The sequence below is a fragment of the Hibiscus syriacus genome, unplaced genomic scaffold (genome assembly GCF_006381635.1).
Source record: "Hibiscus syriacus cultivar Baekdansim isolate YM2019G1 unplaced genomic scaffold, ASM638163v2 tig00016637_pilon, whole genome shotgun sequence".
Lineage (NCBI taxonomy): Eukaryota > Viridiplantae > Streptophyta > Magnoliopsida > Malvales > Malvaceae > Hibiscus > Hibiscus syriacus.
The window spans coordinates 1,121,476-1,193,564 of record NW_024062389.1 but is presented as its reverse complement, the minus strand read 5'-3'; the positions used below and the strand labels follow the sequence as shown (position 1 = coordinate 1,193,564).

General features: G+C 34.8%; 4 protein-coding genes across 5 annotated transcripts; 3 read left to right on the top strand and 1 right to left on the bottom strand.

Moving 5' to 3' along the window:
• Nucleotides 1-20,612: 20,612 nt before the first annotated feature.
• On the bottom strand, nt 20,613-20,978 carry LOC120208575 (dehydrin HIRD11-like). Its single transcript, XM_039207805.1, has one exon. It carries the CDS (start codon nt 20,976-20,978, stop codon nt 20,613-20,615), a length of 366 nt encoding a protein of 121 aa, XP_039063736.1.
• A 4,612-nt stretch (nt 20,979-25,590) lies between these two features.
• On the top strand, nt 25,591-29,387 carry LOC120208563. Its single transcript, XM_039207794.1, has 10 exons — nt 25,591-25,731; nt 25,995-26,223; nt 26,439-26,543; nt 26,700-26,869; nt 27,190-27,323; nt 27,426-27,603; nt 27,725-28,286; nt 28,486-28,598; nt 28,720-28,969; nt 29,146-29,387. The coding sequence occupies exons 1-10, from the start codon at nt 25,670-25,672 to the stop codon at nt 29,383-29,385; spliced, it is 2,043 nt and encodes a 680-aa protein (XP_039063725.1). The 5' UTR covers nt 25,591-25,669; the 3' UTR covers nt 29,386-29,387.
• A 3,272-nt stretch (nt 29,388-32,659) lies between these two features.
• LOC120208594 (protein RRP6-like 2) lies at nt 32,660-46,880 on the top strand. Of its 2 annotated transcripts, none has more exons than XM_039207825.1 (14): nt 32,660-33,450; nt 34,825-34,980; nt 35,215-35,373; nt 35,442-35,525; nt 35,954-36,033; nt 36,146-36,196; nt 36,834-36,942; nt 44,308-44,390; nt 44,471-44,516; nt 44,709-44,796; nt 44,902-45,071; nt 45,423-45,713; nt 45,789-45,872; nt 46,074-46,880. In XM_039207825.1, exons 1-14 carry the CDS (start codon nt 32,710-32,712, stop codon nt 46,707-46,709), a joined length of 2,778 nt encoding a protein of 925 aa, XP_039063756.1. In that variant the 5' UTR covers nt 32,660-32,709; the 3' UTR covers nt 46,710-46,880. The 2 variants fall into 2 exon arrangements, with proteins under 2 accessions (XP_039063756.1, XP_039063755.1); XM_039207824.1 differs by having other exon boundaries at nt 45,789-45,890.
• Nucleotides 46,881-62,658: 15,778 nt separating this feature from the next.
• LOC120208596 (membrin-11-like) lies at nt 62,659-65,493 on the top strand. Its single transcript, XM_039207826.1, has 4 exons — nt 62,659-62,976; nt 63,974-64,094; nt 64,174-64,323; nt 65,000-65,493. Exons 1-4 carry the CDS (start codon nt 62,732-62,734, stop codon nt 65,159-65,161), a joined length of 678 nt encoding a protein of 225 aa, XP_039063757.1. The 5' UTR covers nt 62,659-62,731; the 3' UTR covers nt 65,162-65,493.
• Nucleotides 65,494-72,089: the final 6,596 nt, after the last annotated feature.

Here is a 72,089-nt window from a genome sequence, read left to right as displayed (position 1 = left end):
ATTCGGAAGAGCGCAGAGAAGATTGATCACAAATTCTTCTTGCCCAGTCTGCTGCAATGGCGAGGAAACAATACTGCTTATAACCCGAGACTGTTAAATGGTGCATTTCGTTTGGGAGCAACTAATCCCAAACCATGCCATGGGAAGTTTCTTTTCTTCTACTCTTTTTGATTGGCTCAAGACTAACCTTTTTCGTAATACAGGATGTGACCATGCTGACATATACTGGCGCCATTCAAGGGCAAATTTGGTAAGCTCCTAATATGATTAAATCAACATGGGTTTGGGCCAAATAAATTAAACATGGCAAAATGGTAGAACTTGTCTAAGACACTATCAATCCCTGAGGCAAAGATGGCAAGCACCGAAGGATAATTTTACAAGCTGAACGTTGATGGTTCGGTTAATCAGGTAACAATGGAATCAGCTAGTTGGGCATTTTACGCGATAGCAATGGAAGCTGGGTTGCTGGTTACTGTCGTAAAATCAATCACTGTCCCATTTTTCAGGCTGAATTGTTGGCGGTGCTTGATGGTTTTAATGTCGCGTGGAGCCATGGTCTTAGAAGGATTATCGTAGAGCTTGATAATAGTGAAGTTGTGAGGAGATTAAAATTACCTGAACAACCTAATGACGATGCTATAACACGGTGAATCCGCTGCCTGCTTGAGCGGAGGTGGTGCATCAAAGTCATCCATATAAAATGAGAAGCAAATGAGCTAGTTGATTCTTTAGCCAAGATTGGAAGGAATGGCCCTCCTAGTCTCTTGTGTTCTCAACAGCCTCCAAGCGAGATACAAACCTTGCTCATGAGGGATAAAGTGTATATGGGCACTGACATAACCCATTGATTTCTTAGTGGTTTTTATTTAAAAAATAAATATTTTATCAACAATCTCTATAGCATGTGATTAAAAACTCTGAATTGACACTTTTTTCCTCTTAGGTTGTGAGTTCAATACTTATTAGGTGCAAAAATCCCAATCTCATTCCCCTAAGTAGGAGTTGTTCAAAAAATTAATAGATATTTTAAATTTATTAGATGAATTAATAATTAAAATAATGTTATTTTTAACTAATTGAATTTGAAAATTATATATATATATATATATACTTAATATTTCTAATTACTTCGCACTGATTAAGAAAACTGACAAATATTTTAAGATTTAAGCCAAATGAGATGGACTTTTGTATATCGGGTAAAAAAGAAAAAGGGGCAAAATGTAACACTATATTAATAAATAAAAAAATCAATAAAAACTTTATGCATGTGTGATTTGTAAAGAACCTAAACATTACTTTTGCCTTTTAGGATAGGGATTACAAAAGAAATGAACAGTTTTTGTTATGTTGCGATTATGTTTTATAATATCATTTTTATAATTTAAGTTTATATTTTTTTTAAAAGTATAATACATCTTATTAGTACATTTAATATTTACGATGAAGTATACAAATAGTCCCCAATTACAGGACGTTGTTTTGTTGAGTCATTCGACTATTATAGGTTAGACAATGATCTTTCAACTATAGAATATTATTTTGTGAGTAACCCGACTATTAAAACTTACAAAATAGTCATCGATTATAGGGCACTATTTGTGTGAGTCTCTTGACTATTAAAAGTTATAAAATCATATTTTAATGATGTTAATTGGCACTGATGTTGCTTTCAAGTACTGGCTCAACGGTATAATATTTCAAGTACTGGCTCGATGACATAATGTAAACAGAGAGTCAATCCACAAAATATAACTCAGACGATTATGAGATCATATTTTATCATGTCTCAGTCAACAGGTAAACGTCCAGCTCAGACGACCACCAATTTTTTTAACGGAAAAGGATCGGTTTGGAACATATGAATAGTCGGATGACCATTTTATAACTTTTAATAATCAGAGAAATCAACAAGGAAACATCCTATAACCAAATGACCATTTTGTAGTTTATAATAATAATGTGACTCAACAAAACAACGTCCTATCATTATAATACCATTATACTTTACCCTCATATATATTAATCTCATCATTATTATTTCAACTTTTAAAATCATCATTCAACATTATAATAAAAAATCAGTTATTTTATTATAAGGGGCATTTGGCTTTGATAAATTCATATTATCTATACTTTACCCTCATATATATTAATCTCATCATTATTATTTCAACTTTTAAAATCATCATTCAACATTATAATAAAAAAATCAGTTATTTTATTATAAGGGGCATTTGGCTTTGATAAATTCATATTATCTACATAAAGTATAAGATTTTATCAACAATTTGGTCCAATAACTTTCCAGTGGGCATGATATTACTAATATTAGCGGCAGATGATATTACTAATATTAGCGGCAGATTGTTTTTCTTCATGAAAATCTCTTGTTTTCAATTTTGATCAATTAAATTTTCAGAAAAATCTTAAAATTCTAACGTTTAAATTTATTTTTGATAAATTTATCGTCTAACGTTACGATATCACTACAGCAAAATTGATATGTAGCGGCGTTTTTAGCGGCGTTTGGAGAAGAAACGCCACAAAAGTTAAACATATAACAGCGTTTCCAATCGTAGCGCCATAAATTGATACTTTAGCGGCGTTTTTAGTACAAACGCTGCAATAGAGTTGACATATAGCGGCGTTTTTACAAAAAATGCCGCAATAGGGTGGTAAATTAGCGGCGTTTATACCACAAACGCCACAATAGAGTATAAATTTTGCGGCGATTGAGCCAAAACGCCGCAATAGAGTGGTAAATTCGTGGCGTTTATACCACAAACGCCGCAATATATTACACATATAGTGTTGTTTATTCCTCAAACGCCGCAATAGTGATAATCAATAGTGGTGTTTTTAGACAAACGCCATAATAGTGTTAATCAATAATGGCGTTTTTAGAAAAACGCCGCAATAGTGATAATCAATAGTGGCGTTTTTTAACAAACGCCAGAATAGTGTAATCAATAGTGGCGTTTTTTTGTATAAACGCCGCAAAATGTTAAATATATAGTCCTCATTTCTCTTACCCGAACCCTAAAATCATTTAAACTCTTTTCCCTCAAAGATTCTTCTCTGGTATAACAACAACTCTCAAATGATTTCAAGTGACGTTGTCATTTGTATGTCCCGGCGACCAAATTGGGCCTCTCACCGACGTACTATAACACAATTGCACGGTTTGATCCATATAGAGTTTACAAGGACGAAAAACTTAACGATGCGTCGTCAAACAAAGAAAACAACTTTCCTACATCCTTTCCCCACGAATGACCAAAACTAAATTCTACTGAACAATATAGCGAAGACTATTTATACATAGCTTTAATGTTTCTAAATTGTAATGTATTATGTTGTTAAGCATTTTTATGCATACCTTATGTCTTAATTCAAATGTATGGTTGTGTTACTTATATAAAGCTACATATATCAGTGAATTTAGTAGATGTAGAGCAGAAATGATTAGTTGTAAAATGAACTAATATTATGTAAATTAAATGTTATTAGCGACGTTTTGATAGATTTACTTTTGCGGTATTTGTATCCAAAAATGCCGATAAAGAATAATATTTTAGTGGCGTTTTTGGATACAAACGCCGCAATAGAGTTGTTATTAGGTGGCTTTTTTACACCTCAATAGAATAGTTCCTTAGTGGCGTTTTCGTAAAAAAATGCAGCAATAAAATAGTTCCTTTGCGGCGTTTTTATTAAAAACGCCGCAATATTCTGATATAGTGGCATTTGTATAAAAACGCCAGTATTGACATGTACAAACGCGGCGTTTATGTTAAAAGCGCATCCATTACATGATACAGTAGCGGCGTTTGTATAAACAAACGCCGCAATAGTTAAACAATTTAATACCCATCATTCCAAATCCCTAATTTTCATACCCATTTACTGAATATCGTTCATAACATTCTCTACCAGCGCAAACTTCTCCACCAGTGCAACCACCACCAGCGCAGCCTCACGTTGTCGTTGACCTTGCGTCCTTGACAACCCTTCTCCAATTTGCGTCCTACCAAAAGTTTCTCCACCAACGCAGCCTCAGAATCGAAACGGTTAGTCAACCTTGAACCATCGATCGACCGAATTAAGGGTTGATTGATTTTTATTTGTTTCAAATTTTATGACAATTGAGTTTTGTAGTTGGAGATTGAATACCTGCATTTGTTCAAAAAAAATTATTCTTGCCCTCGTTCAAAACATATTAGGTTTCTTGTATATTCAAAAACTTTACAAATGTAAGAAAACAACTGAAAATTACAGAATAATTCTAATATTTCAAGTTCAAAACTTCACAAAAACATGAAGTTACAGAGAATAAAACAGAGATATTAGTAACATCAGTAGTAAAAGTAGTTAATGTTCAGCAAAAGTTGCTACAATTAAACATTGTTACTGTTAGCATGAAAAACCACAGGAGTATACACAATTTTGAAAGGAAATGTACAGATAAAAATTTGATGACATCACTGAAATCATTAAATAAATAAAATGGCGTTTCTTTAAAAACAAAGAGAGAAGATCAAACCTTTGCCTCACTTTAGCATGTTGAACCAGTTTCATTATATGTTGTGAATTGTGTACAAAGAATTCAGCCGTGTGTGGAGGGGGTCTAAATCCCCAATCTGAAACTTGGATAAAAGCTTGGTAAGTGACATGTACCTTAGGAGTATGGAGTAATGTGGTAGATAAGTATAGGACTTAAGTGTTATATTGTATAAATTGTAGTTTGCACAATGTTATATGTTTTAGTGTCAAGTATTCTATTTAAAATTTAGAGTTTATGATTTTAGGGTTTAAGGTTTAAATTTTAGGTTTTAGAATTTAAAGTTTTATATTGTAGTGTTTAGCATTAAAATAGACATATTATATAAATTATTTGTTACACAATATGTATATCAAATACTTTCTCTAAATTAAGACTCGATATGTCACTCAAATACAAAAAAAATCAAATTTATTCAGTATGAGTCTTTAGAATTTATTTAGCAATCTCAGTTAGAAATTGAGAAATCTTGTTAACTAGAAATCTTTGTACGAAAGAAGGAAAAGAGGGGTGGGGGTGAGAATCTGGAGCCTAGACAGTGAGAGCCTATATCGTGTTTGTATATGATCTAATTACTTTTCAATCTCAATACTTTTAAAAGCTCTTATTGAATTGTTGAGTGGAATGTAATGTTTGTGTTAATTCAAATCAGTATAAAAGTCTAGTCTCCATAATGGTCCGTTCATATGTTCTGTTTTTGTTAACATTTATGTAATTATCTGTTTCTTTTTACCTTTTTAACTTGCGGTTGGGTTGATAAAAGCGTGTGTCTTGATTAGTTATTCATTGGTTGGTATGCTTCAGTTTGTATTTATACACTTTTGAAGCAACGAAAATAAGGTAGAAGTATTTCTACTTTGTGTAATGTGGTACTATATAAAAGCCATTAACTTTTCTAACCTGCTTATAAAAAATATTTCTTCCTAATTTATATAGGAGATCTTCTTGTCCAGTTTAAGTGCTTTGTAGCCTGAACTTTGCATTACTGCAGCATATGGGAATATTTTACCCACCAAGTTTTTCAACATTCCACCATTAGGTTAGTCCATGATATTTTGTTAATGGATTTGGAGTTTAATGTTTCTGCTTGTTTTCCATGTCTATGTTTGTGCTTGTCTAATGTTTATTCTCCAGTCAACAAACACTGCAACTATTTTTCTTTGAATGTATAGTAGTAATGTTATCTTTATTGATTCAACTTTCCATAAATGCTAGACTTCTAGTTTCTTACATAAAAGATTGTTTCTAGTTTTGTTGACTTAAACTTGTGAAGCATCTACCACTTAGCAGGGAGGTTTTTCATTGTAGTTGGTGTCTTAACTATGCCAACTATATGTATTGTCAGATATTTGCATTATTAAAAATCTTTTGGTATTAAGAACAATGATATTGTTAAGGATAAAGGATGTGCTATCTTACTTGAGAAGTTGCAACGCATCCTTCTGTCTTCTCAGGAACAGTCAACAAACACCCAAGTCTACTGCCTTTGTACCGTCGTGCTGCCCCTGTTCAAAGATCACTTCAGGTTCCTCGCTATAAATTTCATTGTAATTATGAGTGCATATAATATTTGTCATGGAAGTTTATCAATATTTCTCTTGTCATGGAAGTTTATATTTTCTTGATTACATTTGATACCTTGGTAGTACTTAAGACACTTATACAAACCTATGTTCAATGTTAGTTTATGATTTGATCATCAATAGAAGTACGTTAAAGTTTAATTTTCCTAGAAATGTTGTTTGGGAATTTGCTTTGATTTAGTAGAGGAGACATTGGGAGATAAAGACAAAACGACTGTAGCATCCATTGAATTCCTCGCAATACCTCTCATCATTTGAAAATTACTTGCTAACTCTTAGGCATTTTCCTTATTATTATGTCAAACAAGACAATAATGAATCAATCAAGTGATCAATCTAAATTAGTAGGATACTTATTTTACATATTGTTTCTTGCATGAATATAGGGCTTTGATGGAGGAGATGCTTGAGTGTATGTGTGGGGAGAGATTTGGGGGTTCATTATGTGAATTTTTAAATTGAATTCTTCATGTTATAAATTACTTTAAATTGAAATATTGAAAAGTACAATATGAGATTTAAGTCTAACATAAACCAGAAATTACAATATTCCTCTAGTGTCAATTATTATGATGTGAAATTAAATGTAATGCTTCTGTTTAGGTCCTAAATTTATCTATAATATTAGTAATTAACATTTGAATTTGAATTAAATTGGAAGTACTGAAGAGCCAAATGGAGAAGCGGCAAAGTTTTACAAGTTGCTGAATGAAATGAATGAACAACTTTATGAGGGATCAAAGTTTTCAAAGCTAATAAGAACTTTGGTTTCAAGTTTAAACAAAAAAAACCCATTGATTTAAGTTGAATAGCTAATATAACATGGTGTTTAATTTTTTTCCATTCCACAGGATATATACTACAAATTAGAGACAATAACATTTATATTTCGTTCTAAGTTCTTAATGCCTCTCTCTGTAACAAAGAAACATGAGTCTGTTTAGATGTAAATGCTACATTTCGATGAAACATGTGTAAATATTTAGTTCTATAGTATGCAGTTGTATATAATTCTCGTTATAATTTTATAAATTAACTGAGATACATTTGCTCCCATACATTTAGTTCAATTTAAAAGTTGTATAATTTACGAGTGATTAGTTTTATACTATGCAAATATTATATGCACTAAATATGATAATTTAATGCTTCTGTTTAGGTTCTAATTTTATCTATATTATTAGCAATTAACATTTGAAATTGAAACTCCAGAAATACAAAATGGATAAGAGTTGGATGGATTTCTCAAGGGTAAGCGTCGAATATTGAAATGGAGTCGAAAACTTTCTAAATTTAGCTTTTCTGAATGCAAGCCAAGAAAATATGATTCTTTGCCCTTGTAAGAATTGTGTGAACATTAATTGGCACATTCGTGAAGTTGTGTACGAGCATCTAGTAATTTTGGATTTGTTCAGGGGTATAGAAATGGATCTTTCATGGAGAGATTGTATCAGATAGATCTGCTTCCACGAGTTACTCGACTTATCGTGCTCCTTCTCCCCATCCAACTTTTAGAGAAGATGACATGGAAGGGATGTTACGAGATGCATTTAATATGCACAATCATCAGTCGTATGATACAGAAAATTATTGTCAGGATGATGTTAATGATTTCACTGAGATTGGAAGAAGTGGATGTGATGAAGAGCCAAATGGAGAAGCGGCAAAGTTTTACAAGTTGCTGAATGAAATGAATGAACAACTTTATGAGGGATCAAAGTTTTCAAAGCTTTCTTTCTGCATTCGTCTTTTCCACTTAAAATGCCTGGGAGGGTGGACTGGTAACTCCTTTACGCAATTGTTGGAGTTACTAGGAGAAGTGTTTCCTTTTGCAAAATCCCTCAATCATGCAAAGATATGAAGAAAATGATCAAAGATTTGGGTCTTGGATATGACAAAATTCATAGTTGTCCGAATGATTGTATATTATATTGGGGTGATCGAAAAAATCAGGAGTCTTGTCATGTATGCGGAAAATCTCGATGGATTACTAGAGAGGCAGAAAATGTTACTGAGGATGAAGCTCAAGCACGATCAAGAAAGAAACCGATCAAGATTCTGCGATATTTTCCTCTCATACCTAGGCTACAAAGATTGTTTATGTCCTCCAAGATTGCTGAGTCTATGAGGTGGCATCATGATGGCAGAACCGATGATGGATTATTACGGCATCCTGCAGATTCTTTAGCTTGGAAGTCATTTGACAACAAGTATCCAAGTTTTGCGAGAGATCCTCGAAATGTCAGGCTCGGTCTTGCAACTGATGGGTTTAATCCTTTCAAACTCATGAGTATTTCGTATAGTACTTGGCCTGTTGTACTTGTTCCATACAATTTGCCTCCCTGGATTTGCATGAAACAATCATCTTTCATCTTATCCATGATAATCCCCTGCGAGAAAGGCCCCGGAAATGATATTGATATTTACATGCAGCCGCTAATTGCAGAGTTGAAACAGTTATGGGAAGGGGTCGAAACGTACGATGTGTTGACAAAGGAGAACTTTAATTTACGCGCTACTTTATTATGGACAATTAATGATTTTCCTGCGTATGCAAATTTATCTGGTTGGAGTACAAAAGGTCGTTATGCTTGTCCTTGTTGTGCTGCACAAACATGTTCGAAATGGTTGGTTAATGGAAAAAAGTTCTCTTATATGGGACATCGTCGGTGGTTACCTGATAATCATAGATTTAGATGTCAAAAGAATATGTTTGATGGTGATGAAGAGTTTCGAAATGCTCCTGACCAAACAACCGGCTCTGAAATATTCAGAATGTTGAAAAATATCAATTTTACTTATGGAAAGATGAATCAACCAACTAGTACACGATCAAAGAAAAAGGCAAAACAAGTCAATGAAGAGCTTGAAGTTGACGAACAAACTGATGATGAGTATGATGAAGAGGATGATCCAAATGAGGTAGACTTATGGAAAAGAGGAGTATTCTTCGAGTTGCCTTATTGGAAAAAACAGATTTTGAGACATAATCTTGATGTAATGCATATTGAGAAGAATGTCTGTGAGAATATTATCGGGACCATTCTGAATGATGGCAGAAAATCTAAAGATAATCTTAAGAGTCGACTTGACTTAGTGGACATGGGAATTCGACATGATCTTCATCCGCAATTACGTCCGAATTGAAGAAATTTCTTGCCGCCTTCTATTTTTTCTCTTTCGAAGAAAGAAAAAGAAGTGTTTTGCATGGTGTTGAAGGATATAAAGGTCCCAGATGGGTATGCATCAAACATTTCTCGATGTGTTAGTGTTAAAGATCGAAGACTTTATGGTTTAAAGTCTCATGATTATCACATATTAATGCAAGATTTACTACCAGTAGCTGTTCGCGGTTGCATGTCGAGTAAGGTGACGTCTTGTATCATTGAACTTTCTAATATAATGAAAGCCATATGTGGGAAAGTTCTAATGGTTGAAGAACTTGATAAACTACAAGATCGAGTTGCCTTGACTTTATGCAACTTGGAGAAGATATTTCCGCCTTCATTCTTCACAATTATGGTGCATCTATTAATTCATCTTCCTCACGAAGCAAGAGTTGGTGGTCCCGTTTTCTATCGATGGATGTACCCTATAGAGAGGTGTTAATTGAATTACACGTTTCAAATTACTACTGATTATACATTTGAATAAAATGTATTTACGTAGTATGTTGTTTTCTGTATAGGTTCTTGGGCAAGTTGAAGTCTTATTGTCGTAATAAGTGTTATCCGGAAGGATCAATTGCTGAAGGGTATTTGGCAGAGGAATGTATGACATTTTGCTCTAGATATTGGAACATGTTGAAACAAGATGGAATAGACCAAATCGAAATGATGAGTTAGGTACTGATGACTTAACTCAACATTATTTGTTTGGAAGTTATGGTCAACCATTAGGGAAAGTTGAAATTGCACATTTAGATGACACGTCTTGGGTACAAGCACACCGATATGTTCTTTTCCATCACGATTCAATAGATCACTTTCGCACGTAAGTCTTTCGGACCCAATGCTAATGAAATCTCTTTATCTTTTATATTTATCAATTTTTAACGACATTCTTTATAGTGAGTTTAAAGAAGTATTGAGATCTCGAGCACGCTCCCGAAGATTAAATCAGCGAGAGCTACATAAGTTATTCACAGAAACTTTTCATGAATGGTTAGGCCAGACGGTAAGCAAATAAATCTTACGGAACACTTATAAATAATATATGTCTTGCTTTTTATATCGACATCAATGCAAATTAATTCACCATTCATGTGTAATAGGTTTGGAGTGGGAGAGAAGTTAGTGAAGAAGTTAAATGGCTTTCTCAAGGTCCGAATAGAATAGTTAAAAGATATAATGCCTTCCTCATTAATGGGTTCAGGTTTCACACGAAATCTCGTGAAAGATTAAGGAGGACACAAAATTGTGGAGTCGTAGTTACTTCATCAACTACAAGTTATGCTACTGTAAGGGACAATAATTCGCAGGATGGAGAGGTCGACTATTATGGAAATCTTACGGACATTATTGAGTTAGATTATTATGGAAAACGAAAGGTTGTGTTGTTTCGGTGTGACTGGGTTGATGTAAACAGATGTATAAAAAGAGATAAATTCGGGTTTTCAATGGTGAATTTCTCTCTATTAATTCACACGGGTCAACGTTTGATGGATGAACCATATGTATTTTCCTCTCAAGTGAAACAAGTATTTTATTGTCACGATCCAATGGATGACGGTTGGTATGTTGTGCTTCGAAATACTCCCAGAGACTTGATAGACATCGGGGATGGAAGTAGAGATGACATTGAAACAAGATCAGAGTGTTTACCTCTACTACCACAAAACTTAGATGAAACTATCAGTAATACAACACAATTTCAATGGGTTCGGGAGGACGTTGATGAAGATATTTATGACAACTGACATTACATAAGACTGTTGTACGATTTTATATCTTCATTTATTTATTTATAATGTTATAACCCTTAATATGTTGTCTTTCAATGTATTCATTAATTAAATCGTTTTTTATTACTCATGTTTGTTTATTACAGATATAATTCCGAGGAGAAAAATATCTGATTTGCGGGTTGTTCAAGCTTCTGAAGACCATGTAGAAAGAAATAACGAGGAAACGAATGCACCTGAGTCTTCCGAAGTTCCTGAAACTGTTGAAGAAGTAGAAATTCAAGGTAATCTTCGAAACTTTATTTACTACTTTGTTCATTTTCAAAACTGACATTTAATAATTTCTTATATAGTTGAAAATGCTGGAACGCGCAAGACTCGAGGACGTACCACTTTAAAGGAATTATACCAACTTCCTCCTGGGCATCGTGTCAAAGTTTCAAGAAACGATGTCGGTCAACCTATTGGCCCAGAATCACGTCTTCTAGCAGGTTACTTAGGCATAGTTGGACGTAATGCGAATCTGTTACCGATCAATTATGAGTCATGGCGCAAAATGCCTAATAGTAATAAAATCAAGCGTTGGATTTTGTTAAGGTAATAATGTCATTATAATAGATACTCTATATAAATTCAATACTAATTTATACTTACGGTGCACACTTATTTGCTGTATAGGAGAAATTTGTTTTAGAGGTCTCTGACGATTATGTGAAGCAAGCATTAGGGAAGAGATGGAGGGATCACAAGAGCTCCTTAAAGAAGAAATACTTCAAGAATGATCTCAGCCTTGAAGAGAAGTTGCAAACAGTCCCACCAGGAATGCTCAGGTACCAATGGGAAGATGCAGTCAGATTTTGGAGTTCTCAAAAAGGACAGGTATGATATTTTCATAAATACTTGTAACAAAATTTAAATCATCATTATAAGTGGTTGTTTGACATTGTAGGACCGAGAGCATGTTGGTGTTGCTAGTAGGCAACAACAAAAGTTTACGCACACGGCTGGATCGAAGAGCTTTGCTTGTATAGCTCATGAGGAGGTATTATAGATTATTGAAATAGTTTTTTTGTATTCCATGTACATACTAACTCATAGTAATTACATTATGGTACATTGTAGGAAAATACATCCGGTTCTAAAGTTGGTCGAATCCAACTCTTCGACATGACACATACGAAGAAGGATGGCACTCCCATGACTGCTGACGCTGCAGAAATTATGGTACGTTTATTGGGTAGATGTTTTAAATTTACCTGACTTTATTTATATTTGTACCATGACATTTTTTATTTTAATTAATTATTCACTTTATTATTAGGAAAAATTGAGGGAGAAAAGGGCAGAGTATCATGCTACTGCTTCGAGTCAAGGTATTGTTAATGATGATGACATTGAAAACCAAGCTATTAATGACGTTTTGGGTCCTGAAAGATATGGTCGGGTGCGCTGTCAAGGATCATTCGTTACTCCCACCAAATATTTTGGATCCAGTTCATCACAGTACATGTCATTACAGTCTCGATCTTCCCAATTAGAAGTTGGTCGTTTAAAAGAAAAGTTGACTGAGATGGATCAACAAATGGCTAACTTGAAAGCGGAAAATGAAGCAAGGGAAACAGAGAGAGCAGCAGCGGAAGCAGCTAGAGCAGCAGCGGAAGCAGAGAGAGAAGCAGCGGCAGCACAGAGAGAGGCAGCGGTAGAACAGAGAGAAGTAATATATCAGCAGAGATGTAAAGAATTTGAAAAACGACTCAATGATATGATGCTGATGATACAAAAAACGCAACCTCAGAATCCACCATCGTAGCCTCATTTATGTTATGAGCATTATGTTAATGTTACTGAACCGTGTTTAACTTAACCTATATTGCGTTAATGAAAACTTTTATTTATTATATTGGATTTGATGTTATTGTTGTTTTGTTTGTTAGATAATGGAACAGGTTGAAAAAACAGATTTGGGGTATTAAGTATAATTTTTAGAATTGTTAAATTTTGTGTTATTTAGCGGCGTTTGTAACAAAATGCTGCAATATACCATACATTTAGCGGCGTTTTTGATAAAAACGCCGCAAAATCTCAATACATATTCTGCGGCGTTTTTAGGAAAACGCCGGTAAAAATAAAAATTTATTGCGGCGTTTTTGAAAAAAAAGCCGCTAAACATCAACGACTATTGCGGCGTTTGTCTGCCAAATGCCGTTAAATATCAAAACCTATTGCGGCGTTTTAATGATAAACGCCGCTAAATATCAATACCTTTTGCGGCGTTTGTTGAACAATCGCCGCTATATGTTGTAACCTATTGCGGCGTTTTTTTGTTGAAAACGCCGCAAACTTTAGCGGCGCTATTTTTAGCGGTGCTTTTAGCGGCGTTTTTTTTACGCCGTATGTGTTTTTAGCGGTGTTTAAAAATGCCGCTAGAAATAAAAAAAATGCCGCAATAAGCCACTTTTGGTGTAGTGATCTTAACATATTTTAGACATACATGATATTAGAAACATCAGGCAATCACTTTCTTCCAAAACTTGATCAAATCTAAAGAAGCGATCGCATGACCTTTATAGTACTATTTTAAAAAGAATAATATTTCTTCTCTATGTTATTTCTTCCTCTTTGCTCCCCTTCTCTTGTTAGATCAGTACGGTCGTGGTCGTGGTCGTGGTAATATGTGTCTTCGACACGTCCGCGCGGATACTATCTTTTTAGAGAAAATTTTTGAGGAATTTCTCTTTGAAAGAAACAAATGGAAAAATGTGAAAGATTTCGGGTGTACGGAATTCGGAGCGACCGTGTTAACCTCGGGGACGGTCTGCCTACTGCAGCGATTACACACATCGGGGCGAATTCGTTTCTAAGGCAGTGGTTTTTGCCACGACACGGTTTACGAATTTGTTCCTTTTAATTACTGTTTATATTTTGAGTCAGTGCTAACGGTGTAGTTTTGCAATTTATATATCCAACAGTAATTTTTTGAATTTAAATAGTGTAACCAACAACCAATTGATCTAGTAAGAAAGAATATTAGATTTCTTAAGTAAGGTCAGGGGTTCGAATCCTGATGTTTGTGAAAGAAGCAAATTGAATTGGGAGGGTCGTTTTATTTTATCTCATGTGTGCTTTGTTCCTAAGCCTCTTTGTGTTGTTGCCTTTCTTGGTGGCTAGAAGTAATCACACTTGTGTTTTCTTGGTGGCTTGGAGTAGCTACATTGGTGTTAAAGCTTCAGCATCCAAGAATCCTTGAAGGCTTAATTTCAACATTGGTGAGTTTGCATGCTCATTAGGCTTGGAAGAAGACTCGTCAGACTTTAACAAACTCTGATATTGCGACAGTTTGGACTTGAAAGTTCTAAGGGCTTGACAAGTGGTATAACTTAATATGAATTAATCAACTAATAAATCAAATACAAGTGATTAATTAAAAAAATAGCGTAGCTAGTACATCAATATTTTACACGTCTTTAAGAAGAGTTAGAAATATCCGTAGTTAATGATAATGTAACTATGACCTTATTCCTTAAATATTTTATTTCTTTCCTCTTAAATGCACATTCATTTAAGATAAAGATTAATAAGATACTAGAAACTCTTATGACTTGTCTAAATGTGAATTTCATTTTCCTACTACTGATATCATCTAAAGTTATCTTCTTTTAACCAATTTCATACTTAACTGATTCTTAGTAGGGTTTCCCCAAAAGATGAATGGATCCATCTATAGAGGTGTTTGTGGTAATTTCCGATATAACATCGGACTTATTGAATATATTTTTTCCTTAATTATAATAGAAGATCAAATGAATGAGTTAGTATTTTGAGGAATAAAATGAAAAATTAAAGGAAATGATATCTTTGCACGACAATTATGCATATATTATGAGAAAGTGGGTTTTGGTGAAAAGATTTTTTTTAGTAGCAAGGAGCCTATACAAACAGTTTAGACATATCCCAAAGGACATAAGGAGAACCCATGATATCACATAGAAGGAGAGCATCGGTTTGCGCCGTCGTGTAGTCCAATAGAATATGATGGCTGGAGTTGTTCTCATCACTCTTAACAAGGTGATCTGCAACCATATTGATTTCTCTTTGGATAAGTTTGAGGTTCACACACCAAGTTCGGTTGAGCAAAACCTCAATATCTCGAACTATAGTATAGGGGTTGTTAGAGGATGCATTTTCAATGAGGTGAAAAGCTTCCGAGCTGTTTAGTTGTAGTTGATTTTTCTCAAAGCCATGAGATCAAGCAAGTTTAAACCCTTCTAAAGCACCCCAAAGTTAAGCCATGATGACAGAGGTAACACCGAGGTTCTTGTTAAAACTTGTGAGGAAATTTCCAAGGTGGTCTCGGATCACACCTCCAGCTGAGGCATTGTCCAACATGCCAACCACGCCATCTGTGTTGATACAGATCCAATCTATAGGAGGAGGGGGGCCATTGAATCATTTTTGCGCCGATGTCGTTCTTTGCAGAAGATGTTCTCGATGGTTGGGGGGAATGGTTGACCAAGAAGAGACTCTGATGAAGAATAGATTCAATATTACATCGCACGCCAAGAAAATTATTTATTTAGTATATTTAGATGATTTTATATATGGAAATATGAGATAATTGGTGTATATGATATATATGCTATATTAATAATATTTTTTTGGTCAATCAATGTATTTTATCATAAGAGTTTATGGGTGACGTTTGGCTGATGTTTATGCTTTTATTCGTGTTAAGAGGTGTTGGCTAGGTAAGCGACGCGTATAGGCTTTGTTCGGTTCTCTTCAATTCAAGATGTGCGTAGGTCGATGTTTAAACTAAATGGATGCTGGTTGTGGGCTGCAAAATCAACGTCTCAATGGCCAGCTTCTAAAAAAAAGAAGTAAAAATCGGTTATAATCGAAAAATTTATTACAAGTATAATTATTTAATTGAATAAAATAATATTTTCAATTGTAACCGACGAAAATATTATATTCTTCGTAACATTTTCGATTACAACCGAAAATATTATATTCTTCAAAACATTTTCGGTTGTAAACCATAAACCTCCGCAATGTAATTTTTCAATTACAATCGAAAATGTTAAAAATTTGTACAATTTTTTAGGTTGAACAAGATAACATTTTATATTGAAAACCATCTTAAATTAGTTTTAAATTAGACTCTCGTACAACAAACTTGGAGGCAAGTGGATCCCGAGTCTACATAAGTTGAGGTAGAGCCCTCAGCAAGTTATTATCCAACAGATAGGTAGGTCGACATGGTGTCGAAGTCGGATGCTGGTGGTAGTGGTGCTGAAATTGTGGTTCCTTATTCAGAATTGGTTATCGCTAAGAATGAGTGCAAGGGCAACATTCCACCTTGAAACTGGTCATCAAAATTATGTCATACATCATTTCAATGGAGACCAGCAACTTACATCATCATCCCATCAATAACAAAAATTGTAACAGATTTCTGCTTAGTGAATAATGAATGAAAATCTATCTAAAAAATTAAAAAAAAAATTGTATAGATATAAAATAATTTGAACACAATCACTTTTAGTCTTCGTCTCTTGAATGGATATCGATTCTTTCATCAATCAGCATCCTCACGGCATCATTTCTTCCTTAAATGCAACTCTGTGTAAAGCCGTCCATCCATGTTGATTACTTCCGTCGATGGCAGCACTGTTCTCGATCAGACTCTCGATGGTTATTGTCAATCTTTGTGAGGTGTAAGGCAGTGTTGCCATCCTTTGTGAGGGCACCAACATTAGCCCCTTTGAGCAAAAGAAGTCTAAGAACCTCTATATGGCCACTCACTTCTGCAAGATGGACCGAACCCCAAGGAGAGGACTCTGATCGCTCTGTGATGGCGTTATATGCCAATAGAATTCCAACAATCAATTCTTCGCCACATCCTGCAACAGCCTCGAGCGGGGTAGAGCCCAACTGACTCCAGAACTCGACATCGGGCTCGATTTCAAGCTGTAATTGGACAATATCAAGTCTACTTTGAGCTATAGCAATATGAAGCAATGTTTGACCATGTGAATCAACTAGTTTCCATGTTGGATAATTAACCTCTAATACCTCTCTGATTCCATCCATTGAACCATCCATCACAAGTTGATTGTCACACCCCATATATATATATATATTGCAATTAATTCAATTTAATTTAATTTAATTCAGAGACTAAAATGAATATTTTTGGGTAAAATTTGAATGTATAAGAAGTTCAGGGACTAATCCCGTAATTTTCCATAACCTATCTGACACCAAAAAATTAAAAAAAAAATAGGGTGATTAAAGAGGCTTGAACCCATGGCCCCTAAGTAAAGCTACCCACGCCTATACTATTTAGGCTAGGTATTGTTTATGTTATAATTTAATAAATATATTATTTAAATCTTCGGCCTGGATTATATACCCAAAAATCAGAAACCCCTCATCTGTGTGAAATTCTCAAACCCTAAAAATCCTCAATTCCCAACCATAGTCGTCGCTCCCCTTCACTGATTCGGTCACCATTATCGCGCTCTGTCACCACTAGTCGAATTGGCGTCCTCTGGCGACCCATCCTCAATCGTCAACGGCCCGAATCGGCCACCGTTTGGCCTGAATTGAGACTAAACCGCTCGTGACCTCACCACTCGGTTAATCATCGATTTATATCGTCGTTTTCGTCGGTTCGCCTCTTCGCTACCACATTTGGATTCCTCGTTGTCATGCACCAAAAACTCAACCGAGTTTGTTATTCACACCGTCTATCGTGGGTAAGTTTTCGATCGTTTGATTCGGTTATTTTCCGGTGCTTTGGCTTGTAAATAGGTTGTTTTGAGTTATTTTTGGTGTGTAGATGCTCCCGGAAGAATCGACCAATCACCCCGACCTCCGTCGCTGCCACAAGCGTCGACAATGCTCGTGGGGCTCTTCAACGTTCCAAGAAAGCTTTATAGACCTGTCCAGTCGGTCTGGATCGGCCCAAACCGGTCTGAATCGGGTCTGTTTGACTGAATCGAGTCAACTCATACCGAACTGAGTCAACCCGAACCTGTCAAGTTGAGTCAACTCGGTCGATTCAACTCAGACATAGTCAACCTGTTAACTTTGACCTGACTGTTGACCTGCTCGTTGACTTTGACTTTAATCGTTGATCGTTGACTTTGACAAAAAAAAGTCAAAATTTGCAACAACAAAAAAGTCACATTATATGTTTATTGACTTCGTGAGTTCGAAATGAAGTTTGTTTTGCCAAATTCGAACCCGAAAGCCTCCAAATTAACCGTCAAACTCGAATATGCATATGTAACTTAAGTAATTTAATTAAGTTCATTTAATTTAAGGTTAATAAATGAAATAATGTTGTTATATATTTAAGGTACTTGTGGATCTCCTGATCGTTCGTCTGCTCGACCTGATTTCTCCTTATCTATCCGCAACGCAAGCCAGTGATTACCCGTATAGTTTTGTAACCTTGTTAAATATTTAGTTTAGATTATTCCTCCGATTATAACCCTGTTCTAATATGACTTAAGTTCTCGTACAGTCGAAGAACTTAGTGAAGCTAGTGTTCGGTAGATATTCCGGATTATTTCTTTTTACGAAGTGGGTTTCTTATGTGCCATATACATGCTTTAAATATATGTTTGAAATACCATGTGCACATGACTATTTGTCTTATTTGCATTGTGACTATCTGTTTAACTTGTTTTCGTATGATTTATCCGATTTAAAGCCTGATTTTTTTATTTACTAAAATTTAAGCCTGATTGCCTGATTCTTGTTCTCTGGTTACTGATTTTATTGAATTGGTATCTTTTTGAACTATGATTTCCTGCCACCACTAGTTATCGTCTGAAAAATGTTTTTCTTCGGGGTACTTTGGGATTTAGTATGAAGTCTCTGCAGGTTCAGCTCGATCAAACTGGTAATTCCTTATATAGGTTTAGACCGATCGAACTGGTAATTCCTTATGGACCTAAGGCTACTCTTGGGTGGGCTCCTGGGCCTAATAGGCCTAGTGGTAAGACCTTATGGACCCTAAGATACTCCCTTAGGGTGGCACCTCTGCTATGTGGATTAGGTAAATCCTTATGGGTCTGAGGGAACTCCCCTCAGGTGGGCATCTACGCTTCGGCTAGGGTAAGACCTTATGGACCCAATGTACTCCCTTAGGTTGGCAACTACTCCCTTCGAACATAGGGTAAGTCCTTATGGATGCAGTTATGGGGAACTGCATATGGTGTTCGGTTGGAGGGCGATTATGTATTTTTTAAGCTAAAAACACTACTGACGTTTTCACAATTTGGAACTGAACTGATTTTGGAAACTCTACCAACGTTTCATGACTTTATTGATGAACAAATTTTGAAATCTAAATTATATGTTTTATTTCTGCACTGTTGGAACACACTGAACTCCCTAGCTCGCTCCCCCAAACTTTTCTCTTTTAGATATTTTGGATAGGCATCCCAGACCTAGCACTTGGAGGATCGACACATTGGTACAATGATATTTTGTTGTAATGTATTTATCTTCCGAGCTGTATTTATTTTGGGTCACATGTGTCTATATTTTGAAAATGTTGGTTTTATGATTTATATTTCCTTCGATACTGATGTTGAAATATTTTATTTTTATTTAGTCCTTACGACGACTTTTATTTACTGGAATTGAATTTTAATATTATTATCAAATCTATTTTTAAATATGTTTATTCGGAATATAGTTTTAAATTATTGAAAATGTTTTGGAAAACTTTATCGTAGTCCGCTAGATTTGGTCGTAACGCATAGGCCGGATCTAGGGGATTATATTGATCGTATACAGGTGAACCAACGAACATGACCTTGATACCACTATCAATAAACACTTGTTTCTTCCTTGTTGTGAACCATTCATTTGGAACCACATCGAAGCTCAATGTCGTATGAACCACGATGCAATGCAGAATGAAAGAATCATCACAAGCCAGCAAGAGACGTTTTAGAGGTTCGCAGTTTCCTTTGGCTCGCAAGATACTACCAACTGTTCATTAAGGAATTCTTGATTATTTTCATATGTTTGATTAAGTTGATTCTAAAGATAGTTTCATTTGAGTCAACAAAATGCGACAGCGGAGTTTCGAACAATTTAGAACTATTTTAATCAAAGCGTCACTGTTAACTTATTTAATAATGCTTCGTTCATTAGATTTAGATGTGTCCTAACGTGAAAGGGGAGAGTTGTAGCTTATATTCACGACAGATAGAATCTTACTTACGTAATTATTCCACTCATGATTTAGAAGTGTCATATCTCTAATAATATTACTCAGATTATATTCATAAGATAAAAGATTTCATTAAATAATAAAATATTAAACACGTATATTCACGTTTAACACAAATAAAATAAAATAAAATAAAAACTAACATAATCAAAAACATAAAATTAACTAGTATTCACATGTTTTTCACACGTGACAACGAATACTAATTAACTTTTTCAATAAAAAAATACCTTATTGTCATATTATTATTATATTTTATTCATACCTTGCAACTGCATAAACGAAGATAATGATGATGATGATTTAATCACTATCACTGTCACTACCGCTCTTATGGCCGTCTCCATGCTTCTTCTTCCCCTTATTTTTCCTCTTCTTCTCTCCATCGCTACCATGATCGTCCTTATCCTTCTTGTGATGCTTGTCGTCTTTGTCTTTCTTGTGATGCTTATCGTCTTTGTCTTTGTCTTTCTTGTGGTGTTTGTCGTCGTTGTCTTTGTCACCGTGGATCATGTCCTTGATCTTATCCACCATCCCTTCATCTTTGTGGTCTTTGTGATGCTTGTGATCCTTGTTATCTTTGTGATGTTTGTCCTTCTTTTCTCCTTTCTTCTCGTCGTCACTGTCGCCTCCCATCATGTCCTTCAACTTATCTACTATTACCGACATTTTCTTTTTTTTTTCTTCTGCTTTTGTATTATGATTTTTTTATTGCCATGGAAACAAATATGTTTTAGGGTTGCTATTTATACACTTGCGTCTACTGGGTAAATTACTTTATTGTCCTCGTTTCTAATTTGGTTTACTTTTATAGGATAAAAATGAGGAAGAACTAAAATTAAGGCCTCCCTCTCGTTGGGTATTTCTTTGAGTTAATGACATCATATATCCTCAAATTATAACCTTTATTTTAAATTAGTCCTTAAACTTTTAAATACTTCAATTTCATCCCTAAACAATGACTCTAATTCTAAATTATTTCTAAAACTTTTAAACATTCCAATTTCATCCCTAAACTATTACCCACTTTCTAAATTGGTCCCCAAACATTTGAATCTTCTAATTTTATTCCCGAATTCATCTAAATATATAATTAATTTCAACCATAGTTTAACCTCAATTTTTTTCTAAATAGATAATAATATAACTTGACCTAATGATTTTATTAATAAGGTATGTGATTAATATATACATATAGTTTACGATAAAACTAAAACTTTCAAAATATTTAGGGTCCAATTTAAAATAAAGGTCATTGTTCAGCGATTAAACTAGGAATAAACTAATAAAGAGACACCAAAGGTCCGCTTAACAAATAATATAATTATAATAATATTATTGAAATAATAACTTTATGATTATTATTTGTTTACTATACAAATGCATTTCCAGGGGCAGACGGGGCAAAGGGTCTTAGCCCTCTAAAATTTTGGAAAATTTAGTATGCAGTTTCTCATATTTTTAAAATTTTAATTTGATACCTTTAATTTTTTTTTAGAAATACTGATTAAGTTTTAAAATTTTCAATTATTTTTAAGTAAATTTCCTCTCAATTTTTTAAAACTCTTATTAAATCTTAAAATTTTAAAATTTATAATTATACCCCTTATTTTAAAAATAAATTAAATCCTTCAATTTTTTTTAATTAGGATAAATTGCATATTTCGTTACCCACCTATTCTCACGATTTTATTTTAGTCACCCAACTTTTTTTTCTTTATCATATCTAACATTACGTTTTGATTACTCAGTTAAAAAGTTAACGGCTATGTTGACGTGTCACTATAAGGTAATATTATGTCATCATTAAAAAAAATAAAAAAAATTACCATGTCAACAGTTCCATTTATTTTTTAGCGGCAGATGATTAAAACGGAACCAAAATATAACGTTAGATATGATTTTAAAAAAGAAATAGTTGAATGACCAAAATGGAACTGTGGGAATATATGGGTGATTAAATAAGTAAATTACCCTTAAAAGTAAATTTAAACCTCCACTTACAAAATTAAATTAAACTCCAAACAGTTTCGTCAAAAACCGTTATTGTACATTTCCCAGTGCTATTTATAAGTTTTCTCCAAAAGGATTATTTAAATAGTTCATATATATTTACATTTTTTAGTAAATAGTGTACAGGAACGTAGCTACGTATAGGGATGGTAAAAATGTTAGAACCCGACGGGTCTCAACTCGACTGACTCTATTGGGACGGTTTTTCTTTTAAAATTTTGAGGTTCGGGACGAGACAAGTTATATATTAGGTAGGTTTAGGGTAGGGTCGGGTTTAAGGTGAAAAATTACCAACTCGATTCAACCTGGTATAAAATATATAATATATTTAAAATTTTATATATTTTTATTTTTATAATATTAAAATATATTATTTAATTATTATAATATTGTAAATAATTATAAAATATATTATTTAAATTATCTAAAATATCTATATATTTGTGTGTAGTTGGGGTTATAGTCTAAAAATCGAGGCGAGAGAAAACATAAAAGTTATCGGGGTAGGCAAGGTTTGGTATTAAGAATATATTTTCGGATCAGGGTCGAGGCAGCCAAAAACCCAGTCCGTCTCGCCCCGTGCCCATCCCTAGCTACATAGTAGTTTAGAGGGATTGTTGCAATATTTTTAGTTTAAATATTAATAAAATAAGATTTTTGTCCCTTTTAATTTTTAGATTTAACTACTTAATAGGTTATTATTCTTTTAATATAAAATAACTTTATCCACTCAACGTTTAATCCTAATTCCGTTCCTAATAGTATAGGTTCCAATATTTGAATCATAAGGCCAGTTGCCACGTACACGTTCATAACCAAGATCACTCAATACATTCACACACTTTGGAGGTTCGTGAAGCTCATTAATTCAAAGCTACTGGGATCACAAGTTTTAGCTAAAGAATCTGCAACTGCATTTGCTTCACGTTGAGCATGTTGGTGCCATTGTCGTTGACATAAATGTTGGATTCTGGGGTACAACCACAATGGAGATTTTTATCCCTAATCTCTACTAATCATGTGCTCTGCCTACAAGCTGTCGCTATCCACTGTGATATAGCGATGCCGATTACCCATCTACTAGGCAACTTCAAGTCCCACAAGCACAACCTAATACCAAGAACACTGAAAACGCACCAGATTACAGGAGCATTAGAAACAGAAGAAATTAGGAAGAGGAGAGAGAAGCAAAGAAATGAAGCTCGCCACTAGGGTTTAGAGAAAATGAGAAGAGATATTGGATAAAATTTTCAGGGCTATTGTTAGTGAATAACCACTCTTATGTAAACTCAAATTTTAAGGACTTTGCTGGTTGAATGGTTATTTCTTATAATGTTTTTTTCCCTCTTTCGATCGTGTTGAGTTTATCGGATGTAATCTGATTTGAATGTAGTATACTTTTTTGTCTTCTGAGGTGTTGAAGTGGTTCTGTTATGGTTGTTTGTTTCTGTCTTTATTAGATTTCGGTGCACTTGAAATGCGATCAGTTGCAGAGGTAGGTGAGATGGTTTTGAGCGGCAAAACAAGAGTCTCTAATGTGTTGGCTTGTTTTTGTTGTTGTGGACCCTTTTGGAGCTATGATATTATAGGTCTGCAGGGAGGATCCTCTCTTTTTTCAGGCGGATCCTTGATCTTCATGTTCGATGGTGGAGGAGAGAAGCTTTCGAATTACGTTGATGGTTATTTTAGACCATCTCCCTTTAACGAATTATGGGATTTGAAGAATTTATGTTTGGTCACGACACTATTAATTTTCTAATTTATGATTTTGTCATTGCTTTTGTGATTGATTTAGGCGTTTGTGTTATATTACTTCAGGTGTCGTATTGTTTTTGAGCAATTTGAGTAGTTCTATAACTTTTCCGCAAACACATATTAAATTTTATATAAAATATTGGCTTAATGTAAAATAATTGTTCAAACTATACACAAAGTTAACTCTATATGTCTAAAGTTTTTTTTTTTGCTAAAAATAGTTATTTAACGTTTTTTTCCGTTACACGTTTAGGTGTCCACCGCTAAAAAAATCGTTAAACGACACATATCACATTTATATTTTTTTATTTTTTAAAAAATAAAAAAATTCCCCCAGTGTCTTCCCCTCCCCCTGTCGTCCCTTCCCTCCCGTCTACCCTTGCTTTCTCTCCCTCCCATTCCCCCCCCCCCTCTCGGTCGTTCCTTCCCTCCCATTCACCCCCTGCTTTCTCTCCCTTCCATCCCCTCACGTTTTTCTCGTCCCACTTCCTTCCAGATATACGAACTCCGACGACAATTTGGGGTTTTGATCATTAAGTTTTCACTCATCGTGCATCATCGTTCTACTTCACCAGTCAATCGACAACGTGGGGTTTCGACTGGTCAACAACGTGAGGATTTCCACCGACGATGATGACATTAGTGGTGGTTGACAGTGGGAAAGATTAGATTTTAGGGTTTGAGTATTTAGAATTTGGAAATTTTGAGGTCTTTTTGTAAATTTAGGGAAAAAATGAGGTTTTTTAAATAATAATATTTTAAGTTTTCTTTTTAAAAATAAAATATTAAAAAATATATAAGAGTGATACATGTCACTTAATGATTTTTTCACGGCTGTTATGATATAGATAACTAAAAATGTAACGTTAGAAATATTATATACATATTTTTAATAAAAAAAAATCTTTGTACATCTAAAATAAACGTTGTATATAATTCAGACATTTATGTTTGTATTAAACCTAAAATTTTCGTTGAGCCAAAAAAACCCAGTATTTAAAGCCCAAATATACAACCACCTGGTAATGTTCCAACCTGGTAATAAAATTAATAATCTTATATACAATTTTATTTAATAATTCTATTTTTCAAAAGTATATATTCGAATTAAGGTGAAGAACTTCAGTGACTTCGGTGGTAAAAGAATTATTATTATTCTTTGAAGTCTCTGGTTCGAGCATAAGAAATATCATGAGTAAAAGTATTCAATGTCAAAAAATTAAAAATAATTATTTTTTAACATATATTACCTTGTATTTATAAAAAAAAATATTTGAATTAAATTTTACAAATAAATATGATGAATACATTTTAGTTAACCTGCATAGTTGATGACAGAATTAATAATAAAAACTTAAAATAATGGGATAGAAGAACGAGGAATTGAAGAATTTTTTTTTGAAATGTAAGCACGTAAGGACAACAGCTGTTAATTTGCATGGCCAACCCAACGTGTCAGCCATAGGAGAACCCACCTCTTCGGTTCTTTTGCCGCCTTCATTTCCTTTGATAATCGAAGATTCAAAAGGCCATAAGCTATTTTTCTTCATTGATCAAAGCAAAATAGCAAGAGATTCAAGAAGTCGAACAAGATGATGTTGGAGAGGAAGCATCTTTCTTCCATTGCCAACCATGTTCTTCAACGAAGTGCAGAGTAATATATATATATATATATATATATAAACACTTTTTTTCTTAAATGATATGTGTTTTACATAGTGTTATCACACTGTCAGTTTGATCTTTTTGGTAGATTCTTCTTACCTTGTGATGGGTGAACGAATGTGTTTATATATATATATATATGCATGTATGTATGTATGCATTTATCAGTTTTTTCCTATATTTATTTGCATGTTCAAACATGGTACACGCACAGCATAATAAGAGAGCTTTCAATAATCTAAATTTGCACAGGGAACTTGGTTCTTCAGTGGATCGTTTGGTAAAAGAATTCGAAGCGAAATGGGAACCCGAAGCAGGCGATTTTTCGAAGAAATTAGTGGAATTTTGCAGCCTAAAAGCCCTGATTAACTTGTGTCAAAATATGAAAGAAAAGATGAGCAATGGATCATATAGCCGGTTTACATATGATATGATGCTTGCTTGGGAGAAACCAAGAGCTGTCGACGAAGAGCCGCGATCGGTGGGCATATATTAACCTCTCGATCATAGTCTACATTGGAATTTTCTTCGATTTTGAGTTGCAATCTTTTGCCTGAACAATCCATTTTGGAAGAAATTTGTTGTGCAATTTTGTTTTTTTCATGTTCTTTGTAATATTTGCCTTATAGTTAGTCAAATTTACCTTTTGACAACTTTCTCTACATGCATAGTTCTGATATAATTATGTTGAGTTAGCAGGAGTACTTTGGGAAGGGGAAAGAAGATAGAACTATACGAGTACAAGAGCCGACCGAGCAGGATGATATCTCTCTTTTCTATTCGGACCAGATGCCACTCCTCGTAAGAAAATTTACTTCTAATCACTCGATTGCTTTAATTTGTTCACAAAATAATTGATTGGAGAAACTGATGCCTGTACTATATGAATATATGTTTATGTTTATCAAGAGTGTTTTGTCATTCTTAGACAATTGATTTGTGCACTTTTCTTGATAGGTTAATCATGATCCGAGTGTTGAAGGAGATGCTTTTGTGTGGTTGAGTTCATTAGTTCCATTAGCTGCCGACATCACTAACGGAAGATTCACGTTCGAAAAGCTTACCTTGCCTACCGGAAATCACCTCTTTTTCCCAGCATATGATAGGTTCCTAAAAGAAATTCACAAGTATGCAATCCAAACTCTACTTGAAAGAAATGCTGCTTTTCTGAGGACTTATCATTGCAGGATTACCTTGATTATATTATCGTCATAGACGGCACTTTCGGTTTGCTTTCATTTAGTTTTAATTTTATCTCATCTGCATAAACATCAATGATCATATAGTAATAAACCAGCACCATCGGTGAGACTTAAACTAATTATCACAACTCTGTTGAACAGTATAACAGAATTCTGACAGTGGTAGAATCAAACAATTAACTTTACTCGTTTTAACTGCAATATTGTAAGTGTTTAATATGCCTTTGAAAACTGTTGGTCAACAGTTGCATGAAGCATTTGCAGAAACAAGCAAAACCGAACGGTGTAGAGTTGGCTGATGATGAATTTATATTACATGTCGAAGGAACAGCTAGCTCACAAAGAGTAGTACGCCATATTGAAGGCACAAGTTGGCCTGGTTAGTTTTCTGTTTCTATTATGATCAAATAAATGTCTCATCTTACTACAATTTGAGTGATTGTTACCAAGTAATCACTCACTGTGAAGGGTACTTTTCTAGGGAGGCTTACACTGACTAATTACGCTCTCTACTTTGAGGCTTCTGGGGCAATAAACTACGAAGATGCACTTAAGATTGATCTTACGAGGAAAATTGATCACAGTGTTAAACCAGCTGCAACAGGTCCATGGGGTGCTCCACTTTTCGACAAAGCCATAATCTACGAGTCCCCTGACTTGTAAGTTATACTTGCAGCTTGTCTAGCTAAATGGTACTGAAATTTCGAAGTAATGTTTTACCTTGTACTGACAAATGTGAAGAACTAGTTATTTCTGACTTTAGTTTTTGAGTTTTTCTAGACCAGGAGTTCTGCTGGAGTTTCCCGAGATTACAAGCTCCACAAGGCGCGACCATTGGCTAGCACTTACTAAGGAGATTCTGCTAATGCACAAATTTTTATCAGATTTTGAGGTGGAATGTCCCATACAAGCGTGGGAGATGCATGCAAGGACCATTTTGAGCATAATAAGGCTTCATGCAGCAAGAGAAATGCTAAGAATTTGTCCACCAAATCCGATAAGTTTCTTGATTTTCGGTTTGTATGAAGAGTTACCAAAAGGGGATTATGTACTCGAACAGCTTGCTCAGAGTCTAAAGGAGGTAGATAGTGGGCAACCATGTAGTGCAAGCTCGATATTGAGGAAACTGAACCTTCCAGAGCACATCATGTCAAGTTTAGAAGTGAAAAGAGTGAATGAGGTGAGTAAAACTATTGCAGTTGGCAAAGATGATGATGATAAGATCTCACTCGGGACTGCCATTGATCAAGCGAGAAAGGAAGGAAGAGGAGTTGCCAAAGCTAGAGCCACGGTCGAGGGGCTGAAAGAGGAAGGGATCAGTGAAAGTGCTATGATTCTTATGGTAATTACTCACTCTTTCCACTCGTATGCCTATCATTCCGGTTGCAGGGTGAGCATAACATGCACACTTTGAATCATGGTAAGAGGGTGCACATCATATCATGATCCGGGACCCTGTAGCATTGCTTTCGATGAGCCAATGAAACTTTTCATAGTGATTAAGAACTTATTGGTGCCACTTATTCTTTTGGCATATGTAGGAGCTACTAAAGCCACTTAGAAGTGTATTCCCTTGGTTTCGAGACATCTTTTCATGGGAGAGACCAGCAACTACTGTTCTGGCATTTGCCATAATTACACTGTTAGTATACAAGTAAGTCGGTTTTGATCTTTCTTTCTTTTTTCCACCTAGTACATGTAAAAAAATTCAAAATCTTGATGCAAATTCGAATCATAGGACAGTAAATTAACTAGGCATGATGTTCTTATTGTAGGGAATGGATCGGCAAGGCGATATGTTTTGGTTTGCTTCTGGTGGTAGCGAATATGGCAAGAGCAAGACAAGAAAGGCTTAAAGACAAGCAAAAGGAGATAGTTGTGTACACCGGCTCCGACAATAATGCGAGTACGAGAGAGAATGTAGTCTCTGCTCAATACAGATTTTTGACACTTCGTGAGACAATAAAGGAGGCGAATGTAACGATACTGAAGTTGCATTCACTTCTGGTTTCGAGGGCACACAAGGTATTCATGCAATTACATATTCTTTGAGTTTGGAACTTTAAGATTAAGCAAAATTAAATGCATTCCTCCGCAAGATTTATGGTGAAACTTTGTGCTTTTTTTTTGTTCTTTTGGAGAAATCTTTGGTTCATAATTCCATACTCCAAGGAAATTAACACGCTTGTTATCCATTTCAGCATGCAAATACGGTGATGCTCGTGATGATCGGATTGGCGATGTTGTTTGCTCTGATTCCCTTTAAGTATATCATAATTGCCGCTGTTTTTCATTCCATGGTCACGACATCACTGGTAGGGAAGTATATTGGAAACAACCAAGGAGATCGAGATCAAAATCGGCGGTTGAAAGAGTGGTGGGACTCGATCCCGCCTACCCCTATTCGGGTCATTAACGAGGCCCCTGTCAACCCTGAATAGGCATGCTTCACGCTTTACTTCGCCCGAAACATAGTTGAATGTTCGTTTGATATATGCATATATTACCATCACAGGTTATAGATTTTCTTCTCTATAGGAATAACTGTTGAGCGTAATTAGTATTCACAAATGACAATAGCAATAAAACAAAGGAAATTGTTGTCAAAAGTCACCATGATGAGCACATATATACATCCATGCTTGGACAATATACATTTATATTTCAATAGCAGTTTCTGAATAAAAAATGTCAAAATTTTATTAACTTTCATAGAAATAAAGGGTCAAGTCCAGTAGATTCAAGATCAACTATTATCAAGAAGAGCTAATTTCTGGTATTCCTCACCTGAAACAGCAGCTTTTATGACAGTTCATCTTCATGGAAGCATATAAAGTTCTTCTATCGTCCATAAACCAGTGTCACCTCATTTAGTATTCCAATCTTTGGTACACATTCATGGAGTCTTAAACTAGAGGTTTAATCGATTAATTTTTTGTTTTTATAATGAAAAATATATAAATTCAAGTTTAATTTTAATGAATGACCAGGATTTAAATAGTGTTTTCGGTCGCGTTGCGTTTATTACGGTCATTGTAGATATCGCAATCGTGATTTCGAAGGAACTGATTTTTTAATAAAAACCCGTTTTAAAAAAAATAATAAAATAACAAAATAATAGCGGAATAGCGGTCCCGTTAAATTGCAGTCGCGATTTGCCGCTATTGGTGTGATCTCATTTTACACCGTTATTTTTCGCGATAGCAATTTCAGATACTGCCTCGGCGATATTACTATTTAAATCCAAATCCATTTGAATGACTCCTATAATGAATGAATAAATGAATGTAGCATTTTTATTCTTTATTAAGGAATTTAAGGAGAAAAAATAATGTTCAATTATCTTTCAAACGGGAAGTGTCTTTACTGCATTAAATTAATACTTTCTATCTTCGATTTAAATAAAGAAATATTAAATTTTGAGATATTCAATGGGATATAATTTTGCTTCTTCTATAATACTCAATTTAAATTAATTAATAATAAGTCGGATATCCGTGGTTATATGATATCAACTGTTTCGATTGGTAGTCCTTTCTCTCAAATTCGTATGATATCCACTCTTCTTTGTAAAGCTTGGTACGTTGATTTCAACTTGGTGAAGAGGGAAGTAAATGGTGCAGCGGATTTCATGGTTAGCCCTGTAAATGAACTCAGCGAACCGTTCATGAACCGTGCGGCGGGAAGTTCGTTTATGTTCGTTTATTTATTAAATGAACGAATATGAACAAGAGTTTGCGTTCGTTTAATTAAATGAACGAACATGAACAAAGGGCTCGTTCGTTCATTTACGTTCGTGAACGTTCGATTATATGTTCGTTTATGTTCGTTCATTTATGTTCGAACAGAGGGCAAGTTGAATATGTTACAAAGATTATTGAAGTTGTTTGGATTTCAAGAAGATTCTTTTATTGAACAAATTAACTTTAAACTTTATTATGTTCATATAGCTTATTTATGATTTATGTATGTTTTTGTCGTATTTGAACAAATTAACTCTAAAGTTTCAGGTTATATTAATGAATTTTAAGTTGTTATTCTTGTTGTTTATTTTTTTACATTCATTTGTTGTGTTCGAGTAAGTTTGTTTTTGTGTTTGTGTTATTCGTTTATGTTCGTTTATTGTGTTCGTTTATGTTCATTTATTATGTTCGTTCGTTTGTGTTCGTTTATCATTGAAATAAACAAACATAAACGAACAAGCTATATTCCTTAATGAATGAACATGAACAAAAAAAATTTATTCGTTTATGTTCATTTATTTATTAAATGAACGAACATGAGCATATCTCCGTTCGTGTGCATTCGGTTCGTTTACAGACCTATTCATGGCTAAGGTTACTCATAGAAATGATGGCTCGTTAATTTTCTTGGGTCTTCAACCAATTTTTTATAAGGATATTCATGGCCCGAAGTTCACCAATCAAACAATAATACATTTTAAATCCCGTTATCGTATAACACTTCCATAACTAAAGGGAGGACAAGTGTTATATCCTTTGTCAATATGTAAGACATTCACTCTAACACCACACAATGACAAGAATTTTCAGTGTTACATTTCGCACACCATAATTATTCGAATTCAAGATTTTTAGAAAAAATAACTCTTTTTTATCATTATCGTCGTTTGATTTGTTCATGTTATCATCTTATTAGATGATATTAATTTATTAGAAAATGAAAAGTGGACATGATGATTCAAATGATCGAAATGAAAACATTTATTAACGATAATGCTTAATACTCAAATAAGTGTAAATTTTTTCCAAATAGGTGCTTATAGTATTTTTTGGACCATCCATATATCTAACATTACAAACGTAATTACTTTAGGTGCCCAAAACGTAGTGACCGTTAGTTTTCTCCGTTAAGTGACACGTGTCATAATATGATAATTTTAATTTTTTTTAAATATTAGAAATATTATTATATTTATTATAAAAAACCTAATTTCTTTTAAATTACAAAAAAAAAGCCTCAAAATCCCTAAATTTTCTAAATCCTAACACTAACCTATCAATGTTGCCCTTTCCAGCCACAACTACCGCCGCCGACATAGTCTCTGCCATCATCCTAGTTATACATCATTGTAGTTGTCGTCGATTGGCCTTCGGAATCGTGTGGGATCACGATTTTCATCATAGAGTTCACAAAGTATAAAACGTCAATTCACCGTCAATTGGTCACAATTTCATAGGGATTTTGGTCGCCGGGGGGAAGTGAGGTCAGATGAAGCTTCGTCGATGACAAAGGGAGGCGATCGACGTGGATTTAGGGGTTGAAATAAAGGTTTTCAAAGTTTTGGAGTTATTTTAAAATTTATGTGCTTTCTTTTTAAATTATATATATATATATATATATTAATTTTATATAAAATTTTTAAAAATTATCAGATTGAGACATGTGTCACTTAACGGAGGAAATTAACGCCGTTAAAAGTCCCAACACCTAAAGTGGTAACATTTGTAATGTTAGGTACCTGGATGATCCAAAAAATACTGTAGGCACCTATTTTAGAAAAAGGATATAATTTGGGCACTTATTTGGGTATTAAGCCTAACATAATGATTAAAATGCAAAATTTTCTATTTTTATTATCAAAGTGGAAGTGATCTAAAACTTAAGTGACCAATTACTGTATTTTACCCTTTCTTCAACAATTTCCTTTTTTGGCTTTATCGTCTACTTCGGAGATAATAAGAAAAACTTCCTAAAATTCTCAAAAACCTAATGTTTTCTTTCACCATAAACCCTAAAAAACGATGAACGACAACGACGATCAGATGACAATGGAAGACCAATCTCAACCTTCAGAAAGTTCTCAAGTTATTCAAACATTAGCTGCAGGTCCTCTTTCTTCCTCTCTTTCTTCACTCTCTTCCTCTTCTCGAATCCTCCCTTCCAATCAAGACTTTCATTTCTTCAACAACTTCAATGATTTCAAGCTTCCGATCGATCAAATTGCCAAAATATCAGATTCTTTGCTTGAATCCATTGGCGCATCGGCTAAAACCTGGGGCGCTAACAAGGTGATCAATTTCCCTAACAATATTGAAAGTATAGTCGATGATGAAGCTTATGATTGGCTCGTTGATATCAACGATGAAATTTGGGAACGATTCGACGTTTCCATGGACGAGTTTCAAAAGATTCGAAAGAAAGAAGAGGCGACGGGTCGGTTCATAGGGTCGGTTCCGGATAATATTGGGTTTCAGCTGGTTTACGGGAAGAAGAAGAAGAAGGTGGATGGTGGGTTAATGAGTGACTCGGCTAGAGTGTCAGTGAGTGGGAACGAAGGTGGGGGTTCGAGTTCTTCTGGAGTAAAGGTGAAGCAAGGGGCGTTGGCTACAGGGACGACAGGGAAAGCGAAGGTGCCATTTCATATACCAACGATACGGAAGCCTCAGGAAGAGTATAATATACTTGTCAATAATTCGAATCAGCCTTTCGAACATGTTTGGTTGCAGAGGAGCGAAGATGGGCAGCGTTTTGTTCATCCACTGGTTGGTTTTTTCTTGTTTAATATGTCTTCTATGGTTTTTCTTCTTTTTTCTCTTTTTGGGGCATAAATATGTCGTAGTTGATTTGTAAATGCTTGCATAATATTTCTCATTTTAGTTGGTTACTTATGTTATAGCCTTATAGGATAACAGCACAATGTTCCGTTTTTGTTTGGTTAATTCAACGAGTGTTGAATTTCATATTTTGTAGGATGATTTTATAATCTTTCTGTACTGAGGTGCAAAGGGTGAAAAGCTCCTGCTTGAGTAAACTAAGGAGCAATTCATTTGTTTGGCTCTCTCTCTCTCTCTCTCGCTCTCTCTTGTGTGTGTATAAGCTTAAGACATATAATTCTGATAATGAAACTTCAAAAGTGGTCTAATTTATCTTACAAAACATGCAATTTTTTTCTACAGGCCAATACACACATTTCTTATGGTCTCATGCTTGTTGTTGATGGGTTAAACACTGAGACCTAGAAATTTTGATATTGTCTCATTTTCACTATTAAAGATGCATTTAATAAAAAAATAAAGAAATTGGAGAGAATTTCAATGAGAGGCTTTTTTTGCTTTAAACGCCTTACAAAGAATTGTCCCTACACTCATCAAGTGTGAGTCTGATCAATGGGCCTTGGCCTAAAGGGTTTTTAAACCTTTTCGTCCGGTGCTAAGGCACAGTGCCTAAGCTCACTCCTTAACAACACTGGTTTGGGAGTTTTGATGCTTGTGGTCAGGAATAGAATAGGACATAATTGAAATTCTTTTATTGGCATTGCTAGGGCATTGGACTTGGTGCTTTTGTTTTTCTTTTGAGTGATAATGCACTTGCATATTTTCTGTGGCCCGAATTTTTGTACAAGAAGTGGCAAGAGTGAGTGATTGATATAGTTATTTTGAATGTTTTCACAGCAAAGAAACCTTTCCCATGGAGACAACATAGATGAATAAGGAGAACATAGCTGTCTTTTGAAGTTTTCTAGAATTATAGGCACCTTACATGGTTAAAAGGAAGGGGTTCAGTAAAATATGTCATTGAAGTGATAGTCTCTGTTTGCATTGGTTTGTAGTAACATATCTTGTAATCAAGGTCATTATTTCTTTATTGGGGCAAATTGTGACGTTGATAATAGGAACTAGAAGATGGGAAGGATGCAATTGTTTTAAGAATGTTACCATGTTCATAAGAGATACCTTAGTAACAATATTTAGATACGGATGTGATAAAAATTTTACTTTTTGTCTTGTTCTTATAGCTTAAAATCTCACACATCCAACTATGTTCAACAATAGCTTCTGAAACTTACTGGTTTATCTCATGTTAATTTGTGGTGCTTTCCAAAATAAGAGAAAAACAATTCTGTTTCTCTTTTACAGGAAAAGCTCTCTGTTATGGATCTTGTCGATAAAGATATAGCATATATTGAGCCTGTTAAACCCCCATCAATCAAGTCTACGTCATTCAAGCTGGTTGAGGAAGTAAAAGATTTGAAGGATTTAGCAGCGAAGTTGCGCAGTGTGCAGGAGTTTGCGGTAAACATCTAACTTTTAATATGCTTTATGTGATGGTGCATGTTTTGCTATAGGTTTATAGTAAGATATAGAATGAAGTGTTTGCCTGATCTGGAGAAAGGTGTCTGTGTATCTCTGGTATCTGGGCTACCAGTTATGTCTGTCATTGTATGCATAAGTGTAGGATTAATTTCTTTATTATCATAATATGTTACTTCTTTGCATTTAGTTTATTTTCTCTGTTATTATTCTCAGGTTGATTTGGAGCATAACCAATATCGATCTTTTCAAGGACTAACTTGCTTGATACAAATTTCTACCAGAACTGAGGATTTTATTGTAGATACTTTGAAGCTTCGGATTCATGTTGGCCCATATCTCAGGGAAGTTTTCAAGGACCCCACCAAGAAAAAGGTTTATCCTTTTGATAGCTTTTTTTTTTTTTAGTTTACTTCATTGTTTGATATCCTTAATTCAAATAGGTTATGCATGGAGCAGACAGGGATATTGTTTGGCTGCAACGAGACTTTGGCATATATGTGTGCAATCTCTTTGACACTGGACAGGTTTTATACTTTCAACCCACTTCAATGAACTTGATGATTTAATTTGATTCTTTTTATAAATACTTCGCTTTTTTTGGTATATGTTAAGAAAAAAAGTTTATGTAGAACATGATAACTTTTTATGAAATTATTTGTTGGTTAATTAGCAGTGTGACAATTAATTAAGGGAAAGGAAATTGGTACAACGTTTATATATGAACACTCTTTACTTGTGGTTTACATGATTAAACTAACTTAACTGGTTTTATGGATGATTACAAGGATGCTAAGCTCATAGGAACTTATTGATAAAGTTACCACCTACTTAACCAGTTTTGAGTGCAATTACTATACACATGAATTGATTATTTGATTGTTTTGAATTTGAAGTTAAAAGTTGTGTTGGACTTCTGTCAATATGTTGTCTTGTGATTTTGCATGTTTCTCAGGCTTCAAGGGTCTTGAAATTGGAAAGAAATAGTTTGGAGCACCTTCTGCAGCATTTTTGTGGAGTTACAGCCAACAAAGAGTGGGTTTTGATTTAAATTTGATCTTCTTTATGGTTTCTACTTTCTACTTCTCTCCTCTTTGATCATCATCTGTGCCATTTTCCTTACAGTTGATTAGCCAACTCAATGCAGGTACCAGAATGCAGATTGGAGATTGCGTCCTATTCCTGATGAAATGCTCAGGTAACATTGCTTTTTCTCTCTTCAGTTGCCACTTTTACTCCTTAGCTAGTTAAATAATGTCTTATTGCTGCACTTGCATTTGTCATTAAAGTAGATGGTTGATTGCTATTGACCACTTTTTTAAAAAGAAAATATAGATAAAAAAATAAAGAGAGAAAATAAAGCATTACTTCACCTATGAATTTGACATTGTTTATGCATCAAACTTTTGTTGTTTTCTAGGTTTGCTATACCGTTGTCCCTTTTGAACAATTTTACGCTAACTGTGACATCTTTACTTTTTGTGTTCTCAAAGTAGTGCTTGTGGTTGAGTGTTAACCCTGTCAAACTTATCGGAAAAGGAAAAAACTTAACCATCAAATCTATTAGACTGTCATTACTGCCATTTTATGTTTTTATGAGAAGAAAACTATCAAAGACGAAGATGTAAATAGTAGTTAAATTTGACTTTTTAATCAATGTGAGGTAAAAACACATTGCTCTTTATTTATGACTGTACTTTTTGTACTAACATATTACTCTCTCCAAGCTTGAAGAAAATTTCAAGTTCCTGTCACTGTGATTGCAATTATTGAAGAGGAAACTTCCATCGTTGTCTGTCTCTTAAGTGTTCCTTTTTATTACGTTTTTATGGCAGATATGCTAGAGAAGACACTCACTACCTGCTGTACATTTATGATTTAATGAGAATCAAATTGCTATCAATGCCCAAGGAAGGTGAACATTTAGATGCTCCTTTGGTAGAGGTATGATACTTTAAATCACAGTTCACAGCATTTTCTACATTGACAGAGCATGTTGTATCATATATTATCCCTTCTAGAATAACACTAGCTAAGAGATTTTGATGGTCTTAATCTTTAGTTACATTCATGTAAGAGCTGTGTTCTTTTCGACATTCCGCTCAGGGTTTTAAAAAACGGTCCGCGACCGCGATTTCGGCCACGATATAGCGGTTTCGCCGCTGTCCGAGTTACCCGCGACGGCCGCAATCATTGTAAATCCGAAATAACCTAAACCGCGACCGCGACCGCGATTTAAAACACTGATTCTGCTGGCTTCTGACATGTTATTTTGTTCATTCTTTAATTTATAACTTAAAGCCGAGGTTGTGTTAAAATTTAATTTATTTGACCGTCTATACCCCCCTCCCAAAAAAAAAAAGAAGAAAAATGATGTTTTCATAAGCCATCAAAGGCTTTCCACAAATTGAGATTTGGGCGTAGAAGGATTGAACTGTATTGAAGGAATAGGAGAATACAAAAAAGTATTAACTGTCGGTATCAATATAATCCTATACTTTGGATACCGTTTGTCAGTTTGATCGAGTATAATGTCTACAGATTACATCTTTTGTTGATTTTTTTGGGGTGAAATTGTCATGGTGGAAGGAGAAGGGAGAGAACGCGAGGAAGGATTGGGGGAAGAATTGGGGGAAGAATTGCGAATGTTAGGGATTGAGCAAGAGAAATTAAGGATTAAAGCACGTGAGAAAGGGGCTAAGGAATTACCTGAAGTAGAGCAGGCTGATTCATATCAGATGATGGAGCCGGCCCAAGAAGAATGAAGGCAGCCCAAGTCAGCTAGTCCAGTATCTGCAGAAGAAGACAAAGCATTAAAGGGTTGTTATATTTTGTTAGAAAGGACAGCCAGCTGGCAATCCTTCTGTTGGCATTGTAACTAAATAAATTGGCTGAGTGAATATTTTTCCAGGATGTCATGAATGAACGATCATTTTCTTCTCTGAATTCTCTCTAATTTCTCTATTCCTATTACCTATTTCTCACTTTCTCTTCTAAATCATCTAAAACCATAACAATTGGTATCGAGAGCCTTGGTTCTGGCAAGTAAATCAGGAGCATGACAAAGAAAAATCAGAGTATGGAAGCTGATTTATCTGGGTTGCAGAAGCAGATGGAGGAACTAACAGCCTTGGTGAAACAAGGCCGCGATGAGACTAATCCACCGAAATGGTGGGAGACTCAGGAAAACAGGATTGCTGCACTAGAAGCAAGAATGTCCACTAATCAAGGTTATGTGGAGGAGCTGTTGAAGATTTTAACGGGCAGAAATGGTGAGCAAGAGCAGTCTGCAGGTGAGCAGGTAAACTCTCCTAATAACTGTAAAGATGGAGAAAAAAATCCTGTTTTGATCACTGTAGTGAAGGATAAATCAAGATTCACCTATAAAACTGATGAACCAGGGATATTGAAAGATAAGCCTGATGCTTGTTTAGCCCTTAAGAACGATTCTAGGCATGAAAATCAAATGGGTGAAAACAGTAACAGTAGACCTATTATGCTGGGATGGGAAGCTGAAAACAGGGGACCAGGGGGTTCTTTGTGGCAGAGACCTAAAGTTGAGCTGCCATTTTTTGAAGGGATAAATCCTAGGGGGTGGCTTCAGAAGTGTTTGAAGTATTTTTCTCTATGCAATGTTCATAGGGATCAAAGGGTGGAAGTGGCTACTATGTATCTTCAAGGAAAAGCAGAAATATGGTTTGATGGCTATATTATGCAGAAGCATCATGTAACTTGGCATGAGTTTGAAGCTGACTTGTGTCATAGATTTAGTGATAGGTCTTTTTCTGACATTGTGGAGGAATTCACTAAGCTTACTCAGAAAGGATCTGTTGAAGACTATCAAGAAAGGTTTGAGGAGCTACAACCACACATGTTATTACAGAATCCTACTTTGAGTGAGGGTTTCTTTGTGTCACTTTTTATAAGTGGACTTAGGGAAGACATCAAACATAGAGTAAAAGCTTTAGATCCTAAAAATTTGTTTGAGGCATGCAAACAAGCTAAGCTCTATGAGTTATCTGTGGAGTTTGAAAACAGAAGGTTGAGACCTTCCTTTAAAGTCCCACCCTACCCAAACCCCATTACTAATTCCAAGACAAATTCAATGCCATTACCTATTAAATCCGCACCAATTTCTAATCCTAAACAGAATCTCATTGATTACAGAAGGCAAAATAACCTTTGTTTTAAGTGTGGTGACAAATTTCAGCCTGGCCATCAGTGTAAGACAAGAAACTTGAATATGATGATTGAAGAGGAGAATATTATTCCTACAGATTCTGTTCCTACTGACTCAGAACAGCAGACAATGCAAGAAGAGGAAAGTTTAGAAATATCAATGAATGCAATTACTGGTTGTATTAGCCATAATACATTGAGAATTCAAGGAACAATTCAGGGCAGACCTTTGAACATTCTGATTGACAGTGGGAGTACACACAGTTTTTTGACACCTGAATGGGCTGATGCTGGAATTCAAGTTCTAACTCCCTACCCTTTAGCTATCACAGTAGCTAATGGCCAACAGCTCTATAGTTCAGCTAGATGCAACAAAGTGCAGTGGCAGATGCAAGGACACTCATTCATACATGACTTTAGACTCCTTAAATTAGGAGGAAGTGATATGGTTTTAGGGGTGGATTGGATGAGATTATATAGTCCAATTTTGATGGATTTCAATAAAATGACAATGAGTTTTGACCATCAAGGTGCAAATATTGTTATACAAGGACAGCAACCTTCACTACTGTTGCAGCAGATTTCAGGTGCTACTTTATTAAAAATGACAGCATCTAATGCTGCTATATTGGGGCATGTGATTCTGTTGAGTATGAATGATACTCCTAAATCAATTCCTGCAGCTCTCAAACCTCTTTTAAAGAGGTATACCTCTGTTTTTGCTGAACTTACAGGGTTACCTCCTACAAGGACTCATGATCATGTTATTCCTCTCAAACCTGGTTCTAGTCCTATTAATCTCAGACCCTACAGATTTCCTCATAACCAGAAGACAGAAGTAGAACAGCAGATTGCTAAAATGTTAGACTCCTCTATTATTCAACCTAGCAAGAGTCCCTTTGCTTCACCATGCCTCTTAATTAAGAAAAAGGATGGGACTTGGAGGTTTTGTGTTGATTACAGACAATTAAACAATCTGACAGTAAAGGACAAGTTTCCTATTCCTGTGGTGGAAGATCTATTAGATGAGTTATATGGTGCAGTTTATTTTTCCAAAATTGACTTAAGGTCAGGCTATTGGCAAATCAGAATTAAAGAGGAGGATATCTACAAAACAGCATTCAGAACTCATCAAGGGCATTATGAATTCAAGGTAATGCCATTTGGTCTTACTAATGCCCCTGCTACATTTCAAGCATTAATGAATGATTTGTTTAAATCATTTCTTAGAAAGTTTGTTTTGGTGTTTTTTGATGATATATTAGTCTACAGTAATTCCATGGCAGAACATATTACTCATTTGCAATTGGTTTTGGAGGTTTTGAAAGCAAATCAGTTATTTGCAAAACTGTCCAAGTGTTTTTTTGGACAGACCCAAGTGGAGTACTTGGGGCATATTATTTCAGCAGCAGGTGTGGCAACAGATCCTACTAAGATAGAAGCTATGAAGAATTGGCCTCTTCCTAAATCTTTAAAGTCTCTGCGTGGATTTTTGGGTTTGACTGGTTACTATAGGAGGTTTATTAAACACTATGGTTCCATAAGTAAGCCCTTGACTCAGATGCTTACTAAGGACAGTTTTCAATGGTCTTCTGCAGCTTTGACTGCTTTTGAAAACTTAAAACAGGCCATGTGTATTGCTCCTGTTTTAGCTTTACCTGATTTCACTAAGAGTTTCTATTTAGAAACTGATGCTAGTTCAGGGGGTATTGGTGCTGTGTTATCTCAGGAAGGCAGACCTATTGCTTATCTAAGTAAGGCTCTCAGTCCTAGACATGTTGATCTCTCCATTTATGAAAAGGAGTATCTTGTTATATTATTAGCAGTTTCTAAATGGAGGCATTATTTGGAGAGTAAGCCATTTATTATTAAAACTGATCATGAGCCTCTAAAGTATTTATTAGAGCAGAAATTGACCACCACAATTCAGAAGAAGGGGCTGACTAAATTATTGGGGCTTGATTACTCTATTCAATACAGAAAGGGTAAGTCAAATATTGTGGCAGATGCTTTGTCTAGGCAATGGGAAGATCATAGTCAACTGTGGGCTATGGGAACTACTCTGATCATTCCTAGTTGGGTGACAGAAGTGGAAGGCAGTTATAAGGATGACAAATTGGCTGCTGATTGGATCAAAATATTAATTGTGAATGCTACTGCTGATCCTAATTGGAAATTTTCCAAAGGAATACTACGATTTAAAGGCAGAGTTTATATTGGTCCTACTGGGTCTTTGAGGCTTCAAATTCTGCAAACATTACATGATTCCCCTCATGGGGGCCATTCAGGAATTCAAGCTACTTACCAGAGGATAAGATCATATTTTTATTGGCCTGGACTTAAAACTATGGTAGCCACTTATGTCAGATGTTGTAAAGTTTGTCAACAAACTAAGGTAGAACATGTGCCTAAACCAGGTTTGCTACAGCCTTTACCTATTCCTCACCAGGCTTGGGAGGTGGTTACTATGGATTTTATTGATGGCTTACCTACTTCATTGAAGAAAAACTGTATATTGGTGGTGGTGGATAAGTTTACAAAATACAGTCATTTTATGGCATTATCCCACCCTTACACTGTGGTTGAGGTAGCTACGTTGTACTTAAATAATGTCTACAAGCTACATGGTCAGCCTAAACTAGCTATTTCAGATAGGGACAAGACATTCACTAGCCTCTTTTGGAAAGAACTAATGAAGCAGCTTGGCACTACTACACTATTCAGCACTGCTTACCATCCTGAGACTGATGGTCAAACAGAAAGGGTGAATCAATGCCTTGAACAGTATTTAAGAGGGCTATGTTTTTTTCGACCAAAGCAATGGGCTAAATGGTTGCCACATGCTGAATGGTGGTACAATACTACTTATCATACAGCACTAAACCTAACACCCTTTCAAGCTCTATATGGCTATAAACCTCCTACAATGGTTTGGGAGACTGAAACAACGATACAATCTGTTGGGGAACTAATGAGGAGCAGGGAAGAGATCAGGCAAATTGTGAAACAACAACTAGAAAATGCTGCAAACAGAATGAAACAGCAGGCAGATAAAAAGCGTTCTGAACGAAATTTTGCAATAGGGGATTGGGTTTACCTCAAACTGCAGCCGTATCGTCAAACATCCCTTGCACTGAGGAGGAATCTGAAATTAGCAGCCAAATTTTACGGGCCTTACAAAATCTTAGAGAAAATTGGAGAAGTGGCATATAAACTTGACTTACCAGAAGCATCTCGATTACACCCTGTCTTCCATGTCAGTCTGTTGAAGAAGCATATTGGCTCTACAGTAACAGCCTTGACAGATCCTCCTGTGATAGATGAAGGGGGTCAGTTTCGCATAGAGCCAAGTAAAATCTTGGGAAGAAGAATCGTCAATCGTAATAATCGACCAGTTACTCAGTTGTTAGTGAGATGGACTAACCTCGACGAGTCGAACGATACTTGGGAGGATTACTCTGTTCTCCGCGGACAGTTTCCTTCTTTTGATCCTTGGGGACAAGGATCATCTCGAGGGGTGGGTATTGTCATGGTGGAAGGAGAAGGGAGAGAACGCGAGGAAGAATTGGGGGAAGAATTGGGGGAAGAATTGCGAATGTTAGGGATTGAGCAAGAGAAATTAAGGATTAAAGCACGTGAGAAAGGGGCTAAGGAATTACCTGAAGTAGAGCAGGCTGATTCATATCAGATGATGGAGCCGGCCCAAGAAGAATGAAGGCAGCCCAAGTCAGCTAGTCCAGTATCTGCAGAAGAAGACAAAGCATTAAAGGGTTGTTATATTTTGTTAGAAAGGACAGCCAGCTGGCAATCCTTCTGTTGGCATTGTAACTAAATAAATTGGCTGAGTGAATATTTTTCCAGGATGTCATGAATGAACGATCATTTTCTTCTCTGAATTCTCTCTAATTTCTCTATTCCTATTACCTATTTCTCACTTTCTCTTCTAAATCATCTAAAACCATAACAGAAATTGACTTTTCTTGCTCCTTGCATCTTCCTTAACAACAAGTTTAAATGGATGTTAATGGAAGAGACCCCCTCCCATTTTTTCTTTTCTTGTTCGGTTGTTTGGTCAATTTGGAACAAGTTCATGTGCTACTGGAATATTCAGTCTGTTTTTCAAGTGGATGCTAAAAGTTTTCTTCTAGCCTGGGCAGAATTGAGGTCTAACTCTCTCATATGGTCATTTATTCCTGGAGTGGTTCTATGGACAATATGGAAAACTAGGAATTTTATTGTGTTTGAAGGAGGGAAGCTAGATCAAGCTGAAATTTTCTTTTTAGCAAGGTTCAGGCTTGCTTCATGGTTTTTAGCAAAAAATTCTCAGGTTTCTATCTCTAAGGATTGTCTTATTGCTGATCCTTCCTTAGGGGATTCTTGCTTACCATATTCTAATCGGATTTTATCAAAGTGTCCGTGGTCCCCTCCTCCCAAGGGCTTTATTAAACTTAATGTGGATGCTGCTACTACTAGTGATTGGAAGAGGAGTGGTTTAGGTGGTGTTCTTAAAGACGTATCTGGTTCGATCCTAGCATCTTTCAAAGAGCCTGCTGGTCCAGGGCCTCCTACAATGATGGAATTGAAAGTTATCCTAAAGGGTATGGTTTTCTTTGAATCTATTCGACAGAGATATAAGGAACGTTTGATTATCGAGAGTGATAGTAGGGTGGCTGTTGACTGGGATAAGGACACTGTTCTATGTCCTGCTGTTTATGTTCATATTGTTAAAGATATTATTCAAAAACTCAAAGATTATGAAGGCGTTATTAGATGGGTTAATAGGACTGCTAACCTAGAGGCAGATGTCCTAGCTAAGGCTGGCATTGGTTAATCCTCATGTTATTTTTAAAGGATGTTCCTTTTGGTTTTTTTATCTCCTTAAGGGAGTTAGGTGTTGTATTCCTATATTGATATTGTTGTTAATGAAATCCTAGGGCACTCTTTTCCTCCTTCCGCTGATTAAGGAACTATTTTTCAAGTTCCTTAAATCATGAAGGGGGTTTTTAATGAGGCCTAATATTCTTATCAAAATAAAAAAGTTTAAATGGATGTATGAATCCGTGAACTTGGTTGCTTTCTGTTATTTATTCTTGACTATTGTCTTAGTAGCAAATGTTCTGTTGCTTGCAGGTCTACAAGCGAAGTTTTGAAGTATGTATGCAACTGTATGAGAAAGAGATCCTGACAGAGAATTCATATCTCCATATATATGGGTTTGTTACTTGCTCAAGCTAGAAAATTTAAATGTATTCCGTAAACTTCAATTAAGTAATTATTCTTCTATTTAATATAGGTTGCAGGTGGCTGGTTTCAACTCTGAGCAGCTAGCAATTGTTGCTGTAAGTTTTTGTTGTTTTCATATCTATGTGACCCTTTGTTTACTTCTAAAATAACATACAGATTGGTTGTTGAACCATAAGAAATGTATAATTTCAACTCAGATAAATGTATTTGATGTACAATAGTCTTACTAGCCAAAATAGATGATATCCATTTATTTCGCTTATATGTCTCACCTAAATGGCTTATAGGGGCTTTGTGAATGGCGAGACAATATTGCCCGTGTAGAGGATGAAAGTACTGGTTACGTATTGCCAAACAAAACACTTCTTGAAATCGGTAGGAACTTTCATGTTTTTATCAAATTCTAGTAAATATATCATTCCTTTTCCGTATTTCTTATTGGTATTTTTACTAAGTTTTTGTTTTTCTTACCTCTAAAAGCCAAGCAGATGCCTGTAACTGCTCATAAATTGCGTCGGTTGTTGAAATCTAAACACCCATATGTGGAACGAAATCTTGGTGTGCTTGTTAGCATCATAAGGCAATCTATGCAGAATGCTGTTGCATTTGAAGCTGCTGCTCAACAACTTAAAATGGGACGTACACTAAGTGTAAGATTCAATACAGTGATTTGATAATCCTAATATATTATAATATTTTGTTGGGCTGTTTGTATGACTCGGAAAACAAAGCCCACCAAGTGATTCGTAATGTTAATATATTAAAGCTACAAAAGTGAAGTGTGCCAATTGATTTGATTCAGTTACATGAAGTCTGATAAAATGTTATGCTTATTAGAAACCATTTTAGTCTAAAGAATGGGTTGAAAATTGCTGATTTCATACCATTCTTTGCGCTGCTTCCTCATTAGTGTTTGTTTCGTTGAACCGGCCATGGGTTGGGAAAATGTTAATTTTATAATTACTGTTTGTCGAGATAACTGTAAGATTTCTACTGTGTAGACACCAGAACATATAGCATCGAACAAGGGAGCCAAGGTCTTACTTCCTGAGGTTCCAGCAGACTCGAACAAGGGACCTGATGGGATAACTGCACAATATTCTTCTCCACAACATAAACAGGAATTGATCAACATTGGAAGCAGTATCACTGAACTTGACACAGGCAAAAAACAAGGATTCTCTTTTGAGCCACATGTGAATGGTAGCTCAATGCACGCGAGAGAAAATCTTGCCAGCTCGTGGGAGAGTGGAGATGCAAATGCTTCTACAGTTATTGCACCTTCTGCAAAGGTAGCAAGTTGCTAATCCTTTTGTAGATGCATCTATTTTTTGACTAGTAGTCGATGAAATATTTGTTTCCTGTAGGCAACTGAAGCAACAATCCTGATTCTAAAGAAACCGAGCCGTGGCCTTGGAGCACTTCTGGGGAATGCTTCCATAAAGAAAAAAGTTGGTATCGAGAAAATGGTAAGTTTTTGTTATTCCTTTCTTGCTATTCTAGCTTTTGATTTTGTTGCAACAATTAAGCTAGTCAAAATGGTGTTGCAGTCTATGACAATCGCACTCCTCTCTGTTGAGATTATTTGTAATTTTGATTCCTTTGTGCATTTATTGTGCAAAGTTATTACTAATTTGTTTATTGTCATTTAGGAGAAGGAAGAGAGTAAGTTGGCGCAGATAAGATCTTCAGTAAACTTTTCGTTTCACTCATTTTTGGGAACAGAGGAGCTGTCGAAAACCCCAGCGATTGAGCCAACTAAACTTCCAGAAGTTCCACAACCCGAGGATCCTTCTGTTCTGATAGCTACCGAATCGTCGACAGTAGAAGATGTTATCATGTTGGAAGATAATTCGAATAAAGATGAACAAATTGATGGCAGCGATAACAGAGAAGTAACTGATAGACCTGAGGAAACTTCCATGACACCTTCCTCTGAAATCGAGAAAGAAGACGAGACCATGTCTTTATCCGATTTATCCACAAGCTTCCAACTGTGCTTTGAGTCTATGAATCAAAACACAAAAGCGGTTAAAGTGAAGAAATCAAAAGAACCGAGTGGTCTTTTGCAAATAAAGTCATTTGATTATGAAGCAGCCAGGAAGGAGGTCAAGTTTGGAGAAGATGCAGAGGAAGAATCAGGAAGCCATACAAACTATGCAGGTAAGAAGAAAAAAGGTTCAGCAGTTGGGCGACTTGAAATAGATGATGGGTCTAAACAATTTCCGCAAGCTAGACGGCGACAGGCTTTCCCGGCATCTGGGAACAGAAGTGCAACTTTCCGGTGAGCCTCCGATTGCGAATCCTAACCCCGTAAGACAAATGTTTAAACATCTTTGCATTTAAAATCTTAATAGAAAAGATGATCTTGTAAGGCTAGTCTGTTTAGGCTTTAGTGAGTATGCTTAAACAAAGCAACATGCAGACTAAAAGCAGTACCTAATATTGAAATGGATTTTTCTTAATCATGATTTTGCTTGCTAATTTATTGCACATGTATTTGTTTTCTATACAAGTTCTGTTCTTTTTAATATTTTTATTTTTTTTTCGTGAAAGAAAAAAAAAGACATAAATCAACTTACCTTAGTGGTTAAAGGAATTATTATTTTTAAAGGTTATGGGTTTAAAACTTGCGACTGTAAAAGTGATTAAACGTCATACCATCTGACAATATTTAGAGCAAATATTAATTTAAGCTAAAAAAATGAAAATTGCCGGCATGAACTGCAAAAAAATTGAACCTCTCGTTTAATTGTTTGAGAAAGAATATGTGAAATTAATTTTTTAAAAATATATTCATTTATCGGTAAATTAAAAGATCATTTTGGGTGAAGTATGTAAATGTGGTTAAAGTATTTAGTAATTTTAAAAGTATAAAATGAGAATTAAAATTTTAGTTTTACTATAAAATGAACGCCGATTATTAGCTGTTATTAAGTGCTTTTAAAGGGTCAGGTGATATATTAAGTTATTGTATAATATTTTATTTGTTCTTTTAATCGTAATTAAAATTTAATTTTATTAATTTTAAGTAATAATTTTAAAAAATTTAACAATGATATGAATACTATTAAAATATGAAAATTTATAACTTATTTTTAAAATTATAAAGTATTTTAAATTTTTTAATTTTTAATATTTTTATAAATCATATTATATAATAAAACTCTTCATATTTTTCTCATTATTTATACCCTCATCCTCCCATCCTCATGTTATACTTTAAGAGGGAAGCATGAGTGAAAAATATGCTGAATTTTATTCATCCTTCATCAGTGATACAATACACTATTTATAGAGAACACAGTAGAGTAGGAAGGTGGCAGTAACCATCTAACCATTCATCTTTCCCGTCATCGTCTCACGATTAGCATGTAGCTCATAGCTCCACATTCTACCTACTCTCCTGTGTCTTGATCATCAGTTACTTGAACCTTTTGACGAAATAAGTCAAAGTACTACTTGGTCAAAGGTTTCGTTAGACCATCATCCACCTGATGTGTAGTTGGTACATAATTCCCCCGTAGTTCTCCACTTGTCACCTTTTCTCGCACAAAACACATATCAAGTTCTACATGATCATGATCGCGCATGGAAGACATGATTGACACTCATTGTCACTTCATTGGTGTTGTCACACCATACCACAGGCACTTCATCTTGTATTTCCATATCTCGCAACAATGTTGGCAGCCACACATTTCAGAGACAACATGCAATACTCCTATACTCAGCTTTAGTGGTTGAATGAGCTAATGTTCTTTGCTTCCGGGAGCTCCAAGAAACTAAGTTAGTGCCCCTACTACACTTGTAAATTCTTGAACATCATCGAGAAGTTGACCGGCATCATTCGAGAGTTTGGGTGACAAAACCATCGGGGTTGAAGCAGGTTTAGCCCCATTCATCTTAGTTCGCTCCAGCAATTCTCGAATAAATTTCTGTTGTCCAAGCACGAATTGACCTTTGCCTCTTGAAACTTCTATGCCAAGGAAGTAGCGCAATTCCCCTAGGTCTTTAAGAGAAAACATGGCACCCAACTGTAGCACCACGTTTTCTACTGCAGTTGGTGAGTCTTCTATGATGACAATCTCATCAACATACACAAGCATGAACGCACATGATCCACCCTTGTTTTACACAAACAACGAGGCATCTGCTGCAGACTCCTTGAATCTGATTGTCACCAAGAACTCTTTAAGCTTTACATGCCACATTCGTGGTGCTTGCTTCCATACATCGCCTTGGTCAACCTACACACCAAGGGTGAGCCATCCTTTGCCTGTTGTTGGAAGCCAAGAGGTTGTGTCATAAACACTTCCTCACCAAATTCCCCATTTAGGAACGCATTATTCACGTCTACTGTCGCAAAGTCCAACCATGCGAAACAACCATAGACAGAACAATGTTAATAGTGGAGGACTTGACCATTGGGCCGAACGAATCAGACCCTTGATATTATTGGAATAATGTGAAGTATCAACAATATTTATGTGGGTAAGTGAATTTGATCTGGGTGACTGATGCATAAATTGTTTTGTATAGGGTTAGAGCGAGTCAGACTCATTACTGCTCATAATCACAGGAAAATGTTGCACAATGATTTTGTCGTGACAATCCATCTTATAGGTGTGTGTTCTCCCCTATATTCATTTGAATTAATCTCGTACCTATTTGATAATTATTTTGATGTATGTATATGTGTTCTTTCCCGTTATAAGTGTAATATGTTAAAGTAAAGCATGTATGCCTGTCAAAATTCTGATCTATTATTGTATGCATATAATTGTAATTGTGTGATATGTTTGTCATGTATATCGTTGTTTGAGTTTATGTCTCGAGTGTCTTGTTTTTTTTAGTATCCTTATCTACACGAAATATATCTGCTTTGTATCATGTTGCACGTGTTACATGCAATGGTAGGGTATTGAATCGAAGTCTTAGGAGTTTTGGTGGATCATTACTCACATTGTATCTCTGGGCCGATTTGCTTTGTCACTATACTATTGGGGTGTTACTGGGTTGTGGCTCGATTTAAATCTCTGGGTCTATTCGCTTTGATGCTATGCTATCCTGGGTTGTAACTCATTTGTGTTTATATTGGCCTAACTCGTGTTTACTTTGGTGTAAGGTTGGATGTTATGGTGATGTGTTCTAGGTAGTTGGGACTTATTAGCCGCGACATGGATCATGTATATCGTATTAGCCGAGACATAACCGAAATTTTAAAATTTCATTAACTTAATTTTTTCCCTTTAAACGTTAACTGAAACCAAATTTTTTTTGAAAATAATTAATTGAACCGAATAAAGTTCGATTAATCGGTCTGTTATGTAACACCCTCAGACCGATGCGGGTGACCCGATCCGATCAAATGTATCACATTAGGGTCACTGGAGCGACCCAAAGGAAAAATCCAGGAAAAATTAAAATTTATGTTAAAATACGTAAAATCATAAAACAATTTAAAATTAAAATACAAGTTCAGAAAATCATTCATATATATATATTAAAAGTAGAATTCAACAATATCCAGTACTAAAACAGGTTTAAAACTCGGATATAAAAACATAATACAACCTACATGCCCCCTAATCACATGCACCGTACTCCGTAAGCAACGCCAGTGGAACTCCTTTATTGATATCGATAGTTGCATTGGTTCGATTCTTTTAACATGAAATGGTGAGTAAAAGAGTGAGCTTTGGGATTCTCAATAATACAGAATTACCAAGTGATACTGAAGGACATGAAGATAATAGGCAAGAATAAAAAAATTTCCTTATCGATTCAGTCATCAACAGGTTTTCGGGATGAGCTATGGTTCCACTGATATTTCTTCGAGTAAAAGACATAAAGATTTCAGTTCAAAGGAAACATTCAGAGGACCAAGTTCAGGAGATCGGAATAGGATATCTAGTGTGTTCCAACAAAACAAAGTGATGTATATAGATCCTTTAAAAACATTAGTAGTTTAAAACATATTTTAAAACCACAGTAATAGCCTCCAACCGAACACCTCTATACAATTTCCCAAAACTGCATCCATAAGAACTTACCCTAAGCATACAACAAAAGAGCCACCCTAAGGGAGTACCTTAGGTCCTATAGGCCTACCCAAGGGTCTCCTTAGGTCCGTAAGGAATTACCAGTTTGACCGAGCTGAACCTGTATACTCCATCCTACCCATACAGTCCCAGTAGAAATCATATTTAGCACTACCCTATAATATCAAAACCATGATCGAGTAGAATATTATAAAAATGATCATGTAGTTATTTAAAGGCATAATGCAACAAAATAACCTTAACGTTTGACAGTGGTGTCAAATTTTCCCGTATTATTTTTTTTAGAACATTTGACCCCTTAACGTTTCATTTTAGGTCAAAAAACACTCTCGTTGGATGAAAACCGTTAGTCAACTAACGGTTAACGCATGGAGATGACATGACAAGTTTACATAACATCGCACGCTGATGTGGCAATTCCACATATGCAAAGATGATGACGTGACATTTGCCACGTCAGCAAAAATTAATTTTGTTTAAAATAATTATATTAATTTTTTAATAATGTTCAACCAATACAAAGATGACACGTGTCATCATTTCAATGGCTTAAATATAAAATTGTACCCAAAGCTCACTGTTTCTTCTTCTTCTTCTTCTTCTTCTTCTTCAATCTTCATTCTTTATCGACAAAACTCTGAAAAAGGAAGAAAATTACTAATGCCTAGAGTTGGGTATACGGGCTACCCGCCCGTTTAGCCCACGGGTTTTGACGGTGCGGGCTTAAACGGAGCGGTTTAAAAAGCCCGCAATCATAAACGATTTTGAATTCTAAGGCCCGCGGCCCGTCCATTTAACACGCGGGCTAAACGGGCTTACCCGTGGCCTGTTAAATAACAACAATTTTAAATGCTTTAAATGCAATAAAAAATAATGTTTTAACTTGCTACACTTTTAAAAATGATCCAGCAACTTGAAAATGAGAGTAGCACCGTCAAAATAATAAATAATATTTAAATTTTATTTTAAATAGCCAGAAATGATTATAAAATAATATTTTTTAATTTTTTAATCATTAATATATATATATATATATAACGGTATAATTACTTAAACTCAAATTAAAAAAAACAATATTAACTTATATCACAAAATTGAAAAACAAATAAAACAATAATCACATTATACTTTTATAAAACACGATTATTCAAGGCTATAATATGAAGACACAAAAGTGTCTGCAAGCAGAAATTCAAACGTAAAAATTCAACAAAGTCAAACATTATACAAATCTAACAAGAAAGTTGTCAAGTGGTCCTAATAATTGTATTTTATGGATACTTTAGAGAAAGACTAAAACATAATATGAAAATATAAAATAAAATACTTACAGTATAAGAGTAAATTTAAAAGATACAGTTATACTAAAATTGATAAAATATAAGTCATTAATTTGTTAAAATATATTTATTTTATTTTACATATAAAATAGAACATTCGGAAACGATAAAAAATGTATGAATCATGGGGGTTTGATTAATTAAGAAGTGATTGATGCAGCATATCCAAGATTCTTAAACAACTGAGTAGACCGTCCAATTTGACCTCTTGCCAAGTTTCAATTTGCTACCTTTTTGTTTGGTTTCTTTACATAAAATATATTGATATATTTTTTATTCCAAAAAATATTATGTGACATATTAGAAATACGACATCTAGAATATCCCATTGAATATAATATATGCTAAACTCAAAATTTCTTTTGTAAAAGCCTTTAAAAGTTGAAAAGTATGTTTTTAATTTTTTCTTTTACTTTTCTTTCTTATTTTTAATCCAAATATTACGTGTCATGTGATATATTAACATACTTCATGAAAAAAAATAAAGGTCAAAATTAAATAAAAAAAATATTTAAATATCAAAGTGATAATGATGTAAATTTTATAAGACTAAAATACTATATAAATCTTTTAATTTTTATTTTTTAAAATGAAGAATAATTTGATACATTGTAAATGAAAAAAAAAATATCAAGCAGCGGTAGAATTATGACAAACACCCTAATAAATTTAAGAACTACAATAGTTATAAGTAACATCATATTTATAAGTAATTTATTTTCTTTTTCTATAAAATTCTTTAAGTTTATTTTCTCTAAAATTTTATAAATTTTAAATTAAGCGGGCTATTGCGGGCTTCCCGCTGTTATACCCATTAAACCCACGGGTTTAACGGTCCGGGCTAAAAAGCCTACAATTTAAACGAGCTTTAGTTTTTGAGGCTCGAAGCCAGCACATGCCACGGGTTAAATGGGTAGCCCGTGGGCCTTAACCCATATACCCAGTTCTACTAATGCCACACGACCTTTTGTTTCACAAGTACGTATAATACATGTTAAACTGCATAATAGAAATATCATTTAAAAGATGTAGTTGTGCAAGTTCTAACTTTCATACGGATACATGAACTCAAACAAACCTTCTTCAAAGCACACATTAAAACCATAAAAAATTAACAGAAGCAGACAGTTCCTGTCAAAGAAACTCGTAAGTTAAAGAATCAAATAAATTTCTTTCTTCTAAAACAGTTAGTACTACCATCTTAAGCTAAGCTAAGCTAAGCTAAGACACAAGTATACACTGTGGAAACGCATTAAAGCCATAGCCTTTAAAAGAGAAACCCAGCAAAAACCATCATTTAATAACATCACAACAACACTTGATTATAAATTCCACTTGTTAAATGCAAAATCAATTCCTAAATGGAAATAGAGCATATACCCTTGTCAGCGAAATGCATAAAGGAGTCAACTTTAGGAGGAGGAGTTGGACTCTTATAAGCATTCTTTGTTCTGTCCCTTAAAATTTCCTCAATTTCTTTATAATAAGACATCTTAGCCGACCCACTCCCTCTATCTTGATGCCTGGCCATTTTAAACTCCTTCAACAAGTTCCTCCACTTGTCCGTACACATAGTGGGGGATCTATCGAACCTTTCTCTCTCATCTTAGCTGAAACCTGTCCCACAAGTGCTTATTGGATTTTGAGGTATTGAAAAGGCCATCCATTTCTCGTCGGAGGGCGATAAGGCATCGAGTTTCATCTTGTACCTAGGTCTCGGCTCATTTCTTGGAGCTTTGATTTCTGGGTTATCACGGCTGCTTTCACTCAACATCATTTGATGCCGCTGCTGCTGGAGCTGATGTGGGAAATCCCCATTTGTGGGGACCTCGATGATCATGTCATTAGCTATAGAAGGGCCTTCCTCCTTGTATAAATCAATTGGACGAGGCTTCTCTGAGATGTACATGGCCAGCTTTGAATCTGAATAGGGAAATAGGTTCTTATTTCATATTTTTTTGCTTTTTTTTTTTGGGGTTTTCAAGGCTTTTAGGAGTTAAAAAGAGTGAGGGTTTTGACAAGGAGAAGGAGAAGTGAAATCATGGGGTTGGGTTTAATTTTCTTCCTTGTCGATAAAGAATGAAGATTGAAGAACAAAAAGAAGATGAAGCAGCAGTGAGCTTTGAGTACACTTTTATATTTAAGCCAATGAAATGATGACACGTTTCATCTTTGTATTGGTTGAAAATTATTTAAAAAAATATTGATATGGCAAATGCCACATCATCACCTTTGCATACGTGGCATTACCATGTCAGCGTGTAATGTTATGTAATCTTGTCATGTCATTTCCATGCATTGATCGTTAGTTGACTAACGGTTTTCATCCAACGAGGGTGTTTCTTGACCTAAAATGAAACGTTAAGGGGTTAAATGTTCCAAAAAAAAATAATACGGGCAAATTTGATACTACTGTCAAACGTTAAGGTTATTTTGTTGCATTATGCCTTATTTAAATCACATGAATGCCCTACACCATACACCACATGATAGTCCTATGATTTACCCAAGGGAGTGCATTGGGGCCTGAGAGCCTACCCAAGAAAGTTTCTCGAGGCCTCGAAGCCTACCCAAGGGTCAGCTTAGGTCCGTAAGGAATTACCAACTTGATCGGTCTGAATCTATATAAGGAATTACCAGTTTGACCGAGCTGAACCTCCATATTCTAACCTACCCAGATAATGTCCAAATAAAAAAGTTCAAGTAGTAACCAGTAGATCCCATGATCCATAAATCAGAAACGATTATACTTTCCAGTGAAAATAGGTAATTAGAGAACACATATCATGTAGCCATAGTTCATTTAAAAATAAATCAAAACATTAGTAAATCCATAATTTCGGAAAATCACGCTTTAAAACAGGTAAAACATTTACATGTCACATAAGGAACACACTAAAAGATTCAATTATTCTTCGGAGGTACTTGGTAATCAAGAAGGTATTAAGAATGTTTTGCATCAGAGTTACTTAAGATTTTAAATATGACAAGGGTGATTCCATTATTTAAACAAACATGGGTATTTCAGACATTTTGAATATTGGATAATTCTCGGTACTTTAACTCAATATGTAACATTCCAAAAGTCGGGTCAATGACCAAAAGAGAAGTTTTGAAAACTTAGTGGTCAATCTCAGAAAAGATTAAAAGTTCAAGGATTTAATTGGAAAATTTTAATGTTGAATTTAATAATAAAGTTTGAAAGTAACAAGGGTATTACGGTCATTTTACTAGGAATATTTGTAATTCCCTTTATAAAGGGTATTAAGCACGTGGAATAAGGGAGGAAAGAAAATAAAATTCTAGAGGCTTGTTATCTTCTTTCTCCTGTGGCTTCAATTGTAAGGTAAATAGGTTCAACTTGATTGTTTCCTTGAGTTTAAGGTTTTTTTTTTATTCTTAGAGTGGCAAGAAAGCTTAAGGGAAGTTTTAAATGGTTTAAAACTCAAAGATGAACAAGTTATGAGAAATTAAATAAAAAGAGTTTTTAAGTGAATTATTCAAATGGAAGGAGTTAAGAGATTTTGAAGTTAAATTTGACTTGTCAATGGTTGAATTAAGAGATATGAAGTGATAGAATTTAATTTAGAACAAGTAGAAAATTTGATATAATTCTTGAATTCCATGTAGACGATAGGATTTTGAGGTTAAAGATGTGATAAATGAGTATATATGGGCTTAAGCATGTGTATTTGAGTTTAGTATATGAAAGGGGATGGAACATAAAGTATTGAATTTGAAAAGAATGAATTTTTGTGCTTAAAATTGATTTCTGGGCAAGGGTGTATCGGTACCCATTCAACAGGTATCGATACCTCAAGGGTAAAATCTGTGAAGATGTTCAAAGGGTACCGATACCTTAAGAAGTGTATCGATACCCCCTTGAAATGAAAATTATCGAATGTAATTTGGGTATCGATACCTAAGAAGTGTATCAATACACCAGTTAAGGGATGCATCGATACCCTATAGAGTGTACCGATACCTACTTTAGATAGAAAATGAATTCCACATTTCCTTTAGTTTAAGAAATGAAAGATTTGAGTATGCCAAGCGGAATATTGATATGTAAAATGTATGATTATATAGATATCAATCGAAAGCAAGTCCAGATCAGTTGACAATTATTGGGCATCGAAGAAAAGATAAGAGAACGATATTAACTAGTGAGGCCAAGTGAGTGCATACTAGTGGTATCTGGTGTTAATGGAAATATGACTTGCGATGAGTCTATTTCCTATAGTAGAATGTATGAGTTCATAGATATAAGCATGTGTTTGTTATGATTTGTGTGAATGCATGATGATATGTGTTGACATGTTCTTGTAAGTAATGATATGATGATAAGATATAAGATATGTGTAATACATGAAAAGGTGATATAAGTTATGTAATAAACCATGTGAATTGATATAAATAATTAGGTGAATAAATCAAAAAGTGAAATAAAATAAGTAGTATTTACTTATAAGGTAAAATGAGATTATATGAATAGATAGTATTGGTGGGGCACATAATACTACATGTCTATGTTTTAATGTAATAAAGTAAAATAAGTCCAAGGATATTGAAGTATGTGAATATAGTATATGTGATATGCAATATGTAACAATAAGATATGAACTATATGAAAGGATTATATGAGTTATATGAAAATATGATTCAAAGTTATGTGATTTCATGATCACAAAAGATAAGCTATGCGATGTGAATGATATGATAAAAGCTATGAACATATGAGATATGACTATGTGAAACGATATAAAAGAAAATGTCCATGTTAAGTGTCAGGTGAGCCAGAGGTATAGTTGGCATGCCAAGAGTCGAGGGTTACCTATGTTCTTCGGAACATATGGATAGTGGTCCTTCGGGACATATGCATAGGTCCTTTGGGACATAGTTCACATGCCACTCAGTGGGACTTATGCGATGTGGTGACAACATATGTGCACAACCTCAATGTACTCGCATATCTTTAGTTCTCACGAGTATACATGGGCAAATAAAAGAGATAACATAAATAAATCTTGTGTGATGTTATTTGTTCTCTTGCAAAATGTGTTATATGCTGTGCATAAATGATAAGTATAAGTTCATATGTTAAAAAGGGATTAATGATAATAAGGTTATATATATGATATGATAATGATAATGATAATGATGTTAGTAGTAATAAGGAATATGATAAGTTTATTGATGATGATAAGTATAATATATGCGTATGTCTGCATCTTGTTATTTGTAATATTATATGAGTGGTATGACATAAACATATAAAATGTTTTGTATTGTTAAGTGATTAAGTTTACAGTATATGTTTTATTATGTCTCACTAAGTCATCGACTTAGCGTATGAGTGTTTCACACGTAGGTTCCAGAAAGCGTTAAGAGGAGAAATACATGTACATATGCCAACATTATCATGATCTCTATCATATTCATACACTATTATCATTCATATTTCTTATCTCTTGTTCATATAACCTCTTATGCTATTATCATATATATATATATATATATATATATATATATTATATCTCATTCTTATAAAACATGTACTGCTACAATAAAATACAGTATAAACAGTACCCAAAAATGTTAAATTTTCCAAATTACAAATACGGTATCGATACCCTGTTACAGGGTACCGAATCCCCTGCTACAGTACTGTTACAATACCTCGACAAAACATGTATAAAACTCATAAAATTCTAAGCTTTCATTCGTATATAAATTCCATTTACAATTACATCTTTAAAACATTCCAAAACTCGATCAAAGCGTATCTAATACAAATCTTTTATATTATTACATGTCAACTAAATTCTTTATAACAAAATACATGCAATTATATCTACATTTATGATCTGATCTTTGGTAAGGAGAACTGACATATCTTGTTCCTCTTTACTTCTCTTTCCGCTTTCCAAACCTACGTGTGAAACAATCACAAAAGTCGATGACTTAGTGAGGCATAAAAACATATAATAAAAATCATAAGATATTTCACATAACAGAATATATACATGTACATATGCTAACATTATCATGATCTATATCATATTCATACATTATTATCATTCATATTTCTTATCTCTTATTCATATAACCTCTTATGCTATTATCATATATATATATATTATATCTCATTCTTATAACAGATACAATGACTCATAACACATATATCATTTCATACAATTCATATCAAATAGAAACATATATCATCAAAAGCATATACATCATATATATTATATTTAATCTCTTTATTAGCCCATGTATACTGTTGAGAACTGAAGGTATGTGAGTACATTGAGGTTGTGCACTAATGCTGTCAGCACAGCTCGTATAAGTCCCATTGAGTGGCATATGAAATTTGTCCCGAAAGACCTATGTATTTGTCCCGAAAGACCACTGTATATGTCTCGAAGGACCGCATAAACCCTCGACTCTTGGCATGCCAACTATACCTATAGCTCTCGTATTATATAACATGGGCATTATCATTTATGCATTTCATATCACTTGTTCTTTCTCTTCTGTCACATACCACATGTATGTGTAATCATATATCTCATATTATATTACATGTATCATAAGTGCATGTATTCACGTGGATAGTTTCATATGACTTATATCGTTCTTCATTTATTCATGTAAACTCACATATCACATCATGTAACATATATCTCATGTGCATGTAATCATATAAATCGTATCATATAACTTATATTATATCTCATGTGTTCATGTAAACATGCATGTTATATTTTGTTCACATATAGTTCATATTTTATTTTCACATATGGCATATCACATAGCACATATAATCATCACATATCAATTCATATAATCAAGTATACATACATTTCATGTCATTAACATCCTTATAATCAACACTCCATACACTATAACTAATGGAAATAGACTTATCACAAGTCCAATTCCTTATAATCCTATAAACTAAAATGCACTCATAAGAATCATATCAATCATATAACATTTTAGGAGTTACTTCTTACCATAGTAACTTTGTCACTGCTAATTGCTAGCCAATGTTCTTTGATAGCATAAGTACAATTAAATTGCACTCACCTTAGCCATGCTTTGATTCGATCCTAATTCTTTGATTGTTTCGGAACTTGTTTAGTCTCAATATCTACATAAATATAACATTTCAAAACAATAATTAGAAGCCTAAACCTTAAACTTGATGTTAATAACTTACGTCGGTTTAATGAACCAAAATTCCATTTTTTATTTAGGGGGTATCAATACCCCCTGCACAATCTGGAATTTTCGTTCAAGCCCAGAAAATCACTGTTCATTCCCGAAAATTCACTATATCAACTTAAATTCTTCATGTTTCATTCCCTTTTATATTATTAACTCAAATATACATACTTAAACTAATTTATATCCATTTATTTCATCTTAAACCTCAAAATTTTATTCTCCATATAAAATTCAATAATCATACCAAATTTTCCATGTTATCCAAACTTAATTCTAACACTTCTAACTTCTTATTCTCATAGATGACATGTCAAATTCAACTTATCAACTCTATTTAAAGATTTCATTCAAGAACTCAAAATCTTTAATCTCTTCTAAACCTTTCATCTTGTTGTTTTAGAACAAATTAAGCTTTCCTTAAGCTTAATTATCATCTAATGATCAAAACCCAATCTTTAATTGAATAAATAATCAACTAATGAAGAAACTTACCTTTGTCTTTGAGCTCTTACGGGAAGAGGAAGAAGAAAGGAAGAAGAAGAAGAAATATTTTCATCTTCCCACGTTTTAATCTCCTATTATAGGGAATAAAAATATTTGTTATTGTCAATTGACCATTTTGCCCTTTAATTCTCTTAATAATTACTATAAACTTTTAGGAAATATCTCCACATAAATCATTGAACTATTCAACTTATCCACTTTAATCACCAAATTCCAAAATTTTACAATTTAATCATTAACCCATAATTTGGGATGTTACAAGATTAGAAACGTATTTGGAAATTTATGTATATTTTTATATTAATTGTAGTTGGCATGTACTAAGAGAATTGTATTGAATATGCTCTAGTGGATTTTGTAACATCAAATGTCTTCAACTAATGTAAATTGTTCATTTTATTGAATTATGGATTTAAATTTTAACCAATTTGTAAAGAAAAGGTTTTGAAAAGTTAATGTGACACCTCGGACTTGGATCCGGGTCGGATACGGGTTGGGGGTGTTACACAATAAGGGTAGAGCGATGATTTGTGGTATTCAAGATTATATACTGAATTATCAGGATTTCGAGTCCAATTGAACTACAGTTTCCAACACTGCGATACTTATCAATCATTTAGATCGTGATAATTCACTATTATTCACTTCTTAATACTGACTGCACTAGCTGAACTGATCAATATTATGATCATCATTAATAAGTTCTTTAGGAGACAAATAGGTATTCCATTGGTATTTATTTCATTTCTATATTATAATAGTATCCAAAATGTCCGACGACTTGGGTCGTGCTCCATAACCTTTAGGAGCAGTACATCATTTAGGTTCATTGGTGTTCTCATAGTCTATCCAAAGACATTAACTTAATCCAAGTCATAAAGGTATTTAGATCATCTCAATATTCAATGTTATTTTAGTTATTTTGGGGTCCAGACACATTAGTTATGTCAAAACTTGAGGATAATCCATCATTTAAATACTACATTGATGTGTCGCACTTCAAGTAATCTAGTCTTCAAATGATCATTCAAAACCAAGGAGATCACCATATTAAGAATTCCAAATGTAGAAGTTTTTTTTGGGGTTTTTCAAATAGATCTAGAATTTAATCGGTGATTTCAAGGTTCAAGTGGATCAAAATATGAGTTCTCATGTCGTCTCCATTATCATATACATCTATAGTCTTTTTTACACTTTAAGGGTATTATCGTCATTCCATTCAATTCTGTCAGTGACAATATTTTCGATAAATTAGGCTTCAAGTATTTATTCAAGAATCAGAATTTATAGGTCTTGTGCTTTTTCTGAGGTTAAAAACTGATTATAAGATATTTTCCAAATAAAGTATGAATTAACATATGCGTCATTAATTTTATCAGTTCAAAATACAAATTCTCAGGGTAATTCCACTATCAGGGTAAATACATACCATTTTTACAACTTAAGGGTATTTTCATAATTTCTTATGCATGTATATCCGACATTTAACCTTTAACGAAAATAATTAAAGTTTAAGGATCTTGAATTCAATTGATTTACTGATTAATCATTGAACTTGAATTTATTTCTTATTTATCTTCTAATTCCTTACCTGAGTCATTCGAGTCTTATACGGTTTACTACAAACTTATCGTAATCCTATCGGGTTTACCTCAATCAACGGTATCCATAAGATCAATCGAACTCATTCATGCATTTACTAGCTATCAATGTGTATCATATAACATACGAAAGGTAATAGAGTATCACCTCGATTTTTATATTCCACTGATCTAACATTTAACTCCATTTGATCATTCTTGAACTTGAATCCAACATCTAACAATATCTCGAATACATATAAACAGAAATTACATCAGAAAGGAGGCTTAATTGCAGAAAGCGGATAGAATCGGAATGTAAAATGCTGAAAACAACTTATCAGGTTGTAATTTGGTGAAACAAACTTCGGATTCGGACTCAGGACGTTGAATACATAAAATATGAAAATTTTGACTTTTCAGTCAAAGTCAACGGGTTGACTCGAACGAGTTGACTCTGTCTAAGTTGACTCGGTTCAGGTCAAAAAGACCTGGTTTAGACTGGGTTGGGCCGATTCGATCCACCTGGACCGCTTCTAGAAGAAACCAGAGCTAGGGGATAAGTCCCACGCGCATGCGACGGCGCGTGGTGGCGGTGACGAGTCGGGGAACGACTGCCAATTACTCCTACAACTCCAATTAACCAATTACAATCAATATTTAGCCAAACATCAGCCAAAACCATGTCAAAACCGTAAGAAAATTAACCAAACTATAAACCCGAACTTACCCACGCCGACGATGATGAAAATGGTGGCGACAGAGTAACCCAAGGGTTGGGTTTAGAGCAGATGACGATAGTGAGTCTAATAGAGCGGCGGTGAGGCAAAACGGTGGTCGAAATGACCTAAAACGAGGGAAATCGACCGAAGAGTTTGGTTTTTCGACGAATCTTTCAAAAGCTCATTGACGGCGGGCGGTTGGGTGATTCAGCAGGTGACCGACTGGGTTTGCTTCGCGGTGGTTTACTGCTTTAGATGGTGCTGGTGGTGACACCCTTCAACGGGTAGACGAGGAGGGCGAGCCAGCGGGGAACTTGACATGGAGAGAAAATTCTAAATCATTTGGGGATTAAATTTGAGGTTTTTTTTGCTTCCGAATGGGGAAATTGAGTATAAAATACCCATAAAAAATTGGTAAAATTTAAGACTAAGTCCATAAACTTCCTATATTTTCAAAACTAATTCAAAAACTTTGAAAACTTACAATTTAATCTCTAAAGTAAATTAATTTATTTAATAAATTTTAATTTGACATTCGGGGATATGACAAATTAATCGAATTAACCAAAATTTATAAATAATATATACTATATCGGTTAAATCAGTTTCAACTTAACTTTGAACAGCCCTAATTGCATTAAAAAAAACAATACCAGAAAGGCACAGACTAATAGAAACGAGGTGGCTTTTTCCTGATGTGGCGTAACATGATAGGCTAAAATGATGTGTTCTTGGCCATGGAGCCGTCTGACCTGTGAAAACAAGAAAAAGGAAAAACCGAATCAATCACCGTTTATTTACCTGCCATCGGTTGTTCGCCCATTTCTACTATAACTCAAGAACTCGCTTTGTTTGGAATTTGAACCATGGCGGGGACCGAAGGAGGAGGGACTTTATCGGAAGTCTATCAGAGCGCCAGGAAGCTACTTCTTCGAGCAAGAGACGGGATCGAACGGTTGGAGAGGTTCGAGAGCTCCGTCTCCGGTGCTGATTCACCCGAACTCTCCTTCGCCGTTAAAAAATATATCTCTCAGATCCACTCCCTATGCGCCGATATGGATCGCCTCTGGCGTTCAATCCCCGCCAAATCGCAACGCGATCTCTGGAAAAGGTATCACCGCGAAAACGCCCACATATAAAATCGCATTTCTCACTTGTTTATGAATATTCTGTTTTTTGCTATTTGCTTCCTTACATGTCTCCATACTTTATTTTAATATTTTGCATTATTTTCTCAATTTGATTCAATATTTTTTTGTCGTTACTTTTAATTCTAGTTATCTTTAATCTTCAAAAGATTTAGGTCTTGGATAATTGATTAGTGATTATCGTTTCTTTCCTCAATTGTTTCAGTGAATTATTCATTTATGAAACTTGAATTTTCGTTCCGGAGTGTTTTAGCTATAGTTGCATTACTAATTTTATCTCTATCCATGAGTATTATGAACGAGAGATGGGAGTGGACATGTTTTGCTTGTTGTCAAATTGTCAATTATCCTTCCCATTATAGGTCGATGATTGTGAGAAGTCCCCATGATTAAGTTAATTTTCTTAAGAATGGTTAAATTGATTTGATGGCAGTGAATTCAAGCAAGTTTCAGTAAGAGAATGGTGTGCAACTTTCAATTGATTCTAAGTTTAATAAATTACTATGGACGGTAGCTTTGCTGGTTCATTGGAAATCAAATTTCATGCTTGAATAAATCATAGACTCAAATATCAAGCATTAGGTTTTGAGCAAATTAAAACGTCTGAAAGAGAGTGGGCATTTAAAAGTTTTGTCCTGTAAAATGACAGCAACAGGTTTTATTTTTTTGAAGAAAAACTATTTTGAGCTCAAGGCTTGATTGACAAAGCTTCTTTACGAGTAGTCTAACTGCTCTATCAAATTGTCAAATAAATTTTAGTTTAACGAAAAAACTTTCCTTAGTTGTATGCCTACTTGTTAGAAGTTTCTTTACTTGGTTAAAAGGTGTTCCTTGCTTTGCTGAAATTTGAAAAGAGGTAGAGCTGCTTTGATGATTTTCAGTTACCATGCCCGATGTTATTGTAAATCATATTAGTTTTGTTGTCTTACACCTTGAAATTATTTTATATTTGGCAAACAGAAAAGTTGAACAAGTGGCTGAAGAGGCTGACTCTTTGAAAGATAGTCTGGACAAGTACTCTATGAGGAATCAGAAACGGATGTTGGAAGCGAACGAGAGAGCTGAATTGCTTGGAAGAGCTGTAAGTAACTCTTTCTGCTTGGTTGGAAAATGGAGCTGATTTTAGCATGTCTTGAATTCATTTTACTTTATTTTCTTAGAATGGAGAGTCGGCTCATGTCCTGAGAATTTTTGATGAGGAAGCACAAGCAATGCAATCAGTTCGAAACTCTTCCAGAATGTTGCAAGAATCTTTTGAAACTGGAACAGCTATCCTTTCCAAATATGCAGAACAAAGAGATCGCCTCAAGGTACAAACAAATGAGGCCCTTTGCTGATGCATTTCTAGTTAAATATTTTAAATTAAAAATGAGCAGATGCAGTTAACTTCACGGCAGATCTAACAACTTTAATGTATGTTATAGTCACAATTGGTTTTATTAATGGTAGTGATTTTTGTTATCTTGGGTTTCTTCTCTCTGCCACCCCTAATTAGAAACTGTCATAACTCCTGAGGAATACTGCCTGGTATTAGCCTGGTTAGTCTGATTTCCATTTTTCTTGAAATAACCCTTTCTGACATTTATGTTTGATGCATACCTGGACATAGGTATGGGGATATGATATTGACCTCCAATGACTCCAAATACATAGAAAACTTAAATTGAACATGTCCATGTCGAGCATATATCCATACTCTCACACTCGAGTTTGAAGTAATATCGGTGCTGTCGTGCTGATTGGTTAGTGGATGCTGTATGAATATTTTAATCTGTAGTTGAGTGCACTAGATTGTGAATTGTCTATTGTTTATTTGTTTAACAGTATAGATTCCCAGGTGCTGTAACTGAAATGATTACTCATAAATTGTTGATAGCTCAAGTCATATAGTTGAAACAAGAAAATGGTGGTTGTCAATGCCATTTTATATTAGTGCAAGTTGTGATCACTATTAAGTTCTTGAACCAACATCTTGTTTTTGATCAGAGAGCACAACGGAAGGCCTTGGATGTACTTAACACAGTGGGGCTCTCCAACACCGTCCTGAGGCTTATCGAGAGGAGGAACCGTGTTGATTCATGGATCAAGTATGCGGGGATGGCTTTGACAGTTGTCATTGTGTATTTCTTCTGGAAATGGACCCGGTGATTTGCACTCTTTTTCCTCCTTAGCACCAAGGTTTGTTTTTCTGGATTCTCTGATCATGTTAAGAAGGCAAAAATCGTAAGTTTTAACGAGACGAGCTTTGATATAAGAACAGATGACAAAAATGGATGGTGTCATTTCAAACTTGCATTGAAGAGGAAGTTGTTGAGTATGTGAAAAGAATTGGAAGAACTAATGGCCCAAGTTATTATAGCTTGTGTAGTTAATCTGTATCGATGCACTGATATAAATGCAAGAATTCGGGATTATAGATTGTTAATTTGATATTTTGAGCTGATCAGATTGTTAATATGAAGATTTTAATCTTCTTTTGGGTAAATTACAAAAATAATCACTGAACTTTCTTCTCTCCTATTTTGTTCACTGAAGTTTAAAATTTTCTAATTTACTCGTTGAACTTTGAAGATTGAATTTTTTTAATCACTCTCTCGTTAACTATTTAATGGTGTTATGACAATGTAATTTTCTATAATCGATTGATCATTAGTGTGCTTTATTCTTTCTTTAATAGTCTTACATGATTGTAAGGTAATATTTGATCATAATCTTCTTAATAATTGATAGCGTCCACGTACTATATAGATGCATTTGTTTAAATTCAAAAATTTTAAAGAAAACAGCACCACTTTTACAATTAAAATCGATCGATGCATTCTGAATTATATTTTCTTTGTTTCGTTAGTTATAATGTCTCAAAGCTTAAACCTTGGCAGCTCCCACCACCTATTGCCGCCTCTGTTAGCCATACTGAACCATAAGTTTGACATTACTAGAACAATTTTGACCCGAATTCGCCTAATCTAAGATAATTTGAGTGGCACGAACCAAGCGATCTCAGTAGTAAAAGAATTGTTATTATTCTTTGAGATCCTAGGTTTGAGCACCATGAATGTTAAGGGTGTGAACATTTAATATCAAATTGTTAAGAGTTGTCTTCGAACAGATATTTCCTTGTACTTACCCAAATAAGATAAAAGAAAATAGGATATTTGAATGTCATGAACCAAACGACCTCAGTAGCTGAGAGATTTGTTATCCCTTGAGGTATCGAGTTCGAGCACTACAAATGTTAATGATATGAGCGTTTACTGTTAAATGATTGAGTATTTGAACAAATACCGTCTTGTATATATCCAGAATTATATAAAAAAATTGAATGAAAAACTTCAAAATGGCTTAACTCGAAAGTTTTTATCGACATTTAAACTCAAAATAATCTAAATTCAAATTAATTTGAATCCGAGATGAGTCTAACTTGAAATAATTCAAATCCAATTTTTATTAACTAATGTATCTTTTAAGCATAACAAATGAAACCATAGGAGCATGAGGCGAGTTTTGTCTGACCTAATCTTCCCCAGACAAAGAATTTGACTAAAAACACCAGTCACTAATTTTAATCAATTTATTATTCAAGGATGTTAATTTAAACCATTGATTATTGAAATGGTTCCTAAATTCCTACCTTACCCTTATGGCATGTAAATCGTATAGTATTTTACTAATTTCTTTTTCGTTCGACTTTATTTGAATTCCTTAGTATCGTAACGGTTTAAAGATCACAGGACGTAGATAGAAAATATAAAAGGTAAACTACCTATTTAGTCACTGAAATCGTGCGATTTTATTTTAGTTATCGAACTATTTTTCTTTTCAAAATCATGACCAAAGTTAAATTTTAGTTTCATTAAAAAAATAACGGTTATATTAGCGAGTTATCACAAAATAGTACCCACATTATTGTTGCAAAATAAATTAAAAAAAATATTATATCAAAAGTTCTTTTAATTTTTTAACGGCGAGTGATTAAATTAAAATAAAATTGTTAAGTTTAACTTAAAAAAAATAGTCGCCAATAAAATCGCATAAATAATGGGTGGTTAATACGTAATTTACCCACTAAAGAATAGAGTCCCCCAGCTCTACGAGTTAGGAATTGACCAGAAATCAAGTCAGGTGGTGCCTCAAAATATTCACAATATAGATTTTATAATATTTTTTCAAAAATTGATTATTAATATTAATATTAATATGCTATTCTTTTAAATATATATATAATGTAAAGATTTTATGTACTTAAGATTAGACTCGTGTTCGAGCTCGAGTTTAAGCTTCAATCGAGTTAAGTCTGAGAATATTTTGAGTCGAGCTTAAAAATTTTAAGCTCGCATGCTTTTGAGACAAACTTGACAACTTTAAGATCTAAATTTTTTAATCGAGTCGAAATTAATTTTATATTTTTCAAATCAAGTTGAATGTAACACTACTCGAACTTAACTCAGATCGTTTATGGTACAAAATGAAGGAATGAAAATTTGTGACAATATCTCTTGAGAAAATAACCTCAGTGACAAAAAATGCCTTATAATATACGATTTTAACCAACTTTTTTTGGATTTGCAAAATGACCAACTAAATAGTCCAAGTTCGTTGCGATAGTCGAAGTTCGCGTTGCGATTTATTTCAAATTCGTTGCGATAGTCCAAGTTCGCGTTGCGATAGTCGAAGTTCGCGTTGCGATTTATTCCAAATTCGTTGCGATAGTCCAAGTTCGCGTTGTGATTTATTCCAAGTTCGTTGCGATAGTCCAAGTTCGCGTTGAGATTTATTCCAAATTCGTTGCGATAGTCCAAAATCGCAACGACTGGTGGTATTGCATTTGTTTCTTAAGAATTTTCTCTAAAAAGATAGTATTCGCGCGGACGTGTCAAAGACACGTATTACCACGACCACGACCCGAGACGAGATGAGACGGACAGCGGCGGCGACGGCGGCGGCGGCGCGCGAGAGTCCCCTTTGTTCTCTATCACTCAACAAGGAAGTGGGAAAGCCAAGCCTTAAATACCATTCCCAATAGTGTTTCCAATTCTATTTGGGATTGAGCATCACCAACACTTGTTCCCAATACTATGTGAGATTGAGCCTTAAATAGTGATATTATTTGTGAATTATAGTTAATGACTTTAGTATTTGTATGAAAAGTATTTGTGGTTCGTTTAATTTTCATGCAATTCTAATTTATTTTCAATTGATTGTAATTGCACGATAACAATTTTTTTTATTCTCGCGAGTGATGCAATTTTTTTTGAATGTTTTGCTTAAAATTGCAATAATCGCAATTGATTGTAGATTGACTTTTAATTATGACATATTTAATCGTATAATACTAATGCAATTGGTTGCTGATTTAGTTGTTTTAAGGTGCATGATTGTTAATTGTTTCCAGAATAATCACATAGTATTGGAAACAAGTGTTGGTAATGCTCAATCCCACATAGTATTGGAAACACTATTGGGAATGGTATTTAAGGCTTGACTTTCCCACTTCCTTGTTGAGTGATAGAGAACAAGGGGGACTCTCGCACGCCGCCGCCGCCGTCGTGGTCGTGGTCGTGGTAATACGTGTCTTCGACACGTCCGCGCGAATACTATCTTTTTTTCGAACTTCGACTATCGCGTTGTGAATTATCGATCGCATTGCGATTTAGTTGGTCATTTTGGCAAATCCAAAAAAAGTTGGTTAAAATAGTATATTATAAGACATTTTTGGTCACTGGGGTTATTTTCTCATATCTCTTTAGTATTTATTATGAAAATGTTATTTTTTAAATGAATAATATATAGAGAAAATCGCCTCAGTGACAAAAAATGCCTTATAATATACGATTTTAACCAACTTTTTCCGGATTTGCCAAAATGACCAACAAAATCGCAATGCGATCGCTAATTCGCAACGCGATCTCCATTATCGCAAATTCGCGTTGCATTTCGAGTTGCGATAGTTGGAAATCGCGTTGCGATGGTCTACAGTGTCGTTGCGATTTTCCCAATTTGCAATGCGAATAAGTAAATCGCAACGCGAATTGGAAAAATCGCAATGCGATACTGACTATCACAATGCGATACTTACTATCGCAATGCGATAATACAAAATCGCAACGAGATACTGAATTTCGCAACACGATTCTGACTTTCGCAACGCGATTTACATAGCGCCATTCGTATTAACGCGTATTTTTTTTTCAAATTCCAAACACGAATTTTTTCTTAATAAATCGGAAACTGAACCGTCCACAGTAATCGCAACTCATAACCTCAAACCCAAAATCACAACACTCAGTCCCATCTCCATCTCTCACTCTCTACGGCAAAATCCGTCCCCATCTCCGAAGATTTCCGTCCCCATCGCCGGCGAAATCCCTCACAACCATTCACAGTCAAAAATCCCTCACAATCATTCAGAAATGGAAAATGAACCTCCGAGGGTTAGTTTTTTTTATTTTTTTTTTGAAATTTTTGCATTATTTTAGGTTTTTCATATTGAGATTGATGATAAGTTTACTGGTAATTTCAATAATAGATTAACCATTTCACTTAGATTTCTTATTAAATTCATTCGATTACTGCCAATACTGCTAAACTGTTTAGCCTGTGAAGTTAGTATTTGTCTTTGTTTTGTCTTTTGGTTGAAGTAATGCAGAAGAAGAATAGTTTCGAGAATGAAAATCACAACGCGGAAATAACTATCGCAACGCGAAACAAAAATCGCATTGCGATTTTCATTTCGCGTTGCGATTTTCATTTCGCGTTGCGATTTTTATTTCGCGTTGCGATTTTCATTTCGCGTTACGATTCTCTCGTCGCGATAGTCATTTCGCGTTGCGATTCTCTCGTTGCGATAGTCATTTCCGCGTTGCGATTCTCATTATCTCGTTGCGATTTTCATTTCAACCAAAAGATAAAACAGTGTTGCAAATTTTAGTTTCAAGAATAAACTACTATTTATGTTTATTGTTTTTGGTATATCTTGACAGTGTAGTTTTTGGTATATCTAACTTGGTATGTTTATTGTTTTTTTGTAGAAATTTTTTTCGGCTTCATTGACATTAAGGAATAAAGTTAGCCTAGCTACTACAATTGCTTCAAAGCTTTCACCTGAACAAAGAAAATTGTTTGAAGAAACCTGCTTCGGGCCATGGCTGAGAGTACAGCATCCGGGTGGAGATGCTAGTTTGACCCATTTGTGGATTCAGACCATGACTAGCGATCTACCCGACAGTATACAACGTGGTGAGGAAGAGATATGGTTTCATTTTCCACCGGCGTATACTTGTTTTGGGCGGAAGGAGTTCTGCTTAATCACTGGTCTATGATTCAGACACGATGATGTAGGCCGGTACACTCGTCATATCACCCGCCCATCATGGTTATCCAGGGTTTTTCCTGATGAGTCAATAGAGAAGCCGAACTTACACGTCGACGACATGAAGAAATTGTTTAATAAGAAAGATGGTTTTACTCGGATGAATGACGTCGATGTTGTCCGAGTATGCCTTCTACTACTTTTGTATGCCGGCTTTTTAGGCAGAGAGGCCAGACAACCTATTACTCAGGAGCTAATATTATTGGTAGAGGACCTAAATGCATGGAATCTGTTTCCGTGGGGTTCGTATATATGGAAAGCTACCTGGACTAAGTTGTCGTCTGCCTTTGATGACCGCAAAAGTTTACGGGGCGATGGGTCGAAATACACTTTGTCAGGCTTTGTTTGGGCCTTTAAGGTAAGAATTTCTATATAATGTTTTCAAAATTATAATTAATTATTTAACAATTACTAATGTTTGTTATTATATTGTTTGTAGATTTGGATATTCGAGGCCTTTCCCGCCATGAAGACATATGCAATAAAAACTTCAAATGATATTCCCAGGGCTATTTCCTGGAAGAGGAAACGTCTGTTGGATTGGGAAGACTTAATACCATATGCGACAATAAATAATGTAAGTTAACACAAATACTATCATATATAAACAAGTTATTAATAGTAGACGTTTAACTTTGTTTGAGTTTTTATATTTTTAGGAGGCCAACATTCCATTAATGAGACTGACACCCACGGAGGCTGAGCTTGCCACTGATTGGTGGCAAGCTAGTCAGCGTTTTCTTGATGACACGAATGATGAGCAGCCTCCACTTCCTCCACTTCGAGAGCCATCACCTCACCCAGAGCCATCACCTGATCGACCCGACTATACACCTCTACAACGAGAGCCATCACCTATCCCGTCACATCATCGAGCCTCTTCTCCACCATCACCTCATGATAGGCGACCGGCAAAGATGCCACGACTTCTATCTCCCTATTCTCCACCTCCACGGGACGAGTCAAGGGAGTTACGTGATGAGGTCAATGCCTTGCGTGAGGAGATCGGTACTCTACTCGATAACGATGGTGCATGGCGTGTGGAGGTGTCTACTTTACGTGGTGAGGTTGCCGCTCTACGTGAGATGGTAGTATCGTTGCAGAATGAGGTTCATACTCTACGCAACGAGGTAAGTTTAAGATTTTCCATATTTAACTTGATGATAAATTTACTCGTAATTTCACTTAAATTAACCATTTCACTTAGATTGCTTAGTAAATTTATTCGGTTGCTGCCAAAACTGCTAAACTTTTTACTTTAACACTGTGAAGTTACTATTTGTCTTTGTTTTGTCTTTTGGTTGAAAGTTTGAAATATATTTATCTTTGTTTTCACTGTTTAAATATCATGTCTGTTTATTTACTGATATTTGTATTTAATTATTTAGCGGACCGATAAGGTGGATGCTTTACATCGGGTTTTTCTTGCACGACAGAGTTCACGCATCAGACGGCGTGCACGTGCTATTAAGTCTCCGTATACCCCAATAGTGAGAAGACACCGCAAGAAGAAGCCCGACTTGCCTGTCATCCCTCAAGAGTCCACTCCTATCGTTGAAGAGGCCCCTATCATTCCTCGAGAGTCCCCTCCCACCGTTCAAGAGGCCACTGTCATCGTTGAATAGGTCCCTCCCACCATTCAAGAGCCCGATTCACATGGCGTCATATGTAGGATTCTTGAGAAACCCTCTGACGTGCCGGACATGA

What these genes read in the sequence shown, in the direction of transcription:
- LOC120208575 (XM_039207805.1), bottom strand. Translation starts at nt 20,978, where the DNA reads ATGTCGGTAATAGTAGATAAGTTGAAGGACATGATGGGAGGCGACAGT.
- LOC120208563 (XM_039207794.1), top strand. Translation starts at nt 25,670, where the DNA reads ATGATGTTGGAGAGGAAGCATCTTTCTTCCATTGCCAACCATGTTCTT. An exon ending in ATCTACGAGTCCCCTGACTT is followed by an intron (nt 27,604 to 27,724) that starts GTAAGTTATACT and finishes GAGTTTTTCTAG; the next exon opens with ACCAGGAGTTCTGCTGGAGT. An exon ending in ATTACACTGTTAGTATACAA is followed by an intron (nt 28,599 to 28,719) that starts GTAAGTCGGTTT and finishes TTCTTATTGTAG; the next exon opens with GGAATGGATCGGCAAGGCGA.
- LOC120208594 (XM_039207824.1), top strand. Translation starts at nt 32,710, where the DNA reads ATGAACGACAACGACGATCAGATGACAATGGAAGACCAATCTCAACCT. An exon ending in ATCTCTTTGACACTGGACAG is followed by an intron (nt 35,526 to 35,953) that starts GTTTTATACTTT and finishes CATGTTTCTCAG; the next exon opens with GCTTCAAGGGTCTTGAAATT. An exon ending in AAATGGGACGTACACTAAGT is followed by an intron (nt 45,072 to 45,422) that starts GTAAGATTCAAT and finishes TCTACTGTGTAG; the next exon opens with ACACCAGAACATATAGCATC.
- LOC120208596 (XM_039207826.1), top strand. Translation starts at nt 62,732, where the DNA reads ATGGCGGGGACCGAAGGAGGAGGGACTTTATCGGAAGTCTATCAGAGC. An exon ending in CTGAATTGCTTGGAAGAGCT is followed by an intron (nt 64,095 to 64,173) that starts GTAAGTAACTCT and finishes TTATTTTCTTAG; the next exon opens with AATGGAGAGTCGGCTCATGT. An exon ending in AACAAAGAGATCGCCTCAAG is followed by an intron (nt 64,324 to 64,999) that starts GTACAAACAAAT and finishes GTTTTTGATCAG; the next exon opens with AGAGCACAACGGAAGGCCTT.